This window comes from Oryza brachyantha, chromosome 5, assembly GCF_000231095.2.
Source record: "Oryza brachyantha chromosome 5, ObraRS2, whole genome shotgun sequence".
NCBI lineage: Eukaryota > Viridiplantae > Streptophyta > Magnoliopsida > Poales > Poaceae > Oryza > Oryza brachyantha.
The window spans coordinates 8,106,075-8,178,163 of record NC_023167.2 but is presented as its reverse complement, the minus strand read 5'-3'; the positions used below and the strand labels follow the sequence as shown (position 1 = coordinate 8,178,163).

Here is a 72,089-nt window from a genome sequence, read left to right as displayed (position 1 = left end):
CTGTTGCTAATTAATTACTAGCCTGCTGGTGCCCAGGTGAATATGTACCCAAGTAATATTTCTAGTTAATTATGATATTTGTGAGAACAGTTTAATTTCTACTCCCTCCATTCCAAAATGTTTGACGCCGTTGACTTTTTTATACACGTTTAACTACTCATCTTATTCAAAAAATTTACATAATTATTAATTATTTTTATATCATTTCATTTATTGTTAAATATACTTTTATGTATATATATATATAATTTTACATGTTTAACAAAAAATATTTGAATAAGACAAATAGTCAAACGTATATAAAAAAGTCAACGCGTGAAACATTTAAGGAGGGAGGTAATATATAATAGTCGTTGTACTTTGCTTGTGCTCAGGTTTGAAGGAACTGCATTATTACTATGTTCAAGAGGGATGCGAGGGAGGAAGAGATACCAGCAAATTAGGGATTATATTTGAACAAGACGAGATGCCATCAACGAAGGGGAGCCACTGCACAATAAGATGGCGGCGTACGTACAGAGTTGTGTCTGGAGGTCACGGTAAAATCAACACAACTCAGAAGGTTTTCACGTCACAACTTATTTTTGCTTGAAATTAAGCACGTCGAGTCTACCTTCCCACAAATCAAATGGCATGTGTATAAAGTCGGCTAAATTAGAACTTAGAGTTGTAATAAGTATCAGGATTATTTTGAATCGAACTTGGTGTAAACCGCATACCGACTTTAGCGTAGGTATGGGTACGACTGGCTAGTAGCATAGGGGCGGAACCAAGAACAAATCAAGTGTAGGATTGAGTTAGCATGTATTTTATTATTTATAAAATTTCCATGGTGAATTGATAAGATATAAGTATGATTATATAGCTAAGAGTAGGGCTTAAGCCCTAATTGCCCTACCCGTGATTCCACCCCTGGTAGCATTGTTGTTCAACGATTGTTGGTATCCTGATACCTTCTAATATGCTATATTGGAAAGGAGCGTCCGTAATCAATGAAATTGGGATTAATCTTCGAATGACCCTTGTTAATAAATACCGTACCTCAGCGGCGCCATCAGTTTTGGATCTTCCATTGTGTGTGCTTTGCATTTGGCTACATATGTTGTTTTTGTCACCAATTTTATTATTAAACTTGTTCCTTAATGTCTAGTCACCAGGGACCTGATGATTCATGCATGCATTCGTCTTGTTTCAGTCACTTATAAGCATGCCAGTTTTGTTTTATAGGTATCTCTTCACTTATGGGCGTATAGATTAAAGCATGACTGTGTTCTTAATCTGTAACTGATACATGTTACTTAAATTATAAATATAAGAGCATCCAATGCTACTATTTGTATAGACGAATTATAAGTTTGTCTTTTTATCAATAGCTTGAAATGATGTAATTTGTCATTCACTTTTTGGATAGCCTAGACCACTCCTAGATGTATCGACACAGTAACCTGCTGACCATATCCCTTCTCCCTCTTCCCAGTCCAGTCCACCACCACTTGCTATTGCAAACCCACAGCGTCTCCGGCAACACCCGCTATGGCCGTGTTCGGGAAGGATGGAGATAAGTTAACTTATCTGGCGCGGAAAACGTAATAATAGATTAATATATGATTAATTAACTATTAATTATTAAAATATATAAAATAGATTAATATGATTTTTAAAACAAATTTTCTATAGAAATTTTTCGTAAAAAATATACCGTTTAGCAGTTCAGAAAACATGCACGTAGAAAACGAGAGAGTTAAGTTATCTTATCCGGAGGAAGAACGCAGCCTATGTGGACTCTAAAAGCATTCCTAGCAAATATTCATACCATACTCCATTCTCAAAATAGAGTACACGGGAGAAAAAAAGTTGTTCCAATAGATACTCTATATTCTATACTAAAAAATGGAGTATCTTCCGTATTGAAATGAGAAACTCGCTCCATATCTCAATATTTAATCTCAAGAGAAAAGAGTAACAACAATATGAGAGGACGTGGTTATAAAATATTAACCAAACATGTATGGAGGATGTAATATGATTGTTCTATTGAAGTGATAAAAAATAATATATTTTAGATGTTCATCCGAGTGGCAATATGAATAATCAAATTTGGATCAAAAGATCAGTGCTCCAAGTGCTAAATTACTTGTTTTGTTTTATAGTGGTATGTATATACTAATCATGATCCTAATCTGTTCATTCATGATCCGTATCTCTTGCTCCTATACACAGTTACACATCAATGATGCATATGATCGTACCGTACCTAGCTAGTCGAAGCATGTTACCAAGCAGCTGGTGGAGTACTACAGTCATGAATTAGTTGAGTACTCCATCGGTCCAAATATATAAAGGATTTTTATAATTCATCTTATTCTTAATAAGATATTTATTACTCCCTCCGTTTCATAACGTAAGATGTTTGATTTTTCTGCTTATAATGTTTGATCATTTGTCTTATTTAAAAATTATGGAAATATTATTTATTTTACTTGTGACTTACTTTATTATCAAAAGAATTTAAAGACGACTCGTCATTTTTTATATCTGTACTAAATTTTTAAATAAGACGAATGCTCAAATGTTGTAACCAAAAAAGTCAAACATATTACATTATGAAACAGAGATAGGCCACGTTCGGAAGTGAAGGGGTAAGTTAACTTACCCAGCACGGAAAACGGAGTAATAGATTAGTACATGATTAATTAATTATTAATTATTAAAAAAATATGAAAGAGATTAATATGATTTTTTAAAACAACTTTTCCATAGAAAATTTTTGTAAAAGATGCACCGTTTAACAGTTCAGGAAGCGTGCGCGCGAGAAACGAGAGAGATAAGTTATCATACCACTGCAGTCTAACGCGGCCGTAGTAGTATTGGTTGTCCTACCATTTTTATTTAAATTAATTTACATCATACCTCTCAACTAATTCACATCCCAACAAACACTCGTTTAATAAAAGATACACTAATTATTTCTCCTTATCCTTAATCTTATTAAATAGGGAAATATTACTTATAAATTTGGTCCGAGGGAGCAGAGATAGCTAGCTTAATTTACAGACGATCAAGTTATGCGAGGAAGATATTGCTAGGGTTTTGTCATGTCTGCAAGCCAGTACATTAATTAATTGATTTGTGCATGTTTGCCTGGCCAACAGTTCTCTTTTGGGTTCTCGAGAGAATTGGGGTTGGAATTGATCGAGTAGCGATTGATAGGTGGACAAACTGTTACCCGGTCAGACGAGTGACAGTTGGAAAGATCGAGGAGAACAGACAGAACAGGAGATAAATGGACGTTAAAGGCCGGAGCCTATCTAGAACGCGTTGGATAGCACCGTACTTGCTACATATGTACTATAGATAATATTGCCTCCGATTCACAGTAAATATGACTTTATAATTTAAATTTAAAATACATGAGCTAATGGAGAGATTAATGTTTCGACGATTGTCTAGATCGACATCAAGCGTGTGAAATTATTAAAAAATTTTGAGTCAACTTTCTTAATCATCGATGATAATTCAATGGTTGTTATACTCTTCCATTACTTATCACTCATTTCATTTAAAAATATAACTACCTACACTACAATAAATCTGACCTTATGTGACGAATTTCTTGTGGTGTTATGTCAATTTGTTTTATGATGTTCGCTTGGCGTAGGGTGGCTTGGTGAATAAAATGAGGTGTTTGTCACTGAGAGTAAGAAAAAAATCATCGTAAACTAGCCCAACGACGTTCTGTGACGAATGTTATTTGGTCATAGGAGACTAACGCCATAAGTTTATAACAGTGTCGGTTCATCATAAGTATCATCGCTTTTATTTTTATTTTTTTTCAAAGCAAGAGCATTGCAGCCGCCATTTTTTCAGCCCAACCATTATATCATGAAGCGGCCGGTTAGCTCATTTGTGCAATGGCCCCACCTATTTAGCAGTACTATGTTTATTTTTATTTCTAGTTATTCTTTTCAGGCTAGCCATCGTCGTCAAAGTGTGCCATCAGTCCATGTCACCGCCTAAAATTCTCTTATTTGAAGGATTCATTTAGTAATGCATTCTAAAAATTTATTTAAAATTCTATACAAAGGCTAGGGCCGCTTTCAGGGCATGGTAAGTTAGCTTACCTACCTTGCTTTCTGCGTGCACGCTTCCCGAGGCTAGACGGTATATTTTTTACAAAAAAAATTCTATAGAAAAGTTGTTTTAAAAAATCATATTAATATATTTTATATTTTTCTAATAATTAATAATTAATTAATCATGCACTAATCTATTACTATGTTTTCCATACCAGGGCATAAGTTAACTAATAAAATTTTCAACTTAAAACTGGGAAATATAAATTTTTATTAAAATTTTATATTTTTATAAGTCTCCTAGTTTTTTTAATTTTTTGGAGCATGGAAAATATTTTTAATAAACGGAAAAATATTTAAGTAATCGTTTTAATTAAAAATCCTTTTAATGCCCTCTCCAAGGCCATTGGGCTGATTGAGGCCCAAAACACCCTCTCCTGCACGCGGCCCAGCCGGCCCAGCTACAAGGTCCGTTTCCCCTCTTCTCTTAAAACGTCCTCTTGCATAAAGCCCAGCCATGCAGAGCCCATTCCAAGGAAAGTATAATTCATCTCCCTCGCAACCTCCAGCACCATCTCTCTTCCCTGCCAAAACCCTATCTTTTTCTCAAAAATCCGGCCAAATCCGTACGGGAACTCTCAAATTAGTTGAGGTGTTCTGTTTCCCTCAATCTCACCTTCCTTTCCCCCAAAAAAATCAGAGGAAACCATGATCTGTTATACTTAAATAATATATGATATGCTTTAAATTTATTTAAAATTAAAAGATTCACGACTAATTCATACGAACACCCGACTGAGTCAATTAAAGTTGTTAAATTCGTTAAACATCAAGATATGTCTAATGGTAGTGTTTTTGTGTACGATTTGTGTGTTCTTATGTACCGTTTTTGCTTGTTTTACTTTTTTTTTTCCCCTGTAGTTTGCGACACTTTCGAGGAGTACGTGTTTCAACAGAGTTTCGGAAGTTTGTGTGGAGCAGCAAGACAAGTCATGCAACGCCGGAGGGAGAGGAAGAGAAAGCAGCGCCGAGGGAGAGCTCGGGCTGAGGTGAGGTGGGGAGGATATAAATGCATTGATTATTTATGTTGCAGGTGCTAAATTGAATAAATCTAGATATATAAAGAGGGGCTCAAACGTTAAATTTTTGTGAGTTCCGGTCTACATGGTAGGAAGAACGGTTTCTGCCCACGTGGCACCCAAAATCACTCATGTTAAGATGCTTCATAGTGCATGTACTGAGACAAACTTATGTGAGTTGTTGTTTGATAGTAGTACTTGTCAATTCTTGTATACGTGCGGTGATGGGTACTAGTTGCTGTCAAATAAGGCCTTAAATAGAGAGAAACTAGAAAACAAGCGCTCCTCCTATATATTTTCAAGTTGTTCACTATAAACATAAATATAATTTTAAAAAATTAGATAAAAGCCTATCTGATTTCTACTCTCTCTCCAGAGATATAGAACTCACCTATAGCATTCAATTTCCAGGGCTAAGAGAGCTAAATATTTTTAATTTTATATTCCTTTCGTGGCAATAATTATGATGGGAACTAAAACGTTCTCTACTTCTTTTAGCACTTACCTTATCCCTTCCCTCTCTATAATGATGAAACAGATAATAAGACTTCTTGCTAATTGGTTTAAGACAGAGTAGTTACCCTAGGTCCTCTTAAAGGAATATGGACATGGGCAAAGTATACAATTTGTTTTTTAAAATAAAGACAACATAAAATTAAAAATAAGTAGGGATGGAAGAACAAATAAAGTTGAATATAATGAGAAGAATGCAAATGCCCCTATTGAAAGGGCTAATTGTTTAAAATTCATATTTGAATCATATTCTATAGCTCAACTAATCAGACAGTAAAAATATTTAGTGCTTGATACTATCTCAATCCTTAAATATAAAAGACTTTAGAGATAAATAACAAATATTTGTCCATGTTCACTCTAAAATCTCTTATATTAAAGGACCAAGGTAATACTTTTTTACCGTAGCATTTTTTTAAAACAGTGTCATATTATAAAAATAATCAATATTACCCAATGTTACTTACATTTACGATGTAATTATATTTACATATGTTTATTTCAGTACTTTCTATGTATTTTTTTAGTACACACTATATATGATAATTAGGATAGAAAATTGATTTAATATTCTCAATTATAAGCTTTTCAATACAACTCATGTTTCTTAAATCAATTCTATGTTGACCACAGTTTACTATTCCCAACTCGACGCATAATTTATTTTCAAAACTTATTTTAATTTGTATAATAAAAACTAACTTAACCGGGTAAAACGCACGGGTTTTTTTCAGTGTGTATATATATATATACTCACTTCACGTCTAAGGTGCAGAAACACATCTATACATATTTCTGCTCTTTTGCAACAGAAAGTACAAACTCTATACACATAGTTGTATCATTCGTATTAGATTTAACAATGTCTACACTTTCTGTTGGGTGGAAGCAGAAATAATTATGAAAGTATTTTTTATTATGGACGTGAAGTGAGTAGCTATACCTGGTAGTAGCATCTAATTTATATATATATATATATATATATATATATATATATATATATATATATATATATATATATATATGCAGACATCCATTATTTTGACATTATTTTCTGTCTATCTATATAGTGAAACGCAGATGTATTTTATAGCAAAGTAATATTTAAACAATGTCATCTCCTTCTACAATATATATATATATATATATACACACACATATATATATATATACAGATATCCATTATTTTGATATTATTTCTATAGAGTGAAATGCATATGTATGGTATAGCAAAGTAATATTTAAACAATGTCATCTCCTTCTACAATATAAAACTAAAAACTCATCAAACTATCTAATTAATATACACATGCTACAGAAAAGGAGAGAACTTCATTTAGGGGCAGAGCGAGAAAATGTCTTACGTATATCATCAGTGTCGAAATACACTAATTTTACTTAATTTGTAATGTAATATAAATTGCTTAAATTATTTAATCATATATTTCATGACAGGTCATCTGGGTCGCCTAACCCCGAGAAAATACTTTAGCTCTTCTCCAACTTCATCGGCATTATTGATCCAACATATTAAGAAAAAAAAATATTTCATATGGATGTAGGTATGATAAAAAAAAACTAGAAAATTAAATTGGCCCAAACAAATGGGTGTAGGCTCATAGTAAGACCACATATTTTTCTTTATTTAACATAATTCATAAAAATATACCTTTATGATTATAACCAATAAAACAACGATTCCATGTGAATTATTGTGCGCGATATGTATAATGAATTCTAAATATCCTCCAAAAACAAACCAACCCTGATGGCTGAGTGGTTGTTTGGATCCAAGGATACTTTTTTCCCTTGTCACAACAGATGTTTCGATATTAATTAGGAGTATTAAATATAGATGGATAACAAACCTAATCGTATAAATAAAGGTTATTTCGTTAGAAATTTTTTTTAAAACTTAATTAATCCACGATTAACAAATATTTAATGTAGCATCACATTCGCTAATCATGGACTAATTAGACTCAATAGATTCATCTCACGAAATAAAATAGATTTATTAATAGTATAAATTTAATACTTTTAATTAATGTAAATATTTGATACGAAGGAATTCGAAAAAGCTGAGGGGAAACAGACGCCCCCTGAGTATGCATCCCTGCACAACAGTCCAAAAACATATCCAGCACGGTCCTCCACTCCAGTCCATCATCCTACGTCCCGAGAGTTCTAGAACGGGCTAACCATCCTCCAGAACCCACCACACTCCTCTGCCCGTCGCATCTCTCTTCCATCTACATAAACAGGCCTCCAGAGTGCACCCTGCGCCATCTCATCAATCTGCACCGTCGCTCGCACCTCCTAAAAATCTCAAGCAAAGGCCAGAATCAGCATCAGGGCGAGCGGGACGACGACGATGATGATGCATCAGCAAGCGGCTGTTGTCTCCAACCTGCGGCCATCTCCCGGAGCAGGCGGGCTCCCATGGGTGGCCGCCTCTTGCCGGCCTGCGAGAGGCGGCTCGGTGAGGGTGCGGTGCGTGAGGAACGGGTCGACGGAGAGCCTCGACCATCTGCAGAGGGCCCCGAAGGGCAGACCCCAGCAGCAGCAGCAGCAGGGGGCTCCTGCTCCCGGCCCCAGGAGGAGGGTCATCCGAACCGCACCGTTTGGTATGTGCCATCTCCATCGTACAAAAGTGTATTTTTCATTAATTGAGTTTTTGTTTGTTTACATAAGTTCTCTAGGATTAAAACATAAGCTTACCATGTTTGTTTGATGGACTAAGGGGCTGTTTATTTGAAGGGACTAATTCATAATCCACAAGTCCCTTCACTTTAGTCATTTTGAGTACTAAAATATCAAACAAGAGAGACTATAAAAGGGACTAAAACTATCTAGATCCATATCTTCTTATGGGAGGTGCTAAAAGGGACTAAAACCTATAATATACCTATTCTACTACTCTAGACCTATAGCTATGTGTGTTGTCTACTATTGAGTAGATCATTTAATGAGATTTTAGTCCTTTTTAGTTCCTCCAAACAAACATTATAGGACAAGGAACTTATATTTTAGTATTAGAACTAATTTTTAGTCCTAGTACTTATAGAAATAAACAGCACCTAAAATCTCATTACGACTAAAACCTTATTAAATGACATACTCATCACATATGCATAGCTATAGAGCTAGTCCAAGAGTAGTAAAGTATCTATACTATAGACCTTTAATCCTTTTTAACCTTTTTAACACCTTTTCTAGAAACTTATGTACCTAGATAGTTTTAGGTCCTCATGTATGATATTTTATAGGCTAAAAGGGACTAAAAGGAAGAGACTAATAGATTATCCCTCCCAAACAAACTGTCCCTAAGTTTAGAGTAATTTTATGGTACTTCTATCGTGAGATATCACTTTTTTCTATAAATTTTGGTATCTCTGGTATCTCTTGTCGTATACTCAACTTAAAATTGCTATTAAGTTTAACGGTTGACTGTTTATTTTAAAAAATTTATAATTAGTATTTTATTTTAGGATAAAACATGAAATGACTATTTTTTTATTTTTATAAAATTTTCAAATATGATCAATGGTTCCACGTTAGACGCAAAAATTTACAAATAGAGTTAATTAGGACAGTGATAGCTCGCGTTCATCCGTTTAGGTTGCTAACCCAAATTTTCTCGTTTGTGAATCGCACGCGAAAGGAAAGCTCTGCTTCCCTTGTTATGCCAGAAGCAAAACCAGTGAATAGCTGGTTCGGTAATCCTACTTCGAGGAAAGGGAAATAAAAAAGATTGGTGGATGAATTGTTGCAGCAGGGCTTTGCTCCTCAATTATCCCCTATGCATCGCCTATCCTCTTGGTCAACGGTTAAAGTGTGTGTTTTTTGATTTTATAAAAATTATATAAAAATTATATCAATTTATTTTTATTTTTAATAGTTAATAACTAATTAATGATATACTAGTTTTTTTTACGTTTTTCGCGACAGTTAATTCAACCAACAAGAAACGTGGCCATAGTAACAGTGTAATACTTCCTTTACTTTTTCTTGTAATATTTGATTATAAATATCTTATTGAAAAAATTATGAAAATTTCATTAAGTTTGCTTTTGACTTACTTTATTATCAGAATAACTTTAAACATGATTTGTCATTTTTATATTTATATTAAATTTTTGAATAAGGCGAATTGAAAAAATTATGAAAATTTCATTAAGTTTGCTTTTGACTTACTTTATTATCAGAATAACTTTAAACATGATTTGTCATTTTTATATTTATATTAAATTTTTGAATAAGGCGAAAGGTAATACGTTGAAACCAAATAAATCAAACATCATAAAACGAAGGTAGAATCATTTTCTTCCGTGGTTATTTGTTAACTGGTCCACTCACTTGATTTTGTGTTCTTACTTTATGATTAGCTATGTAGGAGTATCAAATTTGTCAGAAAAAAGAATTTTCTGTTTTGCAATGTTGGATAATGTCAGTGTGTGGAGGAGATTAGCTATCATCTTCTCACTTCTTTTTCCTTTTGTTACTTACAACGTAGTTCAACTTGGAGACTTTGCAAGTTAAATCGTGAATTTATTTTTTTTGCTAATTAGGAGCATTTTTTTTGTGTGTGCCACTTGGCAGGGCTGTGGGACAGCTTCCCAGAGGCGAGAACTCTCGACCAGATGATGCGCACCATGGAGCGCATCATGGACGGTGACGCCGCCGACGACCGCATGCTCGTCGTGCCGGCCTCGGCGGTAACGGCGGCCCCAGCAGCAGCCCGCGCCGTCGACACCGCCGCCGCCGCCGCCGCCAGGCGGGGACGGACGCCGTGGGAGATCAAGGAGCGGGCGGGGGCGTACCTGGTGCGGTACGACATGCCGGGCATGACGCGGGAGGACGTGAGGGTGAGCGTGCAGGACCGGACGCTGGTGGTGGCCGCGGAGAAGGCGGCCAAGGAGGAGGCAGCTGACGCCGGTGGGGAGGAGGAGGACGAGGGCGAGGGGGAGGGGGAGGCGTGGCCGGCGGCGAGCTTCGGGCGGTACAGGACGCGTGTGGAGCTGCCGGAGAACGTGGAGGTGGAGCGGATCGCGGCGGAGGTGAAGGACGGCGTGCTCTACCTCACCATCCCCAAGGTGGCCTCCGGCGGCAAGGTGGTAAGCATCCAGGTGCACTAGGAGTGGTGGAGTGGAGTGGGAGTGGAGTGATCCTTGTAAACAACCGGATCGACCACTCCTCTTGTACTAATGATGGCTCCTTCCATTTTGCTGTTGTTGGGTAACAATGTAACACTGGGATTGCTGCAGCAATTACACTATTGGTCAGATGTTGTGTTGATTTGCTGCAACAATCAGTGGTACTCATGTTGTTGCTCTGTTTGTGCACCCAAATGACAAATAGCCAGTAGTAACTTTCAACTCTAGTTACTCTACCCTTAAAAGTTGGATTTTTAAGTATCTTTAATTATGAGCCGTTCTTTATTTTTATCCGACGAATTTGATTTTCTTATTATACTATATTGGTAGTTATTGGTAGTAGTATAGTAGAAATTTTATACGGATAAAATTTAAACTAAAATATATAACATTACAATAAATTTGCGTATAATATTTCATATTAAAATAGATGAATTGTAAAATATATCTTATCGAGTTTTAAATAAAATTTTTAATATTTCTTATAAAAATAAGGAATACTTCAACTCTAAGAGGCTTATCTTTTAGTTTCTTTTAAAAACACAGATAAAAAACAATTTATAGATAATACTTTTATATCGTGTTTTTTCTCGCTCTCTTATATATTACAAGATTTTCTGGTTTTACTATATTCATTCATCAATGAATATATTTTGTATATATGTCTAGATTTATTAGCACATAAATAAATTTTTAGAAAGTCTTATAATATAAAAAGAAGGAGGGAACATGATAAAAATAAACTTTAAATATTAGATTAAAAATTAAAAATTTAAATTATAAGTATAAATAAAAGTGAAAAAAATTGAATGTGTAAAGGAAGACTAAACGACGAATGGGATATTCGTTAACTCTTCTTGGAACATTTGGAAGGAACACACGCAGAAGAACTTTTCAAAACAAAAGCCTCGATGTGCAGGGAGTTTTTGTCCGAATCAAAAGTGACATTCAATTGTGGAACTAGCTTTTGTAAATCAGGAGAAAACTGCCCGATCTGTTGCCTCCTATTCCTGCGTCTTAGGAGAATAGCTCCCTGAATTCTTGGCTGTATTCGAGCAAGACAGCATTGTGTTATGAACTTTCTTCTATCAGCAACAGTGTTTCACTTATTGCAATAATTGCCCACCTTCAGGACACGAAAACGATATATTGTGCCCAACCGTCGAGACACGATAACGATAGGTCACGGTTTTGGTTTTATTCGTAAATATCGTGAGAATTCAAAAAATTAAAAAAGAATTAAGAAAAATACCAAAAAAATGGTATAACCAATAACCATGATATATCATGCGATACTCGTGACATATCACGCAGTTTCACACCAAAATCTTGATTATCGATATCGGTAAAATCGTTGCAATTCTCATGTTAGATGTTGTGGTTATCGTTAGTGTAAAAACTACTACATGAATAATTGTGCAATTATCGCTCGGTATCGTGCAACCAATCCGCAATGATTTTTCTTAGAAATTTTAAATTTAAATTTATATGATTTCTTCATAATTACTGTGGTTATCGCTTATAATCATTTTTCGCTGGGGCACGGTTTGAGAGGGAAAATCATAAGTGAAACACGTGGAGCTCATGCTTGTTAAAAAAAGAAACTGCCTAGACGAAAGTGGACGACAATAAATGTCTGCAGCCGAGAAAGCGTCAGCAAGGTGGGCCACTTGGAGAAACAGCCAGGTAACTTGAAGAGAGAGCGAAACAGGAGGAAAAAGGTGTATCAGATGTCTCTAAATTTGAAGTAATTAGTTTTTTTCCTTAACTACAATATTAGAAATGTGTACCTCTAAACTCACAAAATCCGCTCATAAAATATTAGCGGTCGATGGGTCCCACATATTAAATTTTTTTTATCTTTTACTCTCTCCTCTACCTTCCTCTCCTCTCTCTCTCCCTCACACAGCACATGTTGTGGTGGCTGGGGCGGCGCAACGCGGCAACAACGCACGACAGCCCGGCGCGGCGGCGGTGGCGACCGGGCGACGCAACGGGACAACGGCGCGGCGGCCGTGTGGCGCACGGGAGCCCGGCGGCGCGACGGCGGGAGAACGCCACTTGTGAATTGTGACAAAAAAACGCGGCTCATAGCTTGAGAAATCTTCCCCATATGTTAATGTGCTAAACGGATTTCAGAAATGAAGCTATAGCAAGCGATTGGCCACGAAACAAGACATGCACAGAATCAATTATTCCCATCATCTTTAATACTAATCAAGAGTTTTATTTCACTGCAGGATATGATCCACAGCAACTAGAGCATAACACATCACACGAGCAGATAGCTACTACGACGAGAGACGAGTAAGAAGCACAAACCTGGCCCATACTGCTGCTGCAAAATCCACCTTCAAACCTGAGACTACTCGAACTTGTAGTGCTTGTCGACGGCCTCGGCGACGTCCCAGGTGCAGTTCATGCATGCCCTCGGGGAACACCACCAGGTCCCCCGCCACGATCTCCACGAAATCCTCGCCGGCGCCGTCGGGGGACACCTTCACCTTCCCCTGCAGCAAGCAGCAGGTAGCACGTCTCCTTGGCCGAGTAGGTCCACGGGAACTTGCTCTTCACGCACCCCCACCTGTACCCCCGCGCCACGTCGTCCTCAGCTCCCGCGACGCTGCGCGTGGTCAGGACGCGGCGGAGCAGATCCGGGTGGAGGGGGACCCCGCCGTGAGCGTGGAGTCGCGGTAGCTCGACGTGGCGGACACCGCTTCCGTGGAGGGCTTCGCGGCCTGGGTGGAGCACGCCCATGGCGGCATAGTTCGCCGCTGCCCCCGCAGCCGAGCCACCCCGCGCCCGCGCCCGCGCCCTCGCCTGCTGCCGCCGCCCGCACCTGCGACTGCCCCGTCCAGCACTCCAGCCACCGGAGGGAAGAGAGTGCGATTTTGTTTATGTTCTGGGCTCCATATTACTTTTTTTTCTTGAGGTCCCATGAATTTTTTAATATATTTTTTGTTGATTGGGATGTCACGTTAGCAAAACCACCCTCTAATACTGCCTAGGACCTAATTTGAACGGTTTTTGTAACTTAGAGGGCCAACATTTCTGATATTACAGGGACTATTTTGATATTTTATGACAACTTAAGAGACCCAAAGTGAACTTATTCCGAGTGAAATATGCCACCAGCCCACGTGAAGGAGAGAGGCAGAGATTGGGCCCAACTGAAATTTGAAGCTTACAATGATTTTTGGTTTTAGGAAGAGGATTAAATCTACCTCGGAAGCCCAAACAGAGACCAGAAAAGAACTTAAAAAAATAAAGATAAACACAATTAGAAAAAAAACTAGAACAAACTAAAGTGGGAGTACTAAAATTTTCTTTCAAGTTTTTTGTCCAGTGTGGTTTTCTTAAACCAAGATTTTTAATGCCAGAAAATATATGGGTGAATACCCAATCTAGTCCTTCCAGTTTTACTAGAGACTCAATTTGGTCCTTCAGGTTCTATTTTATCCATACAAGTCCTCTACGTAATTTCTTTTGGCTTAAAATCACCCTTGATTTCACATGACATGCTATACATGACTAATCACACTTAATAGTTGTATTAGAAAATGTCTCTTTCGTCATTAGCTTGCATTTACATACACTAGAAAAGAGGAACAAAAGATAAATAAGTAGCATTGTATATATGCTTCGCATTATCTTAGCAAGTACCCATGAGGATTTGAGTTTTACTACATACCTTAGAAAATAAATAATTATTTTTTATTTCTACATAAATTGTTATGCATTACCTGTACAAATATTCATTATACATAAATCTTAACAAAGAAATATTATTATATAATTATTATATGTATGTCTGATAGTAAGTTGAGCATATATGGGGTCTCGTAAAGATATAATTTTACTGCATAAATACCAAGGTATATTATTTTTTTACATATGTGAATAAGGGGTATAAGAGTCATTTATCATAAAAGATGTTGATTCGTTTAAACCATGTGCTATCTAAGTGGTCCAAAGATAAATTTGAACCAAAATTAGAACTTAAAGGGGTAAAATGAATAGATTGAAACATCAAGGATCAAACTGAGCCTTAAGTGAAACTTGGAGAATCAATTTAGATATTTACCCAAAATATATAACCATGTGTTTACTCTTTTCTTCATTTTCTCGATGGGTTTTAATAGGATAATTTTAACATCAAAGTCTCTACATAATAGAATCCCATCCTGGACGGGATAATCAGTGGCACCCTCGCACGTTGCCGTTAAAAATTTGCACGCCACTTCTCTTTTAACCATTCATCTCTCAACTCTCTCTATATCCCTCCCAGTTGAAGGCGAAGGACGAGCTCAGTGGCATAGATTGGGCAAGCAATCAGGGGCGGAACCTGGCATACACTTAAGCCTCATACCTGGCTAAAAATTACATTAAGAGTGTATTAAATTTTAACTAAAATTTATTTAAATAATTTATTATATTATTTGAGCCCCAGGTTTAGAAAACTTCTGGTTCCGCCACTGCTAGGCATGGCAGCGCAGCCAACAAGGTTCTCACCAGCATCGTCGATGCTCCCCTTCTCTCCCTTGCCTTAAAGTAGTACCTTTGTCTTGCTCCTCCTCTCCTAAGCCTCAAGTATATAGGGAGGCCTAGTCTATGGAGGCTTGACGGCACATTCACATTGAAGCAAAGCTCTAGTCTACAGGGAGGCATGGCAGCAAAGAAGCAAGCCACCAGCACAAAGCCCTAGGCTGCGTTCGGTCGCATGGATAAGTTAACTTATTTTTCTCGTTTTTCGCGCTCACGTTTTTTGAACTGTTAAATGGTGTATTTTTTAAAAAAATTCTATAGAAAAGTTGTTTTAAAAAACCATATTAATCTATTTTATTTTTTAATAATGAATAATTAATTAATTATGTACTACTCTATTAACACGTTTCCGTGTCAAATAAATTAACTTACCCACCCCTTATCCGAACGCGGCCTAGGACCTCCCCGTCGTTCGATCCAGCTCGAGCAGCTCACACTGGCAGTGACGACGGTGGATAGGGGGGCGGGAAGGTAAAGGAAGATACTAGATTTAGAGTTTTGGTTGGCAGCTCCTTGCCAACTCGTTGTGCTGCTCGTTGGTGTTTTTGTGTAGGTATGTTGTCCTTAGCTGTTACTCATAAGCATGATACTTGTGGTATCATGATTGATACCCATAAGTATATCACCGGTACCAATGAGTATTAATCGATACCAATAACTATGGTGCCGATACCTATGGGTATCATGCTTGGTGCCCATACCTATGGCTAATATGTCTGGTACTAATGGTATCAATCGATACCTGGTACTAGGATGTTAATACTTATCGGTATCATGAATGGTACCGATGAGTATCAACCAATACCTGGTAGGCATCAAGTCCGGTACCCAAGATGCCTAGTATCAGGCAGATGAAGGGGGCACACCACATTCTGTCAGCATTTCCTCTCATCTTCTTTTCAACCCTTCCCTTCCCTGGAGTTGTCTTCTAGCATCCCAATCACTGCCATTAGTGTCAATGTTTCCACCTTTTGTGAGTACGTCGCTTGTGGGGCAAAGGGTCAAGAAAACCATATTGATTCGCTTGTTTTCCTCGTAGAAGTTTATTTCAACAGAGGAGAGGAAAAGGAGGGGGTCATTAAAGTATCTCATTCTAGCAACAAGATCTTGGGAGGTCATCTTTTTGGCTATTTGTAAACAAAAAAGTAATTTGTGAATAAAACATATATATATATATATATATATATATTCTTAGCGATCGAAAAACCAAAGCTATAAAATAAACTATGATGAAAACCCTTAGATGATCTCTAAATCAAAGTTAAAAAATCAAAATTTATCTTATAAGCATAAGTACAAGCGAAAAGATGAACATGTTGTTCTCTAGCATCCCTCCTCTAACAAAGGAAATTGTCCAAGGTAGGCATTGTGGAATATTCGCAACATGTCTGGTAGTGCTTCTGATTTTGTGATTCCGATTCTCCATGAATCGGATTCAGGGCAGTCAGAATTGGTTTGATTAGACATTTTACTAAAAACAATAATCTTGAATTCTAATATGAGGTTTGAAGATAAATTGTTTATCGTTTCCCTGCCATAGGAAGAGAGTTGAATTTTTATATATTTTTTCATGTGGTTTAATGTAACTTTAATAATTATTATAAGTAGTCATTTCTATGTGCAAATTTTTGTTCATTTGCTTGTGGCAAATACATGTATTGAAAGGAGGTTAAACAATATAAAAGGTTTATTGCATTTGCATGAAATAGTGTATATTCATTACATTGGTCCACTCACAAACTCACAAATTGAGTTATTCCAAAAATAAATCAATATTGTATTCCTACAAAAATATGTTGGCTACAGTGATATGAGAACTTTCATATAGATTGTCATTCTGCACTTTCTACGCCATCACGAACTATATGTATTAATCTATCAGGGTGAAGTAGACGTATCAGCCGTATTTTGTGAGACACCTTATTTTGCATATCTACCAAACATGAGTTTTTTACCTTCCTTAAAAAAAAATACCTTAAGTTACCCCACTTTTTGGTGGTACATCGTACCTTGAGGTACCAATAATTTATGATAAAATTGTTGGTACCTTGAGATACTTTTGGTAAAAAAGCCCACCAAACGTACACTTCTTTTCCAAGAATTTCATAGTGCATAAGCACTTTTGTCCCCTCACCCACACTGATATGCTATACGGCTTGCAACAAAGAAGAGGTAAAATTACTAGTAATACTATATTTTAACCCTTTTTCCGTTGTCGTTCTTAACCCGAATGTTTGTAATTGTCCTGCAGATCACACACTACAGCTTTTTCCCAACGGAGAGCCCAATTGATTTTGGGGGAGAAAAAACTAAGTATAATTCAGTGGTGACACCATTGAACAAAACCTTGGCTCTTTTGATGAACATACTGTAAACAAAATAGCAGTGGTATTTTGTCTCATGTTAGTGCAATTAACACAAGTTCGGAAACAAGCTACCTGATAGTCTGATACAAGAAACAGAAAACCATTCTTAGCAGACCAGAACTAATCAAACACGTAAATTAGTGATATGGTATTTGCTCTCTATCAAGACTTGGAATGAATATAGTAATTAAGATGATTCATGTGGCATTTCTATGAATATCCAGTAAAGAAAGTTAAATTGATGCATTTCAAACGGGAGCAAAGGCTTGCACATGCAGGTTTCGTGTTTTTGAGCCAGTGTAATATCTACACCACCATCTTTTCATTTTTGTTTATATTTATAAGTCAAAATTTAATTTTTTTTCGATCTGAGTTGATTTTAGGGTTTTTTTTTATCATAGGTTACTTTTCAATCTTGGCTTTTAGATCATTAACGATATGTATATAAAAGTTTTATTCACAAATTATTTTTTATTTGCAATAAGCCATGAAAAAGCCAAAAAGAAAGTTCCACGGTGTACATCCGATACAGAGTTGAATTTTTATGCCTGACTTCATGCGTACGGATATAGGTTTTCGTATGTGATGTCTAACTGAATTCTTAATTCATAAGTTTTATATTGCTTTTATCAATCGCATTCATCAGAAAGATGCGGCCCCAATTGAACCGTTGAAACACTACCATCAAATGATGATAATGACTAAATAGCTGCTGAAACTTGGTAAACCCATACTTCTGAATTTGAAGTGAAAAGTTGAAAACCTTTTTACTTTGCCAGAATCAACAAAAACTACAAAATTGCAGGGAGGGGCCGTGCCTTTCATGAAGCAACGCTTTCGGCACAGGAAAAGGTCATCAGGAAAGAGGCCAACACAACACAATAACCATGAATTCAGAAGCTACACAAAAAAAAAAAAGTATTAGGTGTGGTTATGAGATTTTGATACGAAGAGAGAAAAAAAAAACTTCAAGAAGGGGGGCAAGATTAAGAAAGATTGACAGGAATCCTGCCAACAGCACAGATGGAGAATTGGGGGAACCATCCTTTTCCATGTAACCATGCAGCTTGCGCCTCGCTTTCGCGAAACTCAAACTGCTACCTGAAGAACTCGAATTTACTTACCATTTTATCTCCCACCGGACCAAAGAACTCATCGTCAGATGGCAGAACAGGGCAATTCAGCAGCAAACTGAAGAGCAATTGGCACAGCAGGATTTGATTTCAGTAAATCAAGCAGCGAGCAAGAAACAAGCCAAGAACTGAAGAAGATAGAGTTCCCTTCTCCATTTTATTCACACATGAGATAGATAAATTTAGGTTTTTTGAATCATGCATCATAACCCATGACCAAATTGACCACAACTAAATTAAGCGATTAAAAGTCACCATATACACAATGGACACGATTGGACTGGAGCAACAATAATATGCACACCACCATCAGATGGATGGGAGAGACAGGGATCATACAGAGCCAACACAGTGGATGATTGGATTGGATTGGATGGATGAAACCTCCCTTGCATTCTTTTATTTGCAATTCTTGATTTGGATCGGATCGGATCAGATCAGATCTCCTCCACCACAATCCAGTCTTCCTCCCCATCTGAGAACTCCAGCGCAATTGTGATCCCCACCATGCAGAAGCCCATGTCGTCTTCCTCCTCCTCCTCCTCAGCACCGGCTGCTTCTGCTGCATCCTGAATTGGCTCCTCTTCTTCGATTGCGTCCTTGTCTGCTACGTCTATGTCAGTGGTGCGCGCCGAGGCCTGTTCTTGGCGGGCCGCGGCGGCGGCGGCGTGGTGGCCGACGATGAGGTCGTACAGGTCAGAGAGCCCGCCGCCGCTGGCGGGCGGGGCGGCTTCCAGGGAGGCGCCTCCGTCGTCCTCCTCTTCGTGCCAGCTGTTCCCCCCGGCGAGGTAGGCCAGCACGGCGGACGCGGAGGCGCCCTTGTAGTCCGGGATGCCCGTGCCGGCCGCCCACGCCCCGGCGCTGTCGACGACGCGCCAGGACACGAGGCGGTGGTTGAGCGCGACGTCGCAGGCGCGGAGCTTGTGCGCCCCTTTCGCCTTGTCCCGGGCCTTCCCCGTCGGGTGGTGCTCGTGGCACCCGGCGCACCGCGGCCGCCGGCACTTGCCCGTGCCCCTCGACGCGTTCGTCGGCTTCGACGGCGCCCTGACCACCGCGCCCGGCTCCGCCTCCGCCGCAGCAGCCCTGGCCGCCTCCGCCTCCGCGATCCGCAGCAGCTTGCTGCGGTTGACCCGGACCTCGCCGTGCTGCAATCCCTCCCTCTTCATCGTCGGCGTCGGCGTCTTCCTCTCGCTCCTCCTCCCCCCTGCTTCTTGGGCGGTTTGGTTTGGGTTGGGTTGCTTGTTTGGATGGTTAAGAGGATCGCGGAAGTGGTTGGTTGGAACGGAGCCTTGGATACATACATACACGATACACACACGAACGACTTGTGTGGTTGGTTGGGCAAATGTGTGGGATTCACCAATGAGAGAGACGGTGGTTGCTGGGTTGGGGTACCTGGGTTGCGCCTCGGTCAAGGGGTAGTAGTGGTTGGCAAGCAAGCCAGCAGCCTACACATTGCTCCTATGTACGTCCATTTATGTAATTAATGTAGAACTGTATCCCGTATTTTAAGTTATATGTTTGATTATTTATCTCATAATAAAATATGATATTTCTAATATTTAAATGTTGCATCAAAATAAACATTTTAATACTATTCAAATAATATTGTTCCATCAATCAGTTACATTTTAGATTCTACCCATCTTATCCATACACATATGGGGTGGTAATTATTTGCCAAACGATATATTCAGGAAAAAAATAATTTGTAAATAAAACTTTTAAATACGTATTTTTAGTGATATAAAAGTCACAGCTAGAAAATAAACTTCGGTAAAAAAAAACCTTAAAATTAACTTCAAATTTAACGTTGAAATTTAAATTTTGGCTTATAAGTATAAGTAGAAGCGAAAAGATAAGGCGCTACTTTTCTACTCTCACCTATTCCTCATTTATTAAGAAATATAATAGTCTTTTCTTTTTAGCCTTAATGTTTGGTGTATAATCTAAAAATGATTATATTTTAGGGTGATACCTTGTATTGTAATTTTTTTTCCGAATAACTAACTGAGGAAATCAGGAAAATATACCAAAACACTACACGTCGGTGCTACGCGTCTAAGCGTTGCCATCCCCTTTCCGTGCAAGCCACAGCAACAGCTAGCCCCCTGTAAGCTAAATGCAGTTTCAAGAGTAACCAATGATATGATAGGGTTAATTAAGTAAGATTAGGGTCGTGGGAGTATCTGTTTTATACGGTTGACTAGTGAACTAAACTTAAAGGTTCAATACTATTAGGCGGTGATTGAAATGTCATATTTACAAATAAAAAGATATTTTTTAAATAAAATCTTTATATATTCTCTTGGCGATCTAAAGTTTAAGGAAAAAATAAACTCCCATAAAAAAACTCATAATCTACCGTTAAAATTTTAAATTGGCAAGCATAAGCGGAAATAAGTGCCGATTAGTTAGTTGAACCCTCCAACCGACAATATTCATTGGGATCAAAGTAGCTCTCCCTTTGAAAATCAAGGGAAATATGGTTGTACGGTATCGCTGGTGGGTAACTTAATTCTTCGCAGCAGTAGCGAAACGAAAAGATGTATCAGTGTATAATTAACTTACTTAGGTAAAATTCTAGGAAATATATATGGCTTTAAAAATAATTTTAATTTTTTTCTAAAAAATACATTGTTTTTAGAGAAGGGTATTTTTACTAGCCATTTTTTTATTTCAGAAACTCTAGAAACATAGCCCAAATAGGGAATCTAGATCTTAGGTGTTACTCAGGTCACTGTAACCACTGGATTATATGGTCTTTCAAAAAAATAGCGTCTTGAAAAGATACACGTAATAAAAAAAGAGAGCGGAAGTTGGAAAAGAGAATAAACGATATACACATAACATTTAAGACATGCGCTTCTATAATTATTTTTCTGTTATCCCTACAACGAGTGAGGCATGCGAAAAAGATATAATATAATTTAGACTAATCTTAAAATTAAGTGCTAAAATTTAAAACTGATGTGGCATGCCGCGAGTCAAATGAACCCGAGTGTATTATTACACTTTTAACTTGCAATTAATTATCACATTGCATTCCATTAAAGTTAAAAATCTGCAATTCCCACTCTCAAGATAATTGCACTTAATTTGTTAGCACTTCTCGTCGCCATTAATTAACACTACACAAAGCCATGGCGACCATAAATCCTTTTGCAAGCTTTGTTGCAGTCAGTCGTTCCCCGTGATCACCGTAGATCAATCACACAAATCCTTCAAAAAAGTTTTTTTTTAAAAAAAGAAGAAAACATAAATATTAAGTAAATGGGTGTAGAAACCAGAAAGAGATGTGAGAAAAGAGAAACCAAAAAAAGGGAAAGGAACCTAGAAACAGAATATGCCGTGCGCACTCCCTAGCTACCAGCATCTTCGCATCATTGTTCAAGCCAAGGCATATTTTAGTTGGACCATTTTTTTTTTTTGAAGAGAAGAAAGGTGGTATCAGAGGCATGTGAGCGGAATATCCTTGTGAATAGTTTTTAGAAATAAAAAGAAAAATGAACCTTAGTTAGTTGGAGAGTAGGGCCATTATTTTAGGCGATTTACTGCTACAGCGGGCATGTTCGCAGGAGGCTAAGGCACAACCTAATGATTAGGATGGTGTTATAACATTAAATAAGTTGAAAAAAAATAATATGACAAGTGAATAAATAAGGAAAAATAATAAAATTATGTCCTGCATGAGATACAGTTTCTACACAACATCCAAGATATCATGTGAGATAAGTAGCATTAAATTAAAGTATGGAATAGTGGTGTTTGCATTGCAAGATTAGTGTCTAGTACTACTTCCTCGATGATGGAGAGTTTATGGAAACTATATCTAGTGTTATGGATTGGAAATGGCCTAAGGGACTAATCTCTGCCTTTTTTTCGTACGTGCGCTTGCCATATATTTTTGTAAAAAAATTTATATGAAAGCTGTTTGAAAAATCATATCATATCAATTTTCAAGTTTAAAATAGATAATACTTAATTAATCATATGCTAATGATGTTTCTCGTTTTATGTGCGCTGATCAGGTACATCCGCACCTGCTGACGTGAATGACAAGAAGTTGCGTTATTATTATTTTGTTCCAGGGGAGTTTTTTTCCTAATGGTTTGATTATCCTAATTAAAAATCACCTTTTAAATAGATTTATAGAATTTATTAAAGGCTTAACGAAAGTCTCAAAACCTAAAATACATCCAAGAATAATTCAAATGTGGCTTGAGTATTTTTCCTAAATTCTCCGTCCTCTAAATGGTTCCTAAATTTTCGCTTGAATTTTCATAGCATACTAAGTAATTTTAATACAAAATTATTTTAGTCCCTGGCACCCTTTCCTTCGGCGACCTATTAAATGAAACCTCTCCATCCTCCCTACCAATTCCACGCCCAAGACAGAGCTCCCTTGCCTCTGTTCTGCCTCCCCAAGCCGCCTCCTCTCTCCACCTCGTCCCGAAAGACTTCGGCGTACTTTTATCGCTACTTCGGCAGACTTCGTGGTTGATTAGATCTCGGACTTTTTCGGTCCCTCGTCTAGATGTTAGATGTTAGTCAGAAGTATTAAATATAGACTGATAACAAAACTAATTATATAAATAAAGACTATTTTATTAGACAAAATTTTTAAACCTAATTAATCCACGATTAGCAAATGTTTACTGTAGCCGCATATTCGTTAATCATGGACTAATTAGACTCAATAAATTCGTCTCGCGAAATAGCCCAGAGTATGAAATAAGTTTTATTAATACTCTATTTTTAATACTTTTAATTAGTGTCAAACATTCGATATGACATGGACTTGAAAAAGCTGGAGAAAAACAAACATGATCTTCGTTGCCAACCAATATACTCGTTTTATTTTTACTTATGATGATGATACATAAGCACCATGTTAACGACCATATAGAAGAAATACCAAGTCAAATAAGTCACGCAGACATCACGTCAGCTAAAATTGCTCACAATAGCACCATGAGAATTAAGTTACACTGGTTTTAAGCTGTAAGTTGTTTCTTTTCTAGATTATTAGAGTCTGGATTATTGGGTTGCAAGTCTAAAGAGGGAGTGAAGTGGCATGGTGGGTAATTTTTCACCCAATAATCTGGAAAAAGCTCACCTAAATGAGCTTATCAGATTATAATAAGCTGGAATCCAGATTATAATAAGTTACTTCAATAAATTATCTGTTTCTTTCAGCTTACTCTAAATAATCTGGATTATAATAATCTCGAACTAAAATAAGCATGGCCTTAGAAAGTTTGGGCGATTTACACCCGGACCGGGTTTTGCGGGTGGTCGGATGCTAATAAAACCTGATCAATAGTTCAGGGATGCACAATGGACTTTTTTCCTTTGGCAAATGGCAAAAGCACAAATGATTTCAGCTCATCACTCACTCGCTCCGCAGGTTGGGCCCATTAGTCCGAACGGCAACATGCCTAATAATCCCTTAAACCCTAACGTCTCCTCCTCTCGTCCTCCCTCTGGCCCCGTCGCTTGCTCCTCAACGCGACGGCGCCGGCAATCAAGGCGGGTGCTGCTCGACCGCCGACCGGCGGCGGTGGTGGTGGGGGCGTGAGGCCGCGGCGTACCGTGTAGGCGGGGCCAGCTCGGCGCGGGGCGAGGAGCAGCGGGAGGCGAGGAGTCGGAGCTTCCGGAGATGGCCGGCGCAGGCGGGTTCCTCGCCGGCGTGAACGACCCCTGGCTCAAGCTGCGGCTGCTGCGGGCGGTGGTCGGCGAGCGGCTGCCGAAGCCTGGGGGGGACCTGCCGCCGGCGGAGCTCGCCACCGTCCTCGACGCGGTGCGCACGCACGGCCTCCTCACGGAGCGTCTCCCCGGAACGCACGACCCGAAACTCGCCGAGGCGTGGCGTGCCGCCGTGGACGCTTGGGTGGAGCGCATTGGTGAGCTAGTGCAAAGCGACATGGTATGTAACCCTCTTAGCCGTTGGGCTCCCTACATTGTCAATTTGGTGTTATTTCGGTAGAAGTACTTACTTCTTGACGGATTTTGGCTATAATCATCCCATTCATTTAGCATTCTTTTCTCCATATTGAAAAATCTACTCTCGTAGTACTTCGAGAAAATGATTTCTGGTGAAATGGCACATGTCCAATCAGAAATTCAGAACTTTGTGTCTGAAATTTGAAGTTCATATCATATAGTATCGTTTACACTTTACAAAACACTTCAATTCTGCGAAGAACTTCTATAATTTGAAACCAATAGGGATGTACAGGGGACAGGGTAGAGGGTGAATCGAATTAGAGGTTCTTGAATTTGTTTGGTTTTTTGCTTTCACCTGTATTCTTAACATTCAGGTTAATCCCACATGACATGCACATGTTTGACTTAATTGTGCAAGCTGTGGGTAAAGCACATGCCAGAGGTAAATGTGGAAGTAATTAAGCAGCGATGGACACCATGTCATTTCCTTTCTCTCCCACAATTGATGCTCATATGTCCATTCATGCATGAACTTTGAAGTTTGAGGGCACAAGTGACAGTCGTATAACTTGGATTTCTACTGGAACTTCCTAAAAAACTATTCCTGATGAATTTATTTCAATAGCAGATGTGCATGGAGAATGTCTGATTATCATATTGCAAATTTAATTGATTCAAGTGTCATTTCACATAATTTAATTTCATGCATTGACGAATCACCTGTACACTTAATTTCAACAAATGTCAAGCTATTCAATCTCTTTGCCTTGTTTTTTTGTCCTTCAGAGTATAAAGGACTTTATGCTTTCTATTTATGTACTCACTCCGGCCAAAAAAAATTATTGTTTATGATAAGATTTGGTCAAACTTTTAAAATTCCAACCATTAATTATTTCACAAATGCTCAGTTTAAATGCAAAACAAGTGATATACATAGATTTTCCTCGAAAGACATTATCATAATATCATAAACTTATTTAATTTTATAAATTTATTCTAACAAAAAATTGGTTCTCGGAATTTTAGAAGGTTGGCATAATCTTTTCCTAAACGACAAGTATTTTTGACTGGATGGAGTATTTTTGAATTAGTGGTTACTAAATTACACATGTCTCCTGCCTCTTTATCACTCCATGTTGTAAAAGTTATCATTAGAATGACAATATCGTATAGTGTTACATCGGTCGGTACTAGGTACCATTTATTTATATTATTTTGTCTTTCATAGTGGTATTAAGAATATGTGCGGCTTCTGGATCTAGAACTAATGTTTTCTTAATTTCACATGTTTTTGGTTCTTCAATAAAGAAGAAAATATATTATATTTTTTTCTCTAATAAGTTTACCTTTCTTGATATTTATTTGTGTAGCCATGCAGTCGTTGGTTGGGTATTTGCTTTCTTGGTCTGACATTCCAGGAGTGCAGCAATGAGCGATTTGCAGAATCATACTCCAATTGGTTTGAGAAAATTCTTAGTAATTTGCAGGTAATAAGTGCCATTTCAACCAATCTGATGTCAAACTTATTATCTTTTTTCTTGTTTTCTTTATCGAGAAATTGATTGGTTGTGCTACTTTTTTTTCTCACCATTTTGATGTCTAGAGAATCTGAACCCCATTACTGAGTTGGTTGATGATGCATTTGGCTTATTTTGATTGTTTTAATGAGAGGATTTAAACCAGGAAAGTATGATAAATCATCATGAGTATAGCTATGTTCTATTTGTTACAATGTTTATATAATCAGATTGCCATAAAATTGTAAAATTTATAGCTAGGTGGAGAAATGTTTTCCCATTGGAGTTTTGCACTATTTGAGAGTGATGGTTGTCCACTATGTAGGGTAAATCAGATTATGTTAACTCTGTTTGTTGTGTGGGTCCTTTCATCATGAAATCAAATGCGGAGTCTGTAACAGTTTTGATCAATCCGTCGAATTGGGTATCATAGGCTATCTTGGTTCGGGGATATCTTTGCTCTCTTTGCAAATAGAGATATCGAGGCCCCCCAACCTGGTGGGGGAAAGAAGAGTGGGAACGTGGGCTTCTTTCACAGTGTGTACCTCTCTTTCTCTTCTTTCTCGCTCTGTTCTGGAAACTAACTACTTCTCCGGAAGCAACGTCAACAACTTATGCAAGACTCCTTTTGTAACTACTTTTCGGTAGAAATACGGACTTCTTCCTATCAAACTGCTTTTGCCCTGGAAGGAATAGCTGCTGCGAAGGTAAACCATAATGCTGCTGAGTGATCTCTTGGAGATAGAGGTGAGACTTGGAGTCGAGAACTTGTCTCTCTATCGGCAGCATCTTGATCTCGATGTGCCTATCTTGGGAACTGCTCTTTTTTAGAAACTGGAAACTTGACTATTGGAGAGTATAGAGGGAGAGAGATGTACTACATAACTGGGACATTGTATTGAGCCTTGGGGGTCGGTATATGTACATGAGGAGGAGATAAGGAAGGATCTAGATATAAGGAAATAGTCCACACAAATCAATCCTATCCTAATACTCCCACTGTATTTTAATAGATGACACTATTGACTTTTGGGCACACATTTGATCATTTGTTTTATTCAAAAAAAAACATGGTTATCATTTATTTTGTTGTGATTGGATTTATTGCTAAATGTATTTTAACTATAACGTACATTTACATAAATTTGCACAATTTTTTGAATAAGACGAATGGTCAAAAAGTCAACAACGTCATCTAAAATACGGAGGGAATATATATCTAACTACCATAGTCTAATATCCCATGTATTCCAAGCGTGAGCAACATAGACACTTAGACTAGAGAACAAACTGACAAGAGAACTTAATAATGATAGCCCTTTGTGATGTAGTTGATGTAGCCAAAGCGAAAGGCGCGAAGTAGTCATGGTCGAGGTAGCCGTGCGTGGAGTAGCCATGATTGATGTAGCTGAAGTTGGGCGTCAAGTTGAGCAATCTACCAAGCCAAGGGGGGCGCATAGGGAGCTATGAAGTTGGTGTGGGTGCATGGGACGACGACATGAACCAATGTGCGCGGTGACGCGCAAAGGTGAAGATAGTGAGGCAATTGTTGCAGTCGTGGAGGAAGATAACGTTGAAGAGCCAATACAGTTGAATTGTGGAGGATGAGACATCACTCTGAGTTTACAAAGCCTAGGGACGACTTGAGATGAACACGTGCAATGGTGTTGCCAATACCTTGTCGGTGAGGTAGAAGAGCACCAGAAACATTGTGCCATTGTCAGAGGGGACTAGTAGAGAAGGCCTTCAAACGGACACAACATGCAGAGTAGCATAGAGGAAGAAGTGTTGGTACAACCCATAGTTGTTGAAATAGAACAAATGTAGTCGAGGAAGTAGATGACACTGGCGACGAGGTGTAGTAGTAGACGAAGACGAAGAGGTGGGACCAACGGCCAGAACGGTGATGTCGGTAGCTAATGTAGGGGTAGCTAGGCCACCGGCTTGGCGCGGTAACGGTGGCATCTTGAAGAAGATGTGGTTGTGGTGCTTGAAGTAGACGGAGAACTCGATGGCTGCTCGATGACTAGTGCGAATGATGAGGATGTTGACGCGTGAACATCGGTGAAGACGATGAAAGACGCAACGCCATGACCCAAGGGGACAGTTGTAGCTCCATGTTGATGCGGCGGCATTTGACCACAAGCAACAATGTTGTGGTCAGAGGGGACCAATATTCTCTGATCGGCCGACTTGATCCCATGGCACCGATCAGGGCGATTAATCATTGATCAACCCAATTAATCGAGGTTGATTGGTATAGTACCATAGTACATTTACCATAACATAAAAACCCTATGTACTATGTAGTGTGTAGCACAAAATGCAATAATAGAGGAATTATTTGATGCTTAGCTCCAACACTTGAGGAAGGCATGATGACTTCCACTGCTTCTCGCTGACGTGGCCAATCCACATCTGCAAAAGTGCAAAGTTGAGAACTGAGAAGCAGAGCAAAAGCCAAAAAAAATCAGAAGTAGAAGCAAAGCAGTGTGCAGCAACCACTAGAGGAGCTCATCTTGCTTGAGGGGCAACATCCAAGGGAGGCAAGGGCAAGCCCAGGTTCACCGAAGCTGCAGCAGAGGCATCCAGGCCCAGGGGAGGCGGCAGAAGCAGAGGAACACTCAGTGGAGGTAGAGACAGAGAGAGGATGGGGGTGGTGGCGAGGAGGGTGGGGGCAACCGTGGCCAGTGAGGAGAATGGTGGCGAGAAGCAGAGAATGCAAAGGCGGCATGGGGAAAAAGCGGTAGCGATGACGTTGATAGATTGGAAGAGTGGAGAGCGATGTCTTTAGGTGAGGGGATTCAACAGTAAACCCTACCTAGAATGGGCTGGCCCAACTAAAAGTCTAAGACTGCCCAGGCTGGCCCAAAAGTCAGGTTTGATCGTTCATCGCTACTCCCGATTGATCGGACCTAATTGTTGGCTAATCGGATGATCAGGTTTCTAATCAGCTTGATTGCTGATTAATTGCGATTAATCGAATGATCAAATAACATTGGAGGAAAGACGCAACAGTAGCCGGAAGCTTGATGGCGTAGAGGACGAACTCGAAGACAATTGGTCGCAAGAAGTCATCGCTGCTGAGCACTTTATCGGGTGATTAAGCCAATGTTGTGTGAGCAGGATGACAAACTGAACGAGGCGGCAGGCAACGCAAACCTGATCTCTTATCGGGAGAAAAACAGGAATAATACCCACACCGGGAGATCAGATCAATCTTTTAGTGCAAAGCACAATGACAACACGAAAAGAAGAGAGACTAGAAGAGGTGGCTGCCCCTGGGAGATTAGTTCCCTCGTAGGGGCAACGGCGGCGGAAGCGTGAGCGGCGCTAGGTTGACCGCTCCGATACCATGTTGGAGAGTATAGAGGGAGAAAGATATATTGCGTAAGTAGGACGTTGTATTGAGTCTTGCGGGCTGGTATATATAGGAGTACATGACTTGGATCTCAAGTAATCCAGGAGATATAGATGGAAACTAATCCTATCTACCATAACAACCAGATACAATACGATTCTATCTCATACACTAACTCTTACAAAAACTTAAATAGAATAATATAAAAAAGTATATATTCATTACCTAAAATGATCATATGTTTGATTCATTCTAAGATATCAACTTTTTGTATGCACAAGCCCTTACTGGTAAATCATAAATTGTGGACTGTTGTATGATTGATGTCATTTGTTTCTCCATTATTGTTTATAAGTTCCAAATGAATTTTAAATTCAGAAAATGCAAGTGATGGGAAAATTTTATTATTTTCTTCCATTTTTTATTGCTTATATATGGTACCGGTTTGGCAATTCCTCCAACTTTTTCTGAAACATTATATGTCTGTGCCCAGTGCCCAGCACCATAGATTATTACTATTTATTATTGGCTGATACATTATCGCCTCTTTGCAGGGACCATCTAGCGAGCAACTTGTTATTATAGTTTCTTGTACGTCCATGTCTGATTTATTTGTAAGGTATGCAATAGTGTATCAGTGTCCTTTACTCCTTTTACTAGCTCAAGCCAGCATTGCATACTGTTGGGTTATCTGTATCCACATAACCAAAATGTACAATGGAACATGTGTTAGTATTTAGTGAAACATGATTGGAAAATCTACAGGTAACTGTTTGGATAGGTGAGGATTGACTGCAAAACTGATACCTTTAAATTTAGCACCTTTTGTGTAGCCCATTACTTGTAGCTTAGTTGTATAACTTAATACCTGAACTATGAAAAATGTTCAGAGCTTGATTTTCTTATCTTGACTCTGGTTTCAAACTATGGTCCAGTTTATTGATTTGTAGGCATTATTCTTACAAATGCCTTTGTCATGTTCCACTGCATGTGCTTATTTTGTTTAACAGAAAACAATATAATTTTCTGCTTGCTTAGAATGGCGAGGTGTTTGAACTTAAAGAAAGAGGCATCTTCATTTGCTGGAAGAGTTGTTGAACCTGTGCTGCTGCTTTTAAATGGGAATGGTCCAGTGGCTGTAGGTTCTTTTCATCCACAGGCTTATATTTTTGTTTCAACCACTTGAGAGGAAAATCTCAATTATCCATTTGCAGAATGAAGCAGTTGATTTGCTGAGGACAGTTATTAAATTGTACCCATCTTCTGTAAATCGGCACTACAATAAAGTACGTATTATTTTTATATTCTAGTCTCTTTCTGTACATATGTATTTTGTACAGCATCCACGAAAAAGGAGAATAGTTTAAAAAGCAAGTGTTAACAATTTTTTTTAGTTGGATAGATGTTGATCACAAATGTTGCAATTTTACAAGATGTTTCATGATGGTTTTATTTACTCTGTACAAGTTTAAGCAACAAATGACTGTAGGAGCTCTAGATATTTCATGAATTACTTGTTTCATGATGTTTATCAAAATTTAAATATGGAGTTAATATACATCATTGTCAGACCTGCAGTGTGGGTGCTTCATGTGCCAACTGGAAATTTTCTAGAGCATTAGTCAAATTTATCATGAGAATTTATACAACAATTTTTGTTCACCTGTAATCAGTTTATTTATCATGTGTAGGCATTATCTTGTACATTTGCAACTAAGGAACACTCCAATCCACAAAAACATAAATTCGCTTGACACTACCGCAATTCTTAGGTCAATGCAAGCACTTATATACTGTGTGGTCATATAGAGTGAACCAGTAAATGTATCATTACATATATTATCTTTAGCACTGTCTTTAGATGATATTTCTTACAATATCATCAGCTGTCTTCGTCTTTGTGCATGCCCTTGTAATATTTCTTACAGATGCTATTTACAAATTTCAGGTTGAATCCTCCATTGCAACAAATGTAATGAGTTCGGAAGTCAATGTCAAACTAAAGGAGGTAAGGGATTTATGCTTTTAGACATAGTTTGAACAGAGTCATTTCCATTTATTTTCTTTCCAGTGCTGTTTGTTTGTGATGAGTTGCCTTTTGAATTGATAAACCTCTGCTTTGCCAATCCTCCAGAAATTCGTAAGAGCCTTAGCATCATTACCTTCTGTCCGAGTATCTGAAGAGAGTTGGTCATTGATGATTCAAAAGATACTGATTGTTGTAAATAATCTTTTGAATGATGCTTTTTTTGGGCTGGAAGAAGGTAGATTCATTTGTAGTGTAAATTTTATTACATCTTAACAATCTAGGATGATATTTATCAATTCGTTTTGCAGAAAAGAAAGGCCATGAGATTCTAATGTTATTAGTTCCACCTGGAAACGATCCTCCACCATTATTGGGAGATCAAACAAAGTGGTCTGGAGGGAATGTGCATGTTACTAAGAAATTTCGTGTCTATACTGTTCCTACAATTTCAGCCCTTATCCATTGCTGTTGTGTGATGCTGACTAGTTATCATCCAGTTCAGGTATGCCCAAAGAATTTGCCACAATATAAGCGTCTCCTAAAAGCTACTTCAAAAAATATCATTTTGTTTTAAATCCTTATTTTTACTCAAAAGGTGAATGTCCCCGTGCGCGCTTTGATAGCTTTGACATGGAGAGTTCTGTCAGTTGATGGGTCATTGCATAGAAAATTATTCCCATCAACAACCTCCTTGCACCAAGAGCTTATTTGTTTTGAGCTTCCATCATTGCATTCTACATTCTTGGATTTGCTCAGTTCAACAATAAAAGGAATGCGAAGGTAAAGTTCATATTTAGCTATTGTCATTGTTATTTATGGCTTTATGCAGAACATAGCATGCACAATTTTCAGTAGGTCTAATGAATAACATCCGTTTGTTTGCTTGAGCCAGAAGTGAAGAAATTACAGTCACATTTGGACATAATGTACAAGTGATTTTAATATTTTCCATGGAACTATTATTTTGGTTGTCTTGCATTTGAGCTTATTAATGGGAATGAACTATCTAATTTAGACTTATCATCTTGCAGCCAACTTTTGCCACATGCCGCTAATATTGTTCGGCTCATAACTAAATACTTTGAAATCGCGAGGTTGCCTACTACGAGGACAAAAGCATACATCATTGTGCAGCAGTTACTGACATCCATGGGTGTTGGTAGGTCACTTTATTTCTTTACCGTTGTGTAATTATGCATTTTAATAAATACTTCTGCTGTCCCAAAATAGACCAATTTCTATAGTTCAAAGTACATCCCAAAATAAACCAATGTCAACCTTCTTAACTAAGCTCGGTCCATGAATATCCCATCAATACCCTTTATTTACCCACCCATCAATTATACTCTCCTATTAATGAGGAGCACTGTTGCCTTTCTACTTCACCCGTAGAGTTGCCTCGTGATGCAAGGATTTGGTTTTTATGGGATTGAAGGAGCACTGGTGATCACGAGTTTTTTTGTTGTCATACTTGGTACAGTAATGCTATTTCAGGCTTCAGATGGACTGTGGAATGACTGAATAGCTACAAGCAAAATCTTTCCTCTTTTTCCCCTTTGAGAAATGTAAATGCATCGTTCTTCAAATAATTTCTTTAGCATGCCATGTAAGCAGAGTAATATAGTTTATAATAATCCTTTTGGAAGTGATGCCCTATCAGTATATCACGTTTGACATGCTCAGGATCTGTGCCATGCTGCCAGTGGATGTTATCTGGCTAGTCTCGGAAATATAAATGCCTCTTGTTGTGCAGAAAGGTTATGGTTTAACTAATCATTTCATGTACATTCAAGTTTCCTATGTGATTTGATCGTTTCATTTTTTTTTCTTTAGAGAATGGATGTCACACTTACAGTTGCATTATGTGCATTTTCAATGCATATCCTTGATTGTTTTGTTAGTAAATATCCAGTTGCATCTACTGCTGAATAACTTGTGTCTTTGTTATCAGGGATATCTATTCACTTGCTTGATGCCATAGTAAGCAATTCAGTTGCTGATCTGGATGACAGCTGTGGCCAAGATATGACTTCATTAAGCACAAAACCTACAATAGTGACAAACGAATCGTCATCAAAAAGTTATTCCAAGAAGAGGAAGCAAGAAACAGATGCACAAAATTTACATGTCTCAGGTTCAGAGAAAACAGCAATCAGCCCTAAGAAAAGGAAAAATTCTTCCTTGTCAACTACTCCTGAAACTACAGCTGATGTTAGAATGTTGACTCCACTCTCTGTGAAACTAGCAGCTCTTGAAACGTTGGAAATTCTACTTAATGTGGTATGCTCAAAATATTAATTTCTCACCATTGTCCTAATATTCTCTACATCTTTAGGTTTCTTAGTACATTGCCCTGTGTTTATTGTTCTCCTTATTACTCTGAATACATGTAAGACATCCATGAGAATAAAGATTTATCACAGACATCTGACATTTGTTGACTAGTTAATATACTGAAAAAGTAATTAAATCTGCAATTAAATTTTATTTATACAAGTTAATATACTGTATGTGGTATATTAGTTTCTATGGTAAACTCATTATACAGGGAGTTATGTGTCATATATATACTGTTTATACCATAGATGGAAACTACTTAGAATATAGATTTTTTATGGTACAATATACTGGCAGTATAAACAATCCAAGAGTGTGGATTGGTTTGATTTTCCACTTAATAGATTGCAGTATAAAATATAAAAGGGCAAACTTGTCTTTTTTATGTTGTTCCCTGGGGTCATTTTCGTAATTCAGATCATATAGGGCAGTGCTAGGTGTGTTGCTACTACATGCGTGTCGTCTCCTGCTGTGGGTCAATCTAGCATCAGGCAGCTTGAAGTCGGATTGATTTACCATTGGATTGAAGGATAATCATGAAATTACTAAAATGATTTTTTCTATTTTATGGAAAATTCCAAACATACCCTTGTTTATACTGGCAGTATATAATGCCAGTATATTGTACCTTAAAAGTTCTCTTAGTATAAAATTTTCAATTCTAGTGAAATACATGAAAATGTGAAGCTTGGCAGCAGTAAGTGGACAAAGCATGATGATACTGGAAGTGTTAAAACTACATTCCCCATGTTGGTTTAAGTGGTACGATCACACTCATCCTGAATTAGTTGGTAATGTAACAATCATCCTTGTTACTTCATATCATGGCTAGTGAAATGAATTAACTTTTGTTCTTGGACATAATTAACTTTTGTCATGAATTATTCTCACTATGCTGTACTGTTTTCAAGTATTTTAGATTGGTGCTCCATCCAGTCAGCAATTTTCTTACTGGCAGCCCTCTGTTTGCATCTAGAATTATTTCATGTACATAGTTTATGATCACAATGGTTAGATGTAACATTCATTTTATCACTCGGAGCAGGGGGGTTCCCTAAGGACAGATCACTGGAGGGCAGATGTGGATTTGCTCCTAATTAACATAGCTAGAAGCGCTTGTGACACAGGAAGGAGGTACGAGCACAAACTACCATCCACTGTTGGGGAGACAAGCATAGCAGACTTCCAGCTTGCTTCATTGAAGGCGTTGCTGGCATCTTTTCTTTCTTCTCACACCCGTCCTCCTTATTTAGCCCAAGGAATTGAACTCTTCAGAAGAGGTAACATCTCTTAGCTTCTTGTAGACAACTACCTACTAATCTATAGATATATTTAATTTATGTCCCAAGCAGGGCTTCACTTATCGCAGAGGCCCTCCAAACCGCTCGTGCGCGGAGCCACCATAATCGACGATTATCACGATAATCGCTCAAAAGCCGCATGAATTCAAATTTAAAAATTCAAACAAAATCGTGACGGTTTTGACCACCATATCGCGCGGTAACTCGCGACTATCGCGTGGTTTGGTACGATTGTTGTGACGACTTGCAGATTGCGGTTTGGGATGATAATCGCGCGGTTTAAGACGATTATCACGACGATACGAATCGTGTGGTTTCAGCTAAAAACCATGGCGATATAAGCGATAAGCGCGCGGTTTTAGTTAAAATATAGAGGCCGTTAGGCAGCGAAATTAAAGGGGAAAATTAGGGAAAAAGATGGTGAGGCTTATAGTAAAAAAGAAAGTATACTTGAGCAGTCGTAGAGTAAAAATGAAAAAATTTGGCATGACCTTTGCTAATAGTTCAACAAATTAGCAATTAAGAACACATATAACAATCACAGATTCGCAATTTATGGTAAGAAAGGAGCATGCATATTATAAGGAAGTCGACAACCATAATATATTAATGTTCACAACAATAATCTAGTAAAGTCCACAATGACTAGAGGCTCAGGTCTACAACCATAACATAAAGTCTTTCATACAAACATAGTCAAGTACACTGGTCATGCAAACAAATGGGGAAATGAAGAGAGATTTTGGACCGTTTCACCGGTTGTGTTATTCTCCCTAGTGGACCAAGTTCGGCCGGATGCGCTGTGCAAAAAAAAAAAACATATTTTTCTCCAATTAACTCAAGTCAAGTTGTCTTTTCAAAGGTATGAATGATACATTGAGTTTTTTGAAAATTTTCTTCACATCTAAGCTCAATAAATACATATCTATCATCTTGTTTTTTTCTTAATTTTTCATCAAAAATTTTCAAATTTTTTGAATTCGGGCGGTTTTTCTCGGAGAAAACCGCCCAAAACCGTTATCGGTTCTCGGCGGAGCCCTCGATTATCACGATAATCGGCGCAATTATCGCGATAAGTGAAACCCTGGTCCCAAGTAATTTATAGTTAATACTCCTAAAATGATAAGATCAAAAAATTGCTGCAATGGATATGCACTCAACTGAATATAAGCTGAAAAGTATGAATCTTGCTCAGTGCCTGAATTGTTGAGATGATATAACAAATATATTAGCTTTTACTCACCTTGGGATTAAGGGGAGACATGAAATTAAATAGTGGATGGTTGTGATTGGTTGGGATGGGGGAGTAGGAGTAGAAGCTGGTATATTCTAATTTGAATGCTAGAAGCTGCTATATTTTGGGGCCTTTGGGCCACGGAGGAACTAGTGATGATGTTAGGTTCTACAATATATCATGAATTGGTAGAGTTAAGAGTGGCAAGGACATTATCTCCAAAGAAAGTCTCAATTAAACTTACAGTTGAAGTGCAAATTTAGTAAGATTTTATCAAATAAAAGCCGTTAACAAAAGACACCTATGATGGTTAGGTTGCTACAGAATGTGTGCCACTCCCTATGCTGTCATGACTGAGGGAAGCTTAAAGGGTTCCTAATTCATTCTTGGTCACTTTCGGTACATGTGAGTTACTGTGGGCAGGCATTGTGTTCTCTGTTGTTTTTAGCTTATTTTTGTACTTACATATTCTGCTGTGGGTTTTATGACACCGCACAACACAATCCCTATTTGGAACATAGAAATTCAATTCCAAAGTGGCACGAGTCCCATGGGAACTGCAAAAAGGATTCCTCCACTCCAAACTTACATGTCAAAAGATCATGTACAATGCAATGATTTCTGCTGCAACACTTGTAATTAATGCTAGTTCTGACAAAATCAGCAATTGCAATAACACTCGCCTGAACACAAATATACTGAGTCTGTTAGCTAATGTGTGGGTTATTGTAGGATCTTCTGTAAATAAATACAATATCTTCCCACATGTTTGTGGTGGTGATTTGTTGATTTATGTTGACAGTTTTATTTTAAGTTTGTTCATTCTATCTCCATATGCACCTAGTTGTACATAGCTAGAAATGCTTATATTTTGGGATGAAGGTAGTATATATTAAGTGTAGAATTAATTAATTGTTTGGGCTCTATGCTAGTATGTTAATGTTTTACCATTTGTTCATTACAGGAAAGCTAGAGATTGGCACTAAGCTTGCAGAATTTTGTTCACATGCTTTGCTGGCTTTGGATGTTCTTACACATCCTCGAGCACTTCCTCTAGAATGTGTAGTTCCTTCAGGCCCTGGACTCACATTTGGTGCACCTGAAAAGGCAACTTTCGGTACTGAAAAATACAAGTTTTCACTATCTGGAAACCAGTCCCAGGCTTTAGAGGATGATGACCCGTATGATGATTGGTTGACACCCACCACGGTCGGTGAACCAACCGGTTCTCCAGCAAAAGATAACCCTGTAGGAAAAGAGAGAGCAACCGAGATGTCGCAAGGTGAAAGGCAAAGCACCCCTGTGGGAGAACATCAGCAAACAGATACAGCTATGAGTCCTGCGGACATACAAGACGTTCCAACGTCTGGCAAGAGTGATACTGAAATGGCGGATGTGGCCACCACAGAAACGGCCAACCCAGAAACAAAGGATGGTACTTTTAGCTCCAATGCTGCTTCAACCCCAGTACGCACAGTGCTGCCTGATCTCAACCAACAGGTAGCTGCCCCAGCCTTCGAGGAAGGGCACGCCGACCCTGTTGATCATCTTCAGAACATACCATCGGCTGTTGATGCACCACTGACTGGAGGTAAATCTGATGATTCTGATGTGGAGTCAGAAGATTCAATGCCAGGTATTGTCGATGGCGACCCTGACTCTGACTAGATTTGAATGCTACTTTTGTATTTTGCTTGAAATATTTGATCGTCAGAATCGTTAATGTTGTATTCCGTCATTTCCCTTTGTCAAACTAGCATTTAGAACACAGTATGATTATCAAAATCACAACAGAGCCACTTTTTGGAGGTCGTGGTTTGCCGAGATGAGCTGACCTCGACGAAAAATACTTGTGGCATTTTACACTTGTACTGGGCATTGTCATGTGGGTTTTTACATGAGTTTTCTGGCAGGGCGAACAACACGCCAAAAAGATGCTACCAGTTGATTTACTTCCTGGCAGAGGGAACATTCGGTTTTGCACATTTTGCAAAGAAAAGCACAATTTGCAAGCACGAAAACACGCTCAAAAGCTCCTTGAAATGCGGGCATTAGAGATTTAAGAGCAATCTTGATACTAGTCATGGTTTCTATACCCTTCACGTTATAAAGAAATTAGTATTAAACATCAATCGTACAATGCAAACATTATCAATTTATATGTGAATTTAATGTTACATATCTCCCATCATGCTTTGGGTGTTACATAAGAATTTTTTCTCATATCATCTTTTATCTTATGTGGTATCTTATTTAATTGTGAATGCTCTACCAACATTTGTCTTCAGTAAGAGATTTAACAGCCTCTAGCTTAAATAACTCAGGCGATGAGACGAGTTAAAAAGATAAAAACCACTGGAGAACGTCATTAAGCCTCTATATAGAGTGCATATACTTCCCCCATTTCAAAATAGCATAAGTCCCTAGGAAAAAAACATAGGAATAGGAAAATGGCAAAATTTAGAATACGTTTCTCTTATCCTGCCTGAATAGAAAACATAGTGAAAGAGAAAAGAAGCGCTTTGGTAGCATCACAGGAGATAAACAAGAAAGTTTTCAAGAGGTTGGACTATTAGTGATATGCGTTTGAGGCAATCATAGAGATGGGTGTATTATATACTACGTTGAATATTTACCATTGTTCTTGAAGATGATTCATTATTAATTAATAAATATGTAATTCGTTTATGAGGCTATTTGTGTTGTAAGTTACTATTTCATTAAAGATTCTCTAATTAAATATCACATATGAAACAAATTACTATTTCATTAAAGATTCTCTGAATAAATATCACATATGAAACAAATGTGATTAGATGTCAACACATACATTGATTGATGATTATGTCTCATAGATCATGGTATGGAGATACCAAATTGATCGTGTAGACACATGTTAAAGAACATGATGTTGGATAGATACAACGTGAGATATTGCGAGAGATATATATGATATGTCATTAGTGTTCTCAGTATATGTTGATGAATAATCCTTTGACTTGAGATTATCATGGTTCTCAACATGTGTAATGGTTTGCTTAGGGATCACTAAACGTTACATCATGACTGGGTAGTTATAAAGGTAGTCTTTGGGTTTATCATGAAGTATGCAGTGAGACCTGAATAATCAAGATAGAATTTGCCCCCCTATCTGAGAGATATCTATGTGTCACTTGATGTGATTGATTATGGAAATGCATGGGCATGTTAATAGTGATTGAGGAGCCAATTACAAGTTAAGTAATCTATTACATGATCGAGATAATGATTAAGCAATTGAGAAGGATAACACATATCTAGCATTGAGCTTAATTGATTGATATTGTGAGACAAAGTAATTAATACAGAGATACATTATAGGTTCAACCGATGTGATCATTATGAATGCTCAGCAGGTCGATGTATTCTGGTAGGGGTTGCTGTTGGCACGTGAATCGAAAAGGAGTTTTCGGATTACAATCAAGTATTCGTGAACCTTGGGTCACATGCTTAATAGGCTGAAATATGGGAGCTGGATATAGATACAATCTGAGCTCAGTTTGGATAGAAATCTGGATAGGACTCGTACGAGCATTGGGGCTTGGTTTTGGGTCTTATATATACAGGGGGCGAGGAGGCTATCTTTAAACGAGTGAAAAAACCCTAGCCGCATTCCTATTCTCCTTCTGAGCCAAAAAACCCCAGTCGCATGCATGCGCTAGCACATATACGCATGACGTTCGTTTCCTATACGTGTGGATACAAGAAGAAACATCGCCAGATGGTGGTACTAATCGGCAAATCTGCATCCTGAGTGCATGTGCATGGAAGAGAAAATTGAGCTGCAACGATCAACTATTTCCTCTACATCGGCGTATATCAAATTATCGTCCTACTTTGGCTATTTAGTACCTTCTTCCCCGCGCAGGGCGCCGTGCTAGAGCTATCTATGATCTATTACTTGTATGGTTCTTGATTTACGCAGTAGAGAAAATTATTTTTATACTTTTAGCCTACCCGTATTCCTATACGGACCTCTTGGTTATTGTTCTTAAATGCAATTCAATAGAAAATTTCCTATCCTTTCACTATGGAAAAATCCATTAAGAAGTTAAATATTCCAAAATTCCTATGGCAACACTTGTTTCAAAGGCCTAAATATTATAGATTATTAGCAAATATATTGGTTCCAAAAAAGGATTCTCTTTCAGTCACATCAGTGCTTACCTTTTGAACTCTAAATTTCATAGATTTCCTCCTCTCAAGGCCGCGTTCGACTGAAAATTTGTTATCCGGCACGAAAATAGATTAGTATATAATTAATTATAGTTATAAAAATTAAAAAATAGATTAATATGATTTTTAAAGCAACTTTCATATATAAACTTTTCGTAAAAAACACACCGTTTAGTTATTCGAGAAGCGTGTACGAGAACTGAGATAATCTTGATTACTTGCCCCGTTAAATGAACGTGGCCTAAGAGTACTTGATTCGCTGATAATGTACGATTTCCATGTTTTAGGGCTCGTGTTCGCAGCAGCATGTTCTGATGGACTTGATTAGCGCATGCAAAACGAAAAACATCATTAGCATATGATTAATTAAGTATTTTCTATTTTAAATTTGAAAAATGAAATTATATGATTTTTTTAAACAACTTTCATATAAAACTTTTTAGTAAAAAATATATCATTTAACAGTTTGAAAAACATGCACACAGAAAAAGAGTTAAAAGATCAGTTTCTTGACCTCCTTGACCCTAGAATCATTATCGTAGGAATGTTTATATTATGGTATAAATTTTAAAATCGTATAAGGTATAACTGTTTATATACGTGGAACGAATTGAGTAGAAGACAAAGTAGTTGGCTCATCAAATAGCCCGGTTGAGAAATTAAACTCATAAAGTATGGTCATGCATACACAAACCGCATCTTAATTTTGTTTTAATATCAACACTGTCAAGTAAATCTTGTGCAGGTGTCAACCTATATTCTCGCAATCAATGAATAAACTATTATAAGGCTAAAAATAGATTTTATATATTCATATATACGAAAATCATACTGTTTAAGGCCTCTTGGGAAGCATGTCACCATTAAAACAATTGACCTACAATATGTTCTTTTTGTCCACAAATATAAGAGATTTGGGGTCTTGTTAACAAATATATGAAAGAAAGGAGTATATTATAACTATATATATGGAATTAATATATTTTACATGTTCTGTAAAGAATATAGATTAATTCTTATAAACTAGTGCACCAACACGACATATTTTATGTCATGTATTATTGTATACCTAAAATCCACTGTACTTGTCATTAATTACTGAAAAAAGAATTTATAGGCCATATATGCTTCAATTATAACATACATGCAATTTTGTTTTGACCAAATAAATATATTTTTTCAACGAGACTTAAATTACTATTTGTAATAATATGTTACATAGCACATGTATTTAGCTGGTTATACTACGAATATACAAACAACCATCACAGTAAAATATGGTTTCATACTAAATATTGCTAGTGGTGGAAGCAATCCTTTTCTTTTATCTATACTCTATTTTTAAAAGAAAAACTAACGGTGGATTCCATATATTAACCATTTCTTACTATGATCCTCATAGACCCATATGCAATAATAAATATATGTAATAATTAAAAAATATTAATAACATGTTATAAAATTTTTTAAAATTAAATCTCATTGTAACTTAAGGACAAGGTGATAGTTTAACCAAAAAAAATTGGGTTTATTGGATAACTTCCTAAACCCAACGGACCGAAGAATCCAGAGCCCGTCTCGCTCGCCTCACCGACTAATCCTATAAATATGGCCGCCGCCGCCGTCGCCGTCGCCGCTTCACTCCTCCCGTCCACCGCCTCCGCCTTCCGCCGCCTCTCCTCCGCGGCGAACCTCTCCCGCTCCGCCAAGCTCAAGGTATCCGAAGGAGGACACATCGAAATTTCTCACCGGAACTTTGTTTGTTTGTTTGTTTGTTTTCCTGATGGATTCTTGGCGCTATCTCTCACCATTTCTTGGTTGGGGGCTCTCTCATCTCTCTCCCCGTTCATCTGCAGAGATTCGACCGGGTTCTCCGTCTCGCGCCCGCCGCCGCCGCCATGTCGACGTCGTCCGGCCCGAAGGAGGCGCCGGCCAACAACCCGGGCCTCCAGGCGCCGTCGGAGAAGGACCCGGCGACCAAGGGCTACTTCATGCAGCAGACGGTAGTGCCTCTCGCTAGGATATTTTTGTCTCGCTGGTTCGAGCTGTCGACCTTGGTGGAATTGGTGTCTGATTTGTGGATTGGAAGAGGATATGGCTAATTCCCCTAGCATTTGGTGAAATTGGGATGATACAAACGTTGAGGGCAGTCAAATTTACGCTGATCTATTGATAAATCATACTTGTTGAGGGCGTCCTCGCCAGTGACATGGGATGATGGTGGTAGGCCGCTCTAGGAGACTAGGAGGATTTCCCAGGTTAAGAGGGATGACTAGGGCAGCAGCTGCTAGGCTGTGGGGGTGGTGATGGGGTTCAGGGTGGTATGAGGCATGAGGGTTTGGAGTTAAGAGAAATGGCTGTGGCAGTAGCGGCTTGGCTGTGGACTGTGGTTGGGGCGCCATGCTACCTCGGCTGTGGGAGAGGAGGGCTGTGGGCCGGCGTAAACGCTCGGTGTACTTGTCTGAGTAGTTGGGAGGTGGGGCGGATTCTGTTTGAACTTCCTTATCAGATGGGGTAGGAGGTGGAGCAGGGGAAACTCACCGGAGTTGAGGAACATGGTCTGTGGCAGAAGAGGGAGGAAGCGGGCAGATGACAGGCCTAACCATGCCCGCACCACGCTGGGTGGCTGGTGGGGATAGAGTAGTGTTAGCGGCTGGGTGGAAATTGATAGTTGGGAGAGAGGAGCAGAAGGGGTAGGTTTATAGAAGATTAGTAGGCCATATGAATCATGTAGCTATCTTGCATAAGTGACAACATTTAAAAAAAATCATCAGGACAGTTTTCCGTCCTTACCATTGCAGCATTTTTGGTTTTACAACTGGAAACTTAGCTTGACCCAACATGTTGCCGCCTGTGCGCTCAGTTTAATACTTGTTGCCACTAGCCTGGAATTGTCTAGATGTAGCATATCGTAGACAATTTATCTAACATTAAGCACATTCTGAAGGCCAAAAGGTGACCTGTAATTCTTATAATGCTTTACACTAGTCTTTTTGGTACAATTTCTTAGGTTAATTATTTTGTTTGAATTGCTATGGGGAATGATATATTTTTCTTGGATTGGCATAAGGGTGTTTGGAATGCTTTAAAGCAAATGAGTAATGTTGTTTGCTTTCTTCTGCTAAGCCATGAGCCTATCTTGGTTTTGCAATGGGTTGATTTCTGGACTTCCACTTTATTAGGACCTAGCAGTTTTGGTTGGTTGCTATGCTTTTATTTCTGTAACGTTTAAGAAATTTTCTGTTCTTTTTCCTTGCAGATGTTTCGTGTAAAGGACCCAAAAGTGAGCCTCGACTTCTACTCGCGTGTGATGGGCATGTCGTAAGTTTTGTCCCTTATCTTCATCAGATAATATATTTTGGGATTGAGTAAAACATTACCACCTCGCATGTTATCTCATGCTGATTAATGATGTATGTCGAAAAACAGTAGAAGGTATAATTATTGTGTGCTCAGAGTCTGATTTATAATGTCGACGATGATTGTTTAGTTATCACAAGAACCAGTGATATCAAAGGGGCACACTGCATTTAGAAATCGCTCAATGATTTGACCAATTTCAAAAATTTATAATAAAATATAATGTATTTTGGGCGAAATTTCTTTGAATTCATGGTTTCCATTGATAATTTATTGGTTATCATTGTTATCGGTGCCTAATCGATTGGGAACCCTGAGTCAGACAATGTTCTGAAGTTATCATTGCTGTGTCTGTGGAATACATGACTGGAGTTCCCATACATACTGCTGTATCACAATCAGGTACACATATTTATGCTCTAATTATCAAGCACTGCTTATTAAAAGTAATAAGTGGTGAATAAATGATAAATAATGCTGAAGAACATGAAAAAATGATGACTATTTGACAAAAACATGTAACCGCTCTTTAAATCGTGCTGTCATTTTTTCCAATCTATTTATTTGCCTTTTATGGGAGAAAAAGGAAAATTTGTATGTTTTGACCAAATTGGGTCTAAATTATAACAGCATACATTTATGATTTATCTAATACAGTGTAAAAAAAATATAAGTGTATGAATAAAAACAAAAGTGAGATCTGTATATTAGATCTAATTTACTTTTGAAAATCTACCTAAAAATCCATAGTTATTTGAGTACTCTGTTAGATATTTGTACAACACAAAAATTAAAGTGCTTGGAAATATGAATCTGTTGGATTGCTAAATACATATTACATACTAAATCCTTTGAGTTTTTTGTATGACGTATTTGATTTTAAAATGCCAACCTTAATTTTTGACCATCCATTTCCATGTGAAAGTGCTTGGGAGTGGGATAATTTTTGGACACTAGATCTAGTTATAACATGACTAACTATTGGCCACAATATGCAAATTATGACTTTTGAAATGAGTAAAATGCACAATGCACAGGTTTACTTACCCATGTTGCACAATGTACTGGGTGTTAGCACATGTTTTCACTTTGACCAAGTATTATTACATTGTGCAACATGTGTAAGAAGACCCCAGTGTGCAATTTATCCAAAATAATCATACATCTTATAAAAATATACAGGAGAAATACTCTCTTTTGCTTTTCAGGAAGAACAGGGGGCTACTCGTGAAATAAACAGTACTATATTTTTATCTTACATTATTGACTTGTGTACTTGCATGGCATCGTCCCATCGTCTATTTGATCATTCATGAACAACAATCAACTAAGGACATTCTGATGGCAAGCATCCCTAGCATTATAGCACCAAATGATCGCTTCTGTAACAGACCCTGAGAACCTGTTCAAAATATGGTTTAATGGAACATTTTTAACCACCCATAATTCCACTGATGCTAAACATTTTCCTTACCTGTACCAATCGACCTTTCTGCTGCTAATGCCCTGTACAGAAAGCAGTCAGGCAAATAAACATTTAGTGAGCAAAATGCTAGCAGTAGGTTTTTCTTTTGGTAATGGAATTAGTGATCAGGCAGTGTCGCTAATTTGTGAAATTAGTTTAGTGAAGATAAATGCTTTACATTTTTGTTTTTATGCTGCACTAATGGTGCAGTAAATTAAAATTTTAAATGGAATAACCCAGTTACAAAGCCAAGTGCAAACCTACCGATTACTTCATACTCGTTACATGGTGATGTGGCCCAGTGGTAACTTAGTTACTGAGTTTCTATGAGCAACCAAAGAGAAGACTTCGATGTCCATGTCAACCAAAGAATCTATAAAAAATCAAGTATGTTTCTTGTGAGTTTTTATTACATATGTTCATTTTTTTCTTTTTCCTAAAACAAAAAACTGCTAGGTTGCTGAAAAGATTGGATTTTCCTGAGATGAAATTCAGCTTGTATTTCCTCGGTTATGAGGTATATGTTTTTGTTATTTGGTAAAAAAAAATAGATTGCTTGAACATAAAGAGGGTACAAAACTAGGTAATGGCTTCAAACTCAATACTCTGCTTACAGGATGTGAACTCAGCGCCTACTGATCCTGTCAAGCGAACTGTTTGGACTTTTGGGCAAAGGGCTACACTTGAGCTCACACAGTATGTCTTTTAATTTGTAACCTATTAATCTTGTTCTTTTCTCTGTACTAATACACTTTCTTTCCCTTAATAGCACATGTCACTAACATATTATCTATCTTATCAATGTAGCAACTGGGGTACAGAAAATGATCCTGAGTTCAAAGGTTACCATAATGGGAACTCAGACCCTCGTGGTTTTGGTATGTGCATTGATAATACATATGCAATTGATATGACTGCTTTTTCTATCACTATAGGACTAGATATCGTCTTGCCATAATAATTCCTTAGATGATGTGACACTTGTATTTCCTTCTGTTCATTCAGGTCATATAGGAGTAACTGTTGATGATGTCTATAAGGCATGTGAGCGATTTGAAAATCTTGGAGTGGAGTTTGTAAAAAAGACAGATGATGGTAAATTAATTTGCTTAGCCTTTTTATTTTTTACTCATCATCAGCATTTTGCGATGTTAAAGATTGCATGATCAAAAGGAATTTTGTTAAAATTGGTATGATAATGGCATGATAAACAGAGAAATGATGCAAGCTGTGATAATCTTTTAGTTCTAGCTTTACCTTGGCATTGTTCAGGCCCTTTATTTCCTGGAATAGAAAAGGTAGCAATTATATATTCTCCTCTCAGACATCTGTATCTTGTGGAATTGAACTGAACTATTTGTTTCTTGTTGAATTTGTATTTATGTTTGAATCATGATCTTTTTGTTATGCTTAGGCTGGTGTATCATATCAACTCAGTTATTTAGGACAACGACATAAATCTAAGACAACGTTTGGCTGCAGGTAAAATGAAGGGCATTGCGTTTATCAAAGACCCTGATGGCTACTGGATTGAAATATTTGACCTGAACAGAATTGGGGTGGTGGCTGCAGAAGCATCATGATGCGTTTGGAGCGCTATGAACTCTGCCCATTGTGCAGCTGTGACAATCATTGTCTTGTGCGAGGTGCAATATGATAAAACTCAGGCCTCCCATGGGCATATATACAATATACTTGGTCATTTAGAGCAATAAGTTATAGAATGTCATACCCTGTTTCGGTGATTGGTGTTTGAAGCTTGAACTTAACCTTTTCTATAACTGTTTCCGGTAAAGATTTTAGCCTGATACTTCTCCTTGGGTCTTTGGCTTTATTGGGCATCAGCTATCTCTCTAGTACTATGGGTCTGTTGGGGAGCTTAAGGGTATGAGAAGCAGCTGGCACCAGAGTCAGCTTCTTATAATTTGAAAAGGCTGGGTTTTTTAGCTTTTGGATTTTAGTTGATTTTCTTAACTCTACAGCTACAGATTTTCAGAAACTTGGTATCTTTTGGAAGAGTTTCTAACTTTTGGAACTTAAGCTGCAGCTGCTAAAAACCCAAAACTCTCTTAAACAGGCCTATACCTACTTCACTTCTCCCTCAGTCCTAGGTTATATAGGATTGGAACTATTCACTTGTAATTTTTAATCATTCGTCTTATTCAAAAATTTAGTGCAAATATAAAAATTTATAAGTAATACTTAAACTATTTTTAATAATAAACAAAATAATAAAAAAATAAATAATAACACTACAAATAGAAAGTTAAAATCTCATATAGGGGATATTTGTTTTCCCTCAACTTTTTTTTAGTCGCTGTCATATCGAATGTTTGGACACTAATTAGAAGTATTAAATATAGACTTAATAAAATTCAACCTATGCTCTGGACTATTTCGTGAGACGAATCTATTGAGCCTAACTAGTTCATGATTAGCGAATGTGATGCTACAGTAAACATTTGCTAATCGTAGATTAATTAGGCTTAAAAAATTTGTCTAATGAAATAACATTTATTTATGTGATTAGTTTTGTTATTAATCTATATTTAATACTATTAATTAACATCGAAATATTTGATGTGACAAGTGACTACGAAAAAGTCTCTGGATCCAAACAACCATATGGGACAAAGGGAGTATTTGGTTTAGTCAGGCCTGGTGGTCTAAGAGGTCAATAGAAAAGTAAGCAGCTAGTTCCATGTCCCATGTCATCTAGGCCGTGTTCGGTAGGGAGTAAGATAAGTTAATTTATCCGGTGGTATAAGAGGTCAATAGAAAAGTAAGTAGCTAGTTCCAATGCATGTCCCATGTCATCTGGGCCATGTTCGGTAGGGAGTAAGATAAATTAATTTATCTGGCGTAGAAAACGTAGTAATAGATTAGTATATGATTATATAATTATATTATTAAAAAAATATAAAATAGACTAATATGATTTCTTAACGCCACTTTTCTATAAATTTTTTTGTAAAAAATACATCGTTTAGCAGTTCGGGAAGCGTGCATGTGGAAAACGAGAAGGATAAGATATCTAATCATGCCTGCCTAACCCGGTCCCAGAGTAAGCTAAAAGATTGTATGAAGTAAAGTGTCTGCAACACGATCTCCAATATGTACTTCTTTTATATTTGGTGGGGCCTAACTAGCCAGCATCTTACATAAGCCAAAATAAAAAAATAATTTATAAATAAAATTTGTATATATGTGTTCTTTGCGATGTAAAAGCAGAGGCTACAAAATAAACTATGATGAAAAAAATCCAAAATAAACTCTAAACTTAAGTTTAAAAATTTAAATTTTGGTTTATAAGCATAAGCAGAAGATGAGGGTGCCAGAGAAAATTTCTATGTTCCCATGTGTTTTCCATCAATATCTTTTGTGCCCTTAGATTTTATCTCATTCTTTTTTTTGAACAATTTTATCTCATTCTTTGTATGCTTTTGAGTTTCTGTTTTGATCCCGTGCGTCTCTGTCCCATTAATTGTCGTTTAATTTTTTCTCTAAAATAACTATATTGCCCCTTTCACACCCATGTGCAACCTACTTCGAAAATGAATATCAATGTGAGGACGTCCCAAAGCTTAGATGGTGCAATGCTCCAGATATGTCAGCACGAAATATCTGGATGGGGTCTCAAATTAAACCCAAATAATTACGGTAACCATCCAACCTCATCGTAGACCCCGACATGTCTTGAAGAGGGCACTGCAAAGGCTCTAAGCCATCGGATATAAAATAGAAGACATAACCGTTGGAATAGCCACGCTAGTCATCTACGTCATACGTCCATCAACCACTCGATGGTGGCAACCAAAAGCGTACCCCAGAGACTCGATCTCAACAAAGACATATTCCCCGGTTATCTTAACCATTTCAAACCCATTCTTATGTGGGACTAGTTGCTCAGGAATGCAACATAGTCTCACATAACTCATCTTAAGCACGATATCCGAATCATAAGTGGTTCTAAGCATAAAGCATAATAGTCTTAATAAGTTCTAAGTAGTACTTGGCGACAAGCCATACATATTGGTTCATGCAGTAAGCGTGCTACCCAAAAACCCATAGGCAAACCGGCTAGGGTAAATCCTAGTTAGAACCATCCTGGAAATCACAAGCTGCATCAAACTTCTCATCCAAACAGTCAATACCTGCAGCAGGGTCTGAGCCAAAAACAAGTAAAAGAAAGCAAGAAATCAGTACATTAATCAAATTAATGTACTAGCAAGTCGGTGACAACCCTAGCATGCTACATGTTGGCCATATTCAAGGATAAGCTGTGTATAGGTTAATTTGCATAAATGACAGTTTTAGTTCACAACATTTTCCCAACGGAAATTTTTTTTAACAATAGTATAGAGTTAGTAAAACTTGTAATGTAAATGAATAAATAACACGCGTCTACCTCTCAAGGTAGATCATCACCACTTACCATCATATCATCACCATTCACCGAACTTTACCCAAGTTCACCAATAAAACATTCCAACCATTTTTCAAGTTCACAAGAGTTTATCAAAATCACAAACTATACTCATGACACTTCACCATGCCGCTCATGACCGTGAGCACGGCTAATCGATTAGTTTAGACTCTGCAGAGTTTGTATAACTTTTAAGCCCACATGATATGGTTCGCTCTAGTTTGTCCGATACCCGTCGGTATTACCACATTCTACACATTAAGTGTGATCTAGAGGTCATAACAAAACCGTTACATTGTTTATTGTCTAGCCTTGCACCATCCCGATGTGTGTTTTACCCACGCTACTAGCAAAGTAGCGCCACTAGGTAGCGGGTCCACGCTTTAACCTAGCGCCGTAAGGAACCCTACCCGGAATCCCTCACGAGGCACGGCACCGTTGTATTGGACAGACTGCCCACTCAATCATCACATACCACAAGTCATTAATAAACTTCATCACAAACCATAGGAAGTTCCGATAAATTACCAAAACCCGGTAACCCATACCCTTCGGCCTACCCAGATGCAAGGCTAAACTCTAAACAACTTAATAGGTTATGGCCAGCCCATACTTAGCACATGTGGTTTGTACTGTTTTCATTAGTTGGTGACATAGAGTGAGGTCCTTAACCGACCTGGGCGAACGCTCCCCCTATCGGTGCACATCTACTACCATATGTACACCACTCGCCGCCCAAGTCTAAAAACAAGTTTCCTCCATTTTCTATTCACAATACTCATACATTTAAAATTCTGTCTAGCAGCATCAAAATAACCTTTTTCACATATAACATTTATCAAAATGAGTAATTTGTAAGGCGGTAACCGAATATATAAGCATATAGCGGCAATATAAGCATAGCATAATCCCAAATAACACAATAATTGTATCCAAGAGCACCCTATGGTTACAACCAGCAAGGATTCTATTTCAAGGTAGGTTATGCAGCAATTTGGTCATATCTACCATTCCCATATTTATAAAATTTCTTTTTCTAAAATTAATACTAGCTAACGTATGCATGTTTGCAATAGAATCATTTAGCCCATTAAAACATAGGATCAAAGTGGTCAAAGGAGGGGCTGACTTGCCTTCGTCCGCAAACACCTGAACCTGGTCTTCAACAAACTCACCCTCTTCTTCTTCGACGTATTCTTCCTCTATTCAAAATACGCGTATACGATAAATAAAAAATGCATAAAAACCAAAAATGCATGAAAATGCATGAGACTTATGCAGTGAGTGTGTGCTGGTCTCAGGTGGCCTCTAGCGAAGAAAATTTTATTTTATCACTTTGTTTTACAGAGATATGCATTTAATAATTAAAAAGGTTTAAAAAGGGCTAAGTTTTATTAAGCAACATTTTCGTACAGAAGTGAAGAAAATTACTTTTACAAAGTTACAGAGCATGATTTTAGAAAATTAACAGAAGTGGTTTCACAATTTTTAGAGCTATTTTCAATTTGTTATGGATTTAACAAGCTCTAGGAGACATTTAGGGAAAAACAAAAATAAAGGAAAAGTTTGTACAAAAAGTACCAAGTTTTATATTTTTCTAAAATATTTGGCAGTTCCACGGATCTAACAAAACTGGTTTCAGAATTTTCGGAGTTAAAATGAATTTTCTACAAAATTTTGAAGTTCTGCTCATTCTCAGCTAAAAAAAATAAAAATCAGTTTTCAAAATTTAATTTCAGCCAGGCCCACATGTCAGTGAATTGCGTTTTCTGAAGTGAGGGGCGTTTTGCAGAAAGGCCCTCGTAAGATAGAAAATCAACCCGCACTCCCTTGCTACAGTAATATGTGGATAGGACCCTAGCTTTAGTCGAATTCTCCGAAGGAGGTTCCTCGTCGGCTCAAACAAGAGGCAGCCATGGGTGAGTTGGATTTTCAGCTCGCCGGCGACGATCGGTGGCCTGAATCGATTCGAGCACAAAAGAGAAAATGTAGAGGGGGTCCTTGCGCATCCGTGAGTGGTGGTGGTGAGGGAAATGGTGGTCCGTAGCCCATGGAACACGAGCAACAACAGTGGTATGTCTTGGTATGGCCATGCATGTGCTTGTAATGGCTTGGTTAGTGCATGCAAGGGCTCGGTTAGTGCAAAATAGTTAGTGCCAGAGATGTCTCAAGGTACTAGGGTGCTTACCAAGCGAAGAAACGGATGAAACGATGTCCACGGGAGCGGTGAAGACGTTGGCCGGTGGCGAGGTTGGTGACGCCCACCACGTGTTCGATAGATTGCTTCTTGGGCAAAAGAGGCACGGATGAGCTCGGCGTGATACGTAGATCACGTTCCATAGAAAGAAAGTGAGAGGGACTCACCAGGGATGGAGAACGACGACGCCTAAGTTGCCGGTGCCGGGAAAGACGGTGAAGCTCCGAGTAATCTGGGCATGGGATGCTTTTGCTCGGGCTTGGAACGTGATGGGGGGAGGATGCCCTTGCTACTGGTGCGCTGGCTTGAGAAATAAGCAAAAATGAAGTGGGGGGAGTGAGAGAGAGAGGGGTGGCTAGTGAAATCATGGGGTTTCTTGGGCTCCCATTGGGCATGGAGGGCGGTGGAGGCTGTGAGGAGAGATTGGGAGGCTGCCATGTGGGTCCTAGGAGTGTGGAGCCCACTTGCAAGTGAAAGAAATTTGAAATCTGGCTTGGAGGCTAAGTCATGGAAGGTTGTCTGCCAAGGATCTTTGGAGGGGATTGAAGGGAGATTTTGTGCAGCAACAAGCGTGTACTAGCGATTCTCTTGGTCGGGGGTGATGTGGAGAGTGAAAGGGCTGAAGTGGTTTTGGTTAGAAGTCTTTGGTTTAGGCTTAATAAAGGGATGAACATGGGTTGACAGCATGATTAGTAGCCGTTGACAGTGCAGTTAGTAGCTGATTCGATTTTTGGAGGGAGAGAAGAAAGGGTTAAAGAGTGATCTATGGTGTGCCACTCCTCGTAGTGTCAGAGGAAAGTTAGTAGAAGACTTTGGATGAAACCAAACTTTAAAAAGAGGTTTTGAAATATATTTTACCAAGAGAGCAAGTTTGAATCTATTAAGCAGTTTTTCAGGATTTTCGAGAGATTAAAATATATCAAAGAGATAGCAAACCTTAATGAAAAATTTTGAAACTTTGAGGGTTGATTTCTGACATACCAAGGTATTTTTCAGAATTTTTGTAGAATTTTTGGATATACATAAATACCAAATTAATTATTTTTGTGACTCTAGGTCTATTATTGCATGTGATGATGAGATGATTAAGATCCAAAAACAATTAAAATCACTCCCAACCACATGATGCATTTAAGTTAAATTTAGTTCTCGGGTTTACAGGCTTGGGTATGTTACAATCAGTGTGAAAATGTTTTACTATATAATAAAATTGAATGTCACAAAATTGTTTGATGCAAAAATTTGAAAAACAAAATTTGTATCACGATAAAATCCAGACAGATTTTCACCAAGAAAATGAATACCAAAATTATCTTTTATTTGGTTTTAAACAATTGTAAATATATTGTTCAAAATTCATCATATTTGGATTGAAGTTTATTTATAATTTATAGATTTAATTTCTCGAATTCTAGTCAAATAATTATACCCTCTTTGTGTTTTAAGAATGAATTTATTGTTCATATTCAGAATCAATTTATATAAGAAGCTAGCAAACAAGTATTAGAAGGGGTAATATGTTCATTTAGATAAAAAATAATAATTATCAACTCATGTAATGGGTACAGAAATGATCAAAACAAAAACTTAATGGTGTGAGATAAAATATATGGGTACAGAACGGATCGGGTGAAACCTTATGAGTATATAAGGGCATGTTTAATGTAAGAGTCAATTATGGGCTTTACCTTAAAGACACTTTAGCAGAAAAAACTACTCATATAAATAACAGTCTTTTAATGATGCCTACTATGGATATAGCCATTGCTCACATCATGGATGAACAGAGGTGCTGGAATCCTATTTGGCTACCTGATGCTGTGCTGACTTCAAACGATCGCCAAATTTTCATATAAGCTCTGTTTTCAGCCCATGAGTACTTGATGAATAAGTTTCGAATCCTCTTTCAAACAAATCTGGTCTTATTGCCAAATTCTATCCGATCAACAAGAATAACAAAAACAAGTCGTTGTGTCACCTGTAATGGGTCTATACATAATGAGTCTTTAGGCTTGTAACTTTGTCTAGGACCCCGGCCCAAAAAGAGCATAAGTGGGGTGCGCCCAACCTAGTGGAGCACGACCCTAAAGACCCCTAGGACGTCTTTCTACTCCTATAAGTAGTTAGTTACTCCTTTAGGGTTATTCAGGATTTGATTAATTTAAAGTTTAGCCATTACTACTTTCATGTAATTACGCATCCGGTTAGTATTCCTGGTTACATGTTCGGAACCCCACCTTATTAGTTCTATCATTTATCTTGAGACTGAATTGTTATTTGCAATTTAGATTCCTTTATCTTGTTTTTCTTGTTCTCGATTCTGCACCGGCTAGATCAACAATCCCAGGAGAGGTGTATCGGTCATTAAGACGCAACACAACGTCTCGTACAGTTATAGTTGGGTCAACAACTTCTTTGATCAAATCGTAGTTATCCAACTCACCGAAAGATCAGGTCACCCCTGCACACATCACTTAAGCCGACTCTTCGTAATTATAGACTAATTAATTCCTCATTGCAATCCATCTAGTCGGTGCCTTTGATTAGAGTCAGCACATGTATAAAACAGATTTTTCTGGTTGTCTACTCGTTTTATGCGCCAAGAGTTAATGTTTTGCTGAGTCCATGCAAAACAACTCATTTTCTCTCTCGTCTCGTCTCGTTTCTCTTCTATGTTAGCGAACATGCAGTGATATTGACCGCAAAGAGAACACTTCGTACATGCCCTAAGGAATTTTCTCCAGCATCTAATCTCACTGCATGTGGGCCCACGGTCATTTCTTTAACCTCGCAGGCTTCTTGTGCCTTGGAGCCGGACGCACCTATGGATCTGGCGTCCGATCTGATAAAGAAAATCAGGCGCTCATCCTCACCGTACAATTTGCAGCTCATCTATCTATGCCGTACAATCTATACCTAGCTTTATTATTGATTGGCCAAACGTATGCATATGCATGGCTGTATGTAAAAAGGGAATGACCCTATATGCATGCATGTGTAACCTACTGCTTTAGTAAAATTTTAAATCATGAAATTTTTAAATATTTGTTTGATTTATAAGTTGATTGAACTGTTATATGTGTTGTAATTAATTTTTTACGGCGAGATACATGACCATATTTCGGATCCTGACTGATTTATGTTTCATCACATATAAAAAATTTATTATTCACTGACAAATGTTTTAGCTATTAAACATAGTTGAATCACACCCTGAAATATTTTTTCACTATATAGCATGAGACGCGAGCTTTATCTATTAAATCAAAGACAAAAAAACATAACAGAAAAATCACCTCACCGTTTTGATTTAACACAAATGAACATCAAATACATTGAACGAAACATCGAAAAATTGCACACGAGTATTATTTCAGATTCGTTCTTACTTCTATGTGGTGTTCATGAGACACCATTAAAAATATTCAATAGAACATTCTAATCCAACATAAAAGAACATCAAGTTATGCTTATTAAAACATAAGAAAATAGTTATCCAAAAGCCACCTTAACAATTTATTTTAACACAAAGGGACACTAGAAAAGCATTGCCTGGAACATTGAAAAAACCTCAAAAATAATATCATTTCATATTTGTCTCTTCCTCATTTAAATTGGCTATGAACAACAGCACAATATATATTAGACCGTCTCAATCCAATACAAACAAACATATACTTTTATTTTATTATAATATAATCGCGTGAGACCTTTATTTTATTATAATATAATCGTGTGAAATATTATTATAATGAGTTAATCACAATAGTCAAATTATATTATAGGTTAGAGAAGTAGTTAAGAAGAAATATTGTTTGAAGTTTGCTAACAACTTACATGCATGATGTCATTATAATGTCGTAGAGGCTTGAATCTAGGGCAAGCAAAGAGAGCCAAAGAGCGGAGGTACATGCACAGGTTGCTGGCGCTAGGGTTCACAAAATTATGATTATGGTGATAATTGCATGTATCGCGAGAGCACGTTTTGGTGATACAGTTCGGCAAATATTGCCTAAATTCATAAGTTTTGGAAGAAACAGCGTAGAAATCCAAAAAAATCATGGCGATGGTTACGTTTTTTCTAAACTTAGTTCTGGAGAAATTTTTCAAAAATAAGAGATGAGTCAATTAAAAAAGGTCAAAAAGTGGATTTACTTGAGTTAACTGGGAAAAAAAATCAAAATTGTCACAATAATCGTACCAAACTGCTCGACTATCCTGATTGAAACCATCATTATTTTCATCTTTAAAATCGCCACAATAATCTTAAATCGGATGACGATATTTTTTAAAAAATCAAAATCAAATTCACATGGTTTTTGAACGATTATCTTCATTATCACCTATAATCGTGTTACTGTGGGGGAGGGCGGTTTCGGTATCCTCCATGATAAATGAAACCATGGCTGTCGCACGCGAGAGACGAAGTCTAAATAGATCGTCCGATTTTTTAGTAGCATCGGGTACTTGGTTCAAATCTTTATCGCTTGGAGCCCATGTACCATTAGCTACGAGAAAATTAACAATATTGCATTGCATATAGATGGGTTCCACAAAACACCATCCCCTACAATGCAATTATAGAAATGCCGCTGTGTAGTTACATTTTTCAATAGAATGCCACTATTGAGTATTTTGAAGTTGTATTTTATTTTATTTTAATTCTAAAGATACGTGAAATGACTAAAGTGTCCCTGCTCATTTCGCGTAATTTGTACATGTCCGTATAGATTAGGGCGTACCGGATGGAAAGACAATACTATCTTGCACTAGGTTGTTAATATCCGAATTGCATGCCAGGATTACTGGATCCTGCTGTATCTGGGTCGGGTAGGCCTTAGTCTTATCAGATTAGGTCTCTATCTGTAACCATGTCTCTCACTATATAAGGGGGACATAGACACCCCTCAAGGGACACATCACATATTCGATCGAATACAATCGCCAGGTAAGAGTAGGGTGTTATCTCGTAAATTGAGAGCCTGAATCTAGGTAACTCATGTCTTCATCTAACCATCTACCTTTCCACCTCGTTAGCCACCCTATATATTATTGCTGATACAAATGTCAATAGTTTGCGTACCAGGTAGGGGTGCTACTTCGAAGGTTTCGATGAGATGGACCCAAACTCAAAGATTATGAAGACAAAATTCACCCTAGGGCAAACCTTCGAGTTCAGGGGTATTAAACTTCTCGCCAACCAATATGGTGTGCTCTCTTTCACAGATTTAGAATCATCTGAGTCTAGGGAGGAGGTGTGCCGCTTCATACCAGACAATTCTGCGCTAGTCGAAGACGAGTTCTAATATGGATCTCACCACACGAAGTTGTGGTCTCCTAAGTCGACACTTCTACCACTCGAGATTGAGGTCAACGCCGAGCCGACCGTCCAATTGCTAGTATCAGACACCTACAATAGCTCAGGAAGCTTCGTTCTCCCCAGGGAAGTCTTCACCACCACATGAGCATCAACAGATGAAGCCAAGAGAAAGCGCCAGGAGGAACAAACAACCAAACTGACCAAAAAAGAGTCAATAAGACGAATGCCAATAACTTGAAGGCGAAGCCAGACACCAATGTGAGAATCAATCTCGTGAAGAGCTAAGGAACCAGTGACGCAAGGTGCAACACGATCTACTCCACCCTCGGATTGAGGGTGTTAACACCAAAATTTGGTAAAATTCCTTACTTGATTCGGTTAAGGAAAGATGCAACCAGCCGATGAAATTTTTATCCGGAAGAGTTTGAATTCAAGTAGGAATTGTGAAGACCAAGGCATGGTGGGTTAATTTTATCTATTAATTAGAGTGAATTTATGAATTTTGTTTTTATCTCTAGAGTTAGAGTCCAATCGGACTTGTTATTTCCTTTTATCTATTAGGAAACATGTATCGTATCTAATAGGGATTAGAGTTAGAGTCCGATCGGGACTTGTTATTTTCTTTTATCTATTAGGAAACGTGTGACGTGTCCAACATGGACTAGGATCCACCCATGGTTATAAATATATAACCTGATGTCATTGTAAATCATCTACATCTACATATATAGATCAAATACAAATTTCGGCGCATCGCCACCCTCATCACCGAGGTTTTCTCACCGGCAAAACTTGGCACCTGATGCGGGGCTGCATCGCTTCGATCTCCGGCAGAGAGGTAAGTCCTACATTCTGCCGACCCCGACGATCGTATCGGCTAGATCAGAACTGTCTCGGTTCAATCCGATCTTCTAATTTGGTTGTACGATTGTTAGTTACCATATCAGCTTAGGTTACCCCTGTATCTTGAGTTGATCTGGTCGGCCACTTTGGGTGATTTACGTTGGTTTGATATTTGTTGTTTGACATATTCAATTTAATATTGTCTCAGCTCGATCCGATCTATTAGATTGTGTTTATAAGATGTTCTATATCATGTCGATGTATCTTGTTCATTATTTTATTAGAGTTTTAGTCGTAATAGTGATCTAAATCTTTTTAGTATCTAGCCTGGCATTGCTGGGCGTAGTCTTGAATTGTCTTGGTTTGGTATGATCTTCAATGATTATTTCTAATAAGCTAGGCTAAATATTTTATAAATCTTGGTTGGTCGTCAGTTGTTTATAGCTGATGGTCCTTGCTGTCACACTCGGAGTTTTATCCTAAGCCTAATTCGTAAAAAAAATTCGTAAATAATAATTGACTTAATTAACTCGGGAAAAATCCCTCTCAAGGAAATTAATTTTAATTAAATTGAGGTACGTAAATTGATTAACGGGATTTAAACTCAAATTGTAGAGTATAAAATTTTGCTCCAAAAACTAAGTTAAAATTCGGCAAAAGGTGAGGCTTTCTTTTTTCCTTTTTCCCCCCTCTTGTTTCCCTCTTTCTTTTTCGTTTTCCTTTTCTTTTTCCCTCCACCTTTTCTTTTTCTCCTTCCTCCTCCCAGACCGGCCCAGCCGACCAGCCCAACGCCCCTGCCTCCTCCTCCCCGCGCGCCTCCTCCCTCCCTCGGGCCGGCCCAGCCGAGCGCGGCCCGGCTCACCACCTTCTTCCTCCGCCGCAAGTCTGCCTCCCTTCCTCTCGGTCCGACTTGGCCCGCCGCCACTGTGGCTGAACGGCATTTCGCTGCCGCTACCGCTTTTGCCGCCGACTCTCCCGCCCGTGGCCGAACCGGCCTCTAACCACCGCCCCGCCCTAGCCGGCCTCCCCACGCCATAAATACCCTGCCACCTCGCGCTGCCGCCTACCTTTCTCCCCTCCACCACCGGGCACTGCCTGAAACCCGAGCCGCTGCCGCCGAACTGATCTCGCCGCTCGCGCCTCGTCGTCGGCCGTCATTGCATGTCCCACCGTCTCGCCGACGCACCCCTGCCCTCGACGCCACCAGTGAGCCTCCTCCCCTTCCCCCTCTTGTTCTTTCTCCCCTCCGGCGCCGCCGCCGGGTACCCGCGCCATTGTCGTGCGCCGTCGGTCGCCTTCTGCTGTCGTCGTGCCTCCGCTCGTCGCCGCCATCGCCACGCCGTCGTCGTGTCGTCGCCGCCCGAAGACCGCCCTCGCCTTCCACCACCACACGCCGTCGTCGACTCGCTGTGTGCGCACGCCATCGCCGTCTCGCCGCCGCCCCTTCACGCGAGCACCGCCACCGCATGCCGTCGCACCGGGCGCCACCGCCGTCGCCAGCCACTGTCGGTCACCGCCGACTGAGCGCCTCCCTCCCCGCTCCCCTGTTCCCTCTCTCTGACCGACGGGCCCCACCCGTCGGCCACACCTCCTTCTCCCTCTCTCTCCCGACCGACGGGTCCCACCCATCAGAGAGTCCCCCTTCCCCTCCCTCTCCCACCGACAGTTGGACCCCAGCCGTCACCGTATGCTCTCTCCTCGCTGACGTCAGCGCCTCCCTTTAATTGCGCAATAATTGATTTAAGACTTTTTGTTTAGTTAAAAACCTAGAAAACTTCTAAAATTCATAACTAATTCATCTGGTCTCCGTTTAAGTCCATTCAAATTTCATTAAATTCATAAAATTGTCAAGAATCCATTAAAAATACTTTCTTTTGCTGTTTTAGTAGAGATTGTGCCTGTTTTAATTATTTTTGTGCTTTGTTGCTTAGATTCGGACCCCGCCGAAGCGTCGGTTTATTTCGAGATCGTCGCCGAAGTACCCCAAGGACCAGAGTAAGGCAAGTGACAGTCATATTTGATTATATTGAACCCATTATTGCAAATTCTCTGCTTTATTTATTCAAACATGCGTCATTTTACTTTAAATATTTATTGTATTTATTTTGTGGGTAACCTATTATTATGCCGTTGTTTATCTAGCTTTATTTCATGTTATGCTAGGGGTTAGCCGTGCTTAGAACAAGTAGCTCATGGAATCACACTTTAATCATGACTAGTAACAATGCACGTGCAAGGCATATTTCTATGGTGTATCTAATACTACTTTAAAAATAAGTGGCGATGGTGGGTGATGAATATGTCACTCACTCCACCATCAACTCCTTAGACGTGATTGTTTGACAAACGACATAATAATTTATGAATAAAGCTTTGCTTGTCCAAGTTCAGACCGTAAATTCAATTACATCACAAAGGACAAGTCAACAAACTAATATACCAAATGATCCCAAAATAATATAAGCAAATGTTAAAATACTAATATGGTAAATATTCAGACAACAATGTATGGCTCACACAAAAACACTAATCTGGCAAATATTCAGACAAAATCTATGGCTCACACATATTGCAACGCCAAGTTAAGATACCGAGCCTTTTTTTGGGTGCTCCCTCTTACCTCTTGAGTGGTAAGACAAAACACCAAATCCTAGCCATTGATTGTTTATTTGATTAAAAATTATTTTCACCTCATTATTAATAAATTGGAGAAAGAAGGGAGAGAAATAATGACCACAAATAGTCTTATTGATTGAGTGAAACATGCAAGAAAATAGTGAGTAAATAAAGTAACATATTATTTTATTTTGTTCATTTGAATATGACTACAGATGGAAGTTCCGAAATTCAAAGTAAATTTATTATATTTTATAACTTTCAAATTCTGGATATGTGAAAGAAAAATGAAATACAATTCAAAACTTTTTATAGCTTTTAAAAATGCTTTATATCTGAATTCTTAAATTGTAATATCAACATGAATTTTATGAGATTTTGATCATAGAGTTTTAATTTTATTCATATTCAATATATATGTAGTAGATCTATATTTATAGATACTGAATTTAAAAGCACCTTTTTGCATCATACTTTTTAATAAGCAGCAATCTTTGTATAGAAGGTTCAAGCATTTAATATAATTCATTTATTTCCTATTTTGTGATCTATTACCTCTAATGAGGTAAGATAAATGTCAGGACAGAATTGATGGGCAATGAACGGACAAAAAGGACGTGGAGTACTCTAAAATTTCCCTAAGACACCAAAAACAATATATGAGTAGTAGGTTTGAGACCCCATGTGCATAAAAAAAGAAATTGTCAATGATACAGGAGGAAGGCACACCAGTCTTTTGAAAAAAAAAAGAGCACATACCATGATATGCGACTGGCTATGTTTTCTCCCAAGAAATTTGTATTGAAATTTGAAAGAGTATATACATTTGACAAGAAAACAACACCAAAACCATAAAAAAACCACATTTTTAAAGGATGTCAGAAATTATTAACTCACTACATAACAAATAATTGACAAGGAAAATATGAATGTTCATGTACTAAACGGGTTGGTTTGGTTCAATGCCAAAGTAGGCCTTTTCAATTTTTTTGGCAATGGCCACTTTTGCCATGATAATTTTTGGTAAGATTAGATTGTATTTGGTTTAAGGCCGAAATGACTTTTCTCAAATTATTTTCTCTGTGTTCACTTGGTAGAATTGGCTTGTGCCAGATTTGATAGAGGCATGCCAAAAGCTAGCCTCAATCCAAATACTACCTTGACACTACTGAACTTGCCAAAACGTTGGTAGAGCAACATTTGACCTTAAATCAAACCGTCCAACGGTACTTTACAAAGGATGTCAGTCACATAATACAAGGCCATGTTTGAATAGTAATTTCATAATATTGCCAGTCCAACTTCTTAAGCAATGCAAACCCAAGTTCAGACTTTGTAAAACTAAATTCAAAAGTTATATGCTACATATATAACATCTAGTAAAGCTCTCTGTTAAAAACCTGTAAAGCCTCCTGATTTTGACCGGAGCAAAAACAAACATGGCTGGGTGCCTGGGTAGATCTTCAGGTTGCCTCCTCTTGTGATCAGAGGCGCTACTATGCCCAATAGGTTGCCTCCTCTTGCAAAGAAGGAAAAAGAATGCCTATTAGCATCTTGCAACAATGGCTTTGATAATCCCAAGTCAATGGCGATATAAACATCCCTATTTACTATAGATAAACTTCGCCATCCAGTTTTAACGAATCCATAAATATATGAAGACAAATTCTAAAGAATAGAAGAGAATGTTGCAGGTTCATGTATGAACATTCAGGAAAAAAACAATTTCCTGGTCATGCCCTGATGACATTTAAAAATAACTAAAATTGAGATTAGTAAAGGCCCAAAACCATTGTGTCCTACAAATTGAGATTAGTAAAGTGTGCCCTTTCTCTCGGATTCATTATCTAAGAAAAAATGAAAGCAAATCAGAAACATGAATCAAGCTTTTTTCCATCTAGAATAAAAAAATAAATAATTGTAGACTTCACACTAATTAATTACCATTTTCTAGTTTTGTAAATAACATATCAATATATGAAGCATGTGAGTATACACCTTTCTTAGTTCTTTGAAATTGCTGCTTGTGGCAGCACAATTTCAATAAACTATCTGCAATCAGAAGAGTAAAAACTTTACCGGTAATCTCAACCCTTTCCTATAAGTCATTTCATAAAAAACCTAACTGGATATGATTGCAATATTGATTAACTTGCACCACTTAAGTGGTATCCTACTTGCCTATTTGGGTTCTTGTGCAAGTTGCTCGTCATCACCACATCACAGCTTGGATTTGAGCCCTCTTGGTTCATCACCTAGCCACCTGCACACTGCTATAGCAAGTCCACCTACAATACCATGCTGAAGGGCATCAGAAAGTAGTCAAAATCGAGGAGGTCAGCAATGGAGAAGGACAACACACAATTAGGACCATGGATCAGCAGCTTCTTGGCATGAATAACTACAGAAACCCAAAACAAAGTGGAAGAAAATAGTACCATTGGTTATCCGTGTAGCCGATCCTAAGTCCAAGAAAATGAAGGAATAACATACTTGACTAAAAGAGGAGCAGATGAAGCCGAGACCGGTGGTGGAGGAGAAAACGCAGGCAGTGCCATTGACCTAATGTAATGTATATATATTAATCTTTCTAAATTTCATATATCCCAAATATGATTTATGAAATTAAATCCAAACATAACAAGGAACAAATAGAAATGTGAACGTAATTTGTCTACCTCCTTAAATACTTTTGTGAACTTGAAAACCGCTTTGTTTTCCAAAAAAAAATCATCAATATAATCATTAATTTAATTAATAAAATAATTGCCACAATACTATGTTTGAATCGGTTTGAGCATTTTGACAAGCAATAAACTTGCACATTTGTAGAGTGGACAAATTGCATATGAAAACCAAGGAATATGTAAAATAATCAATAAACACCAAGGCGCCCAGCTGGCCAGGTGGATGGATTTGGTGGAAAAAATTTACCAAAGTCCAGTTGCCAAAGGTCCTAGCCTGAAAATATCTCAGTTCATTAATATTGAAACAGGATGCAAGCCCATGATATTTAATTAGAATACATAACAGAAAACAAATGAGAAAATTCATACACACAGGGTTGTTAATATGTGATGTACACATGTACTAATCTCTGAATACCCAATAGAACCGGGGTAGCATTGTATTGGTATGATTTTATCTACAGCGGTTCCGAAAGCATCATTCAATTATCACATCTGTATACTTCTAACTTGGCATTCCATCGAACAAGTTAGTGTTGTGGAAAAAAAACCCGAAGCAAAAGGAAGAAAACAGTAGGCACATATTAATGATTTTTTGTTGCAGACGCACGTACGACTATCAGAAGTTGGTCTGTAGGAAACATGCAAAATTCATTGGAGAAATTAAATAACAAAATTGGACATATAAAACACTACTTTTAGCTCTTACAGATAGGCAAAGAGATATATCCACTTCCACCGTTCCCTTGATCCTGACTATGGATGGGAGAGGATAGCCGCAGGGGAGCAGGAAGAGGGCAAGTGAGGAAGGGGAGCGTACCAGGCTAGTGTCGGCGGCGAGGGTGCAGGCGGATGGGAAGGCACTAATGTCACAGCGATTTTCTAGGTTTGATTACGCAGGCATCTTGGCGATCCTGGCGCAGGGACTCCACGATGGCATTACGACATTAGCGCAGCATCCTGTGTCAATGCTACATGTGTCCCAGCGTTGGATTGCTAGACCCAAAGAGGACTGGGAAATCTGGGCCATTGGATCTGATGATCTAACGGTTGTGGATAGATGTGTGAATTTTTGTGTGCATTTCTTTGGGAGGATCTAGCAAAATTCCAACTCCTCATTTTTATATTAGTATAGATTAGTTCTGAATAGCTGTTAATTATGATTCCTCACCCGATACGGGTTAATGTCAACTAAAATATTGATAATGGTGGGATGTGGGTGCATGGTTTTGAGAGTCGCACCCATGACAATTAAGGACCGATTCACGGGAAACCCTGGAAGTAATTTAGTGCTAATCACATACCGAAATGAGTAAGGTGGGATTTGGAGCATGACTTCGAACTATTTGACGTACCAAGGCAAGGGTAGGCGTAATGGAGTATGAACGGGATATTGTGGTGTAACGATGGCCTTTGCTGCTTCCGGATCTACCAAGGCATAAGAGAGGGTTGCCCGACTTGGTGTAAAATAGGGGGTGGAACCTGAAGTGCGGTGCGATTAAATATGGAGGGTTATGTGACGGGTCCTATCACGGTCTCCTTTTCGGTATACCATGGTGGTATGTCGGCGCACGTTCAAGTGCAGTGGAGTCGTGTCTTGTGGGTACAGTAGTACACCTCTGCTTAGAGTATAATCTATTCAAATAGCCGTGCCCACGGTCAAGGGCGGACTCCCAACTTCACTGTGATTAGTTGAACCGTTCAATGACTTGGGTAAACTGGCTTCCATTTCGGACTACTACTACGTGGTGTAGCATTAAGTGGTGGCTGGACCTGTCGCAGCGTGGTGTAACATTGGACAGTGATGTAGTATTTTTACAACTGTTATTTATTTGCTCCTTTATCTACCTAATTACCTTTATTCAGTTTAAACTCTGTTATTTATTAAATGTTGCTTTATTGCAACTAACTCTAGCCAGTCCTTGATGATCCTTATGCATCATTTATTACCCTCTTTTCCGTGATGCTTGTTGAGTACGGTGGTTTGTACTCAGTCTTGCTCAATTTCTCTCTTCAAAGTTAGAAATTGAATCCGATGGAGGTGACTCTCAGGAGTGAGCTGTTCCGCCATCGAAGCGTTGCCTGTGGACTGGAGCTATACCCGCTGGAGCTAGTCTACACTATGTTTTCCGCTGCATTTTTGTTAGAATAAGTGTTATTTTCAGTTGTTTCTAAGAACGATGGTTATGTAATCAACATTGTCTTTTTTTTAATCCTGGCTGGTCCTGGACAAAGATTTTAATACACAATTAAGTTTAGAAATTCGTGTGAGGAATTTCTGGGCGTGACACTTGCCAATCTACATATTCATTATATTTATATCAATAGAGTAGTCGATTGCATTGCTGCATTATTTCTAAACCAATAAGCTTTGCTTATTTAGATCACTAAATATTTTGTGTTGCATTGGCTTATGAGATTTACATGTTAGTTGTTTTTGGCTGATCGTAGCAAAGCATTCATTATTTATTTAATTATTATTCAAGTACGTTCGTATCAGATTTTTAGCCGATCCAAGCTTTCAACCGCCGATTGTTCAGCCTATCAGCTAAACGCTACTGCATCAACATCCGCCCGGTTGGATTTTTTGTTACCTATCGGCTCGATAGCCGATCGGCTTATTTTATTCTTTATATTGTCAGTTGCAGGATCAAACTGACTGGCACGCCCACATATTCTAAGAATTTAGGTCCTGCACTAGAGCGATCTAAGAAGAGACTCCTAGTCCTTCTTGTGTGACACGTTATCAGGTCCATTTTTGACGTCAACAGAGGGGCATAACCTTTAAAACCCCTCCGTAGAACATCCAAGTGGTGGCAGACCTACTTGGCGACATCCTCCAGCAACTTCTTGATCACTCGGTCACGGAGACGATCCATAAAGTGAAGGTGATGGTCACCATCGCCGACATCCAACAATCTCAGCATCACTCTAGAATTTCACTCTAGATCGAAGGCCCAGTCGTCTAGATCTTCTCGAGGACCTCGATCTAGGCTGTCATCTTCAAAACAACCATCAAGCTCCATGCGGATAAGACGCCAAAAATGACGTCGTCTCGACAACAAACAATGCTGACCAAAAGAACAATACTGGCAGCCGAGTAAGAACAATTTCGCCACAACAAAAGAGTTTGACCTCTGTGGCAAACTCGACCGCCAACGCAAGAAACACGAGAGTCGGGGACGGCCGTCGGGGCATTGTTCAAACGATAGCTCTGACACTGACCTCGACGATGGTGTCCCGTCATTCACCAAAGACCTAAGCCAGGTAAACTGGCCAAGTAGTTTCAAGCCAACCGGGATCAACAAATACAACGGCTTCTACGACCCAAAATCCTGGTTGACGGTCTAACAAAAAATTATTGAATAAGATAATCAATTAAATATAGATGAAAAAGTTAACCACGTCAAATAAAAAATCAAATAGAGTATTACGTATTATAAATCTAACAAATATAAATAATATAAGAAATGCTGAGTAAAGATCTTCGGGAAACTGTACTTTTTGGTACGGTGGTATCAATAGTAAGCAAATGATCCTGCATCATACTAATAAATAATAAGAAAAAGGAACGGCCGGATCATGTCAACGACATTTCGCGCTGACATGTTGATATTGAAGTCAAAACCCGTGGATACTCATCGGCTCATATTAGACCGGAAGATCGTACAGAGGTAAAAAGTCAGTAGTATGTATGATCTGCTATCCGCTCACCTAACCCAATTCCATTCAGAGTTTCACGCCTAACTAATGATCCTTCCGGTCTGACGCTGCCGCGGTCAAACAACCCGGGCAGACAACGTAATCAATGATTTTACGGTATATTTATAAATAAAAAATTAATTTATAAATAAAAATTATATATATATATATACTTAGTGAGCTAAAAGTTAATCATAAAAATAAACTTTGCAAAAAACTTTAAAATTAACTAGAAACTTAAACTTTAGAATTTAAATTTTAGTTTATAGCTCTAAGAAAAGCGAAAAGTTTGGCTTATAAATAAAAAATTTTTGGTTGAAAGTGTTGACAGAAAGAAACCCTGGGAAACCGTCGCATCTGGTGCGCCCGACGTATCCCCGCCGTCCACTCCATCCTCCAGCTGGGCGTCCACCCGGCAGGCCTAGACCCTCTCTCGCTGTCACCCGCAGAGAGCGAGGGGAGAGAGGGGCGGAGTCCCCAATGCCGATGCGGGCCGTGCGAAATTTATTATTTTAGGCCGCACAGCCCCCATCCCTCCCCCACCCCTCGGGATATCCGCCTTCTCCCGCCCCGCTCCGTCCCCCTCCGCCGCCTCCTCCGCCGCCGCAGCTCTCGTCGACGCCGCGCAAAGGATCCACCGCGTCGCCTTCTCCGCCTCCTCCTCTCCGCTCCGAGGGCCTCTCTCTCTCGGAAGGTACCTACCTCGCTGCCTGTGGTGGCCTCCGCCGCTTTTATTTATTCCGCCGCGCGCGCTCTCTCCCCGGGCGTGCTCGCCTGCCCTTGGTTCGTCCCCCATTTTTTTCCCAGCTCGGCGCCCTTCTCCGGCTCCAGATCCGCGCGCCGCACGCCGATCCCGGTGAGTCCGCGGAGGGGTTTCTTCGCCATTTGGGTTGCCGTTGCTGCGGGGGGGTTTAGGTGCCCGCTGCTGTCTGTGGATGGGGGAGGGTAGGGTTTAAGGGTGGGCACCCGATGCGCGTGCTCCCGGCCGTGTTTTGGTCCCCCCGGGGCGGAATGTTGAGGCGCTAGGGGCTGGCTTGCACGGATTCGGGATGGGAGTGTAATGGGGGAGTTCGGACGGGGAAGAAATGGCACTCCGGTGAAATGCTGCTTGCCGTTGTTGGTCCTTGGTCTACGCTTGGATGCTGCTGGCTGTGTTACTATGTTGCATGCCAACGCCAGATGCTGCAGTGTGCCATTTCGCGGTAGCTATGATATTGGTTTGAGGTTTTGAGCGGCACCCATGGTTCCTCGCGGCGCTCAGGGTTTAAGCTCCTATTTTTGTTCAGTGGGACGTTATGCATGCACATTATTTCTTTTCGGTGTTAATTTCTGGTAATGATCCGTCATTCCCATGCTTTGTACTGCAAAATTACACACAGCAAATCGGTGATGCTGATTCTTGTTCATTTCTTGGTTATGTAACCTCTATATGGAATTGATTGCAAATCTTTTTTGCTTTTGCTATCATGCATGCTAATGCAATGTTGTCCACTTAAAAGGACTGTGCTTGGTATTTGTTGACTCAGTATAGTTTCGAAGAGAATTGGGGTTTACTCATACTTCAAAAGTTACATTTGAAGCTGAAAACTTTCCCAAGACATGAAAGTAGCTTTGTAGTTCATGGGAACATTCTGGAGCAACCACAATTGTACAGGGTTTGAGATTTCACATTACTCCCCATGAGACCATGATAACTAAGTTTTACCTTTTGTTTTTCCCTTTGTCTAGGAATATTTGTAGCCAATTTGTAGCGTTGACATAGGAAAGAGCATAACTAAGCATATCTAATATATTGATATTAGGCAGGATTGACAGTCTCCAAAGTAAGAAATTAACAACTTTTAAAAAGGACTCTGCTCAGTGGTAATGTTGGACAGGTTTATATAAAGCAAAATGCACAAAGGTGGCATGCAAAGTATAAGCATGTATTTCATTTTTTGATCTTCATACTTCCTAAAGATTTCTGTCAATGGTCAATAAAATATTAGTTGAATAAAGGGTCTGATGTCTGAACTAATCAGTTTTGTATATATTTTCATCTGTCAGATTACACAAACCTGGGGATTTATCTTCTCTTTGTATGGCACTGCACATTTGAGAAACCGTGCAATTGTACTGTTTGGTCAGCAGGACAACAATGACATCCACACATGTGGCGACCTTGGGAGTTGGTGCCCAGGCACCTCCTCGTCGCCAGAAAAATTCAGCTGGTACAGCATTTGTATCATCTGGGTCATCAAGACCCTCGTACCGAAAGAATGGTCAGCGTACTCGGTCACTTAGGGAGGAAAGCAATGGGGGTGTGTCTGATTCCAAAAAGCTTAACCATTCTATTCGCCAAGGTAACTACTATTTAGTTTTCATACACTATACTTTGTGGTCAAATGTAGACATGCAATGGGCCAATGGTTGCTATTTTTTACATAGTAGTGTTGAAATATCTGTTGTATGGTACAACAAAAATATATAATTAACTTGCTAAGATGAAACTATTATCCATATTGTTTTAAATTTAAGCTGGTTATTTATTTTCTGTAAACAATGACTTTTTTAAACATGAAATCGTATAAACAAACTTTTAGCATTCACTATTCGCTGCAGCATGTTTCAATTATGTATTGCATTGTTGTATAAACAAATGTGCTGTTGTAAAGTTTGTTATACTACCTTTTTTGTGATATCTATTGCACTAAGAAACAGGGGAGCAGTTTAAATCTGTGATCAATGAAATAATATGGAAATAGTGGATTGTGAGGCCTTCACGTACCATTGCTTCTTGTTAGGTTTTTATGTTGATCTGCTCAATTTCAAATATATGTCATCATGCAGGTCTTGCTGGCATCATTGACCTCCCAAACGACACAGTTTCAGAAGTTGATATTTCACAGTAAGCACTTTATATTTTAATGACATGTTTTGAGCATCGTCATGTGATTGCACCTTCTTTTTTGTTTGTTTCAGAAACTGATAATGTTTTTATGTGCTTTACTTTATGAAAGTAAGTTTTAGGAAAAAATATCTATCCTATTTAAAATATTTTACTACACCCTACGATGCATGGACACAAATACATTGACATGACATGATTTGACACTGATAAAGGAATTTACCATTTTCTAAAAAAAGCCAATATGGCTACATATGTTAATAAAAATAATATATGTGATTTTTATTTAAAATTCTCAAATGCTTATCCCTGAAATGAAAAATAATGTACTGCAAGCAAGGAAAGTAGCTTTTCAGCAAGCGTGCTTTCACTCTAGAATAGCTACTAAAAGGCAACATTGTTGCAATACTTGCACTCCATCTCACATTCCCTCAGCCTGCACCACACCTGTCGATATCAAATTACCATAATAGACTCTTCCCAACTCCCAAGGTTAGTAGTATATGGTTTAATTGGCTGGGCCGTGTCCCATATGTGTTGGAGAACATGATAATGGATTTTTTTTTCTGTTTAATCAGATGATACTTGGCCCATGCATATCAGAAGTGTGTCATTATTGGAAATGTCATTAACACCGATGTGCACTTTTTCGGAAGTATGAGTGCATCATAGAGGTTACACCTCTCATGGCTGATTCAGTCAATGATGTACTACTGCACATTTGTAATATGTGTTCCAGAAACTTTTTGTTCTAATCATATAATGTAACCACTCAAGCTAGTAGTCATCTGCTAACCAAATATCTCTATCTGATTGAAAGCCTGCATGAAATACACTTATTTATGCTAAACAGACATAGTTTTCTTCTATTTTATAGTACATTATTTGTCTGCCTATAAATGCTTTTCTTTTCCTTTTATAGTGGTTCCGAAGATCCCAGAGGGCCTACGGTCACAGAGTCCTACCAAATGAATGGGATTATCAATGAGACACATAATGGGAGGCATGCTTCAGTGTCCAAGGTTGTTGAATTTTGTACGGCACTTGGTGGCAAAACACCAATTCACAGTGTATTAGTGGCCAACAATGGAATGGCAGCAGCTAAGTTCATGCGGAGTGTCCGAACATGGGCTAATGATACTTTTGGATCAGAGAAGGCAATTCAGCTGATAGCTATGGCAACTCCGGAAGATTTAAGGATAAATGCAGAGCACATCAGGATTGCCGATCAATTTGTAGAGGTGCCTGGAGGAACAAACAACAACAACTATGCAAATGTTCAACTCATAGTGGAGGTTAGTTCAGTTCATTCTTCAACACATAACTTATTGTTTTTCTTTTAGGGAAAGTCTCTGTAACCCTCCCATATCTGAACATCCAAATTTCACCATCAACTGCAAACACAGATAGCAGAGAGAACAGGTGTTTCTGCTGTTTGGCCTGGTTGGGGCCATGCATCTGAGAATCCCGAACTTCCAGATGCGCTGACTGCAAAAGGAATTATTTTTCTTGGGCCACCAGCATCATCAATGCATGCATTAGGAGACAAGGTTGGTTCAGCTCTCATCGCTCAAGCAGCTGGAGTTCCAACACTTGCATGGAGTGGGTCACATGTGAGTCTCACCCCCTTTTGTAGCTTAAAATCTTTATCTTTTGGGTGCATGCATTTTATATCCTAATGATAATGATACTATATCATAGGTGGAAATTCCTCTGGAGTGTTGCTTGGACTCAATACCTGATGAGATGTATAGGAAAGCTTGTGTTACTACCACGGA

The 72,089-nt window shown here is 38.6% G+C and overlaps 5 protein-coding genes across 5 annotated transcripts in view; 4 read left to right on the top strand and 1 right to left on the bottom strand.

The window, feature by feature from the left end:
- Positions 1-7,938: 7,938 nt before the first annotated feature.
- On the top strand, positions 7,939-11,044 carry LOC121054475 (small heat shock protein, chloroplastic-like). The gene is made up of 2 exons (XM_040524337.1): positions 7,939-8,292; positions 10,268-11,044. Exons 1-2 carry the CDS (start codon positions 8,040-8,042, stop codon positions 10,801-10,803), a joined length of 789 nt encoding a protein of 262 aa, XP_040380271.1. The 5' UTR covers positions 7,939-8,039; the 3' UTR covers positions 10,804-11,044.
- A 7,950-nt stretch (positions 11,045-18,994) lies between these two features.
- LOC102709369 lies at positions 18,995-20,224 on the bottom strand. Its single transcript, XM_006655106.3, has one exon. It carries the CDS (start codon positions 20,029-20,031, stop codon positions 19,303-19,305), a length of 729 nt encoding a protein of 242 aa, XP_006655169.1. The 5' UTR covers positions 20,032-20,224; the 3' UTR covers positions 18,995-19,302.
- A 4,158-nt stretch (positions 20,225-24,382) lies between these two features.
- Positions 24,383-38,401, top strand: LOC102701819 (proline-, glutamic acid- and leucine-rich protein 1-like). The gene is made up of 13 exons (XM_015837617.2): positions 24,383-24,794; positions 26,185-26,301; positions 30,247-30,311; positions 30,731-30,830; positions 30,907-30,978; positions 31,641-31,700; positions 31,827-31,956; positions 32,030-32,223; positions 32,317-32,501; positions 32,753-32,880; positions 33,673-34,001; positions 35,104-35,338; positions 37,558-38,401. Exons 1-13 carry the CDS (start codon positions 24,528-24,530, stop codon positions 38,259-38,261), a joined length of 2,586 nt encoding a protein of 861 aa, XP_015693103.2. The 5' UTR covers positions 24,383-24,527; the 3' UTR covers positions 38,262-38,401.
- A 3,986-nt stretch (positions 38,402-42,387) lies between these two features.
- On the top strand, positions 42,388-47,444 carry LOC102702096 (lactoylglutathione lyase). Its single transcript, XM_040524073.1, has 8 exons — positions 42,388-42,524; positions 42,665-42,811; positions 44,068-44,129; positions 46,090-46,150; positions 46,250-46,329; positions 46,441-46,511; positions 46,639-46,728; positions 47,116-47,444. Exons 1-8 carry the CDS (start codon positions 42,417-42,419, stop codon positions 47,214-47,216), a joined length of 720 nt encoding a protein of 239 aa, XP_040380007.1. The 5' UTR covers positions 42,388-42,416; the 3' UTR covers positions 47,217-47,444.
- Positions 47,445-67,982: 20,538 nt separating this feature from the next.
- LOC102702377 (acetyl-CoA carboxylase 2) overlaps positions 67,983-72,089 on the top strand; it is a 16,626-nt gene continuing 12,519 nt past the window's right edge. Inside the window, exons 1-6 of the mRNA XM_006654168.3 lie at positions 67,983-68,118; positions 69,471-69,766; positions 70,254-70,311; positions 71,234-71,606; positions 71,718-71,924; positions 72,013-72,089. The exon at positions 72,013-72,089 is cut by the window's right edge and continues 85 nt beyond it. Of these exons, the coding sequence (XP_006654231.1) occupies positions 69,562-69,766; positions 70,254-70,311; positions 71,234-71,606; positions 71,718-71,924; positions 72,013-72,089 (920 nt within the window). The 5' untranslated portion in view covers positions 67,983-68,118; positions 69,471-69,561. The remainder of the gene's footprint in view (positions 68,119-69,470; positions 69,767-70,253; positions 70,312-71,233; positions 71,607-71,717; positions 71,925-72,012) is intronic.

Coding starts and splice junctions, on each gene's coding strand:
- LOC121054475 (XM_040524337.1), top strand. CDS start 8,040: ATGATGATGCATCAGCAAGCGGCTGTTGTCTCCAACCTGCGGCCATCT. Junction 8,293..10,267: donor CATCCGAACCGCACCGTTTG/GTATGTGCCATC, acceptor GCCACTTGGCAG/GGCTGTGGGACAGCTTCCCA.
- LOC102709369 (XM_006655106.3), bottom strand. CDS start 20,031: ATGAAGAGGGAGGGATTGCAGCACGGCGAGGTCCGGGTCAACCGCAGC.
- LOC102702096 (XM_040524073.1), top strand. CDS start 42,417: ATGGCCGCCGCCGCCGTCGCCGTCGCCGCTTCACTCCTCCCGTCCACC. Junction 42,812..44,067: donor GCTACTTCATGCAGCAGACG/GTAGTGCCTCTC, acceptor TTTTCCTTGCAG/ATGTTTCGTGTAAAGGACCC. Junction 46,512..46,638: donor CTCAGACCCTCGTGGTTTTG/GTATGTGCATTG, acceptor CTGTTCATTCAG/GTCATATAGGAGTAACTGTT.
- LOC102701819 (XM_015837617.2), top strand. CDS start 24,528: ATGGCCGGCGCAGGCGGGTTCCTCGCCGGCGTGAACGACCCCTGGCTC. Junction 32,224..32,316: donor CTAGTTATCATCCAGTTCAG/GTATGCCCAAAG, acceptor TTTACTCAAAAG/GTGAATGTCCCCGTGCGCGC. Junction 35,339..37,557: donor AATTGAACTCTTCAGAAGAG/GTAACATCTCTT, acceptor TGTTCATTACAG/GAAAGCTAGAGATTGGCACT.